Source organism: Arachis stenosperma, chromosome 1 (genome assembly GCF_014773155.1).
Source record: "Arachis stenosperma cultivar V10309 chromosome 1, arast.V10309.gnm1.PFL2, whole genome shotgun sequence".
In the NCBI taxonomy this organism is placed as follows: domain Eukaryota; kingdom Viridiplantae; phylum Streptophyta; class Magnoliopsida; order Fabales; family Fabaceae; genus Arachis; species Arachis stenosperma.
In genome coordinates this window covers 46370187-46442275 of record NC_080377.1, presented here as the reverse complement: position 1 = coordinate 46442275, position 72089 = coordinate 46370187, and the positions used below count along the sequence as shown (strand labels likewise).

The 72089-nt window shown below is 37.9% G+C and overlaps 3 protein-coding genes and 1 non-coding gene across 4 annotated transcripts; 1 reads left to right on the top strand and 3 right to left on the bottom strand.

Moving 5' to 3' along the window:
- Positions 1-4236: 4236 nt before the first annotated feature.
- LOC130973327 (uncharacterized) lies at positions 4237-7715 on the bottom strand. Its single transcript, XM_057897809.1, has 2 exons — positions 7115-7715; positions 4237-6466 (listed from the first exon to the last, which is right to left on the bottom strand). The coding sequence occupies exons 1-2, from the start codon at positions 7422-7424 to the stop codon at positions 4491-4493; spliced, it is 2286 nt and encodes a 761-aa protein (XP_057753792.1). The 5' UTR covers positions 7425-7715; the 3' UTR covers positions 4237-4490.
- Positions 7716-21878: 14163 nt separating this feature from the next.
- LOC130979272 (uncharacterized) lies at positions 21879-23279 on the bottom strand. The gene has a single exon (XM_057902680.1). It carries the CDS (start codon positions 23277-23279, stop codon positions 21879-21881), a length of 1401 nt encoding a protein of 466 aa, XP_057758663.1.
- Positions 23280-50679: 27400 nt separating this feature from the next.
- Positions 50680-50787, bottom strand: LOC130948002 (small nucleolar RNA R71). Its single transcript, XR_009072898.1, has one exon. It is a non-coding gene; the product is annotated as a small nucleolar RNA R71 (small nucleolar RNA).
- Positions 50788-58078: 7291 nt separating this feature from the next.
- LOC130979264 (protein FAR1-RELATED SEQUENCE 11-like) lies at positions 58079-58732 on the top strand. Its single transcript, XM_057902671.1, has one exon. The coding sequence runs from the start codon at positions 58079-58081 to the stop codon at positions 58730-58732; it is 654 nt and encodes a 217-aa protein (XP_057758654.1).
- The last annotated feature ends 13357 nt before the right edge of the window (positions 58733-72089 follow it).

Here is a 72089-nt window from a genome sequence, read left to right as displayed (position 1 = left end):
ATAATCATAAGAACAATCACCCATCATTCAACCGAATTTCGTGTATCACTTTATTTTTCACATCAGTATGAGTTTCTAAACCTCCTAGGTTGAGGGGAGGAGCCCTGTTGAGTCCAATGAATTAATAAAAGTATTACTGTTTCTTCCTCGATCTGTGTTTGATTTATTTCTAAGATGTATATCTGATCTTCATTGTGGTGAATAGGATGATTTGACAAATTAGCTCTGTTCATCACATTAAGATGAACGCGCCTGACAAACACCTGCGTCTACTTGGGTTCGTGTGAATACTTGGCTGGAAAGCACGGACCAACAACTATGTTTATACATCTCTCAGACGGACCAACAAGTCTACTTCTATGCTTGAAGTATGTCAAATAGGCTTGATCAATATCAACCCATAAGTCCCAACCTAGCTACTAATTAACTTAGTAGTGAGTTAATGTTAATGGGTATCAAATTGACCATCAAAGATTCCCAAATCACCAATTCAATTAGACCCAATGACTCAAGTTCACTCAATTTCCTTAGCCTAGGCCAAGAGTATAGAAAATTACTCCATAACTAGTGAAAATATTTTATCAAACACCTAGAGTGTAATAAAAGTAAATATCACAAATTGCAAGAATTAATGAAAACCATAACTAACACAAACAAGAAATCAACAATAGCAACTAAGATAAACTTAAAAAGACATGAAAACATAAAATTGCATTAAAAGAGAATTGAAATTGATAAGAGAGTTCATAAACTAAATTTGCAAAATAAAGGAATTAACAAAAAAAAACTAAGAGGATTAAGATAATAGAACAAGGGAATGTAAAGGGAATTGAGCTAAAACAAGAATTAAAACTTGGATCTAAGAAAATTTGACATAAACTACCCTAAATTCTAGAGAGAAGAGAGAACTTCTCTCTCTAGAATTCTAACCTAAAATATGGTGAAAACTAAACTATGACTCCTACGTTCATTCTCCTTCAATCCTTGGGTTCAATAGCATCATAATGGAGTTGGATTTGGGCCTCCATTAGCTCAGAAGTCGCCCTATCGTATTGCCTTTAATGAGGTCACGTGACCAGTGTCACGCGTATGCGTGTGTGACGCGTGCGCGTCGCTTGGCAAAATTCCTTCTCACGCGTACGCGTGGATGACACGTGTGCGTGGCCTTGAATCCACCGAATCCTCATTTCTTCATGAATTCTCCACTTTGCATGATTTTTCTTCACTTCTTCTATCAATCCTTGCCTTATGACCCTAAAATCACTCAACAAACATATCAAGGCATCGAATACAATTAAAGTGAATTAAAATTAACAATTTAAAGGCCTAAAAAGCATGTTGTTAACATTTAAGCACAAATTAAGGAGAATTACAAAACCATGCTATTTCATTGAATAAATATGATATAAGTTGATAAATCCCATAAATTCAACACAAAATAAATTGTAAAATTGGGGTTTATCAGTGTATTTTATTATTTTGGGAGTGAAAATGGATTTTCAAAAGGTTAAAAAATTATATTAGCTAATTTTAAATTACTAAATAAATTATTATGTTTTGAGTTTTATCGAGAAAAGTATTATGTTTGAATTTGATTTATCAAGAAAAAGAGTTTAATGAAAGAGAAATGGATTTGAATTGTTTTTAAAGAGAGATTTTGATAATTAGAAAATACCTGGACAGTACGCAAGGATTGTGGCTTAGTCCCACTTGCTCCAGGTATGAGATACGGAAGAAGAATTATAAATACCGAGTTTAATTATGGAGTTTTGAATGAATATGAAAGAAATGAAATGATAACGAAAGTAACAATGGATTTTGAATGTGATACCTGGGTAGTAGCAAGGATTGTGGTTCGTCCAGCTTACTCCAAGTTAGTGATTGTGACGCTTGGGTAGTAGCAGCAGTAGTGGATTATTCCACTTGCTCCAAGTTGAGCTTTTAAACACCTGCCTGAGTAGTAGCGGTAGTAGTAGTTCTTTCACTTGCTCTGCGTTAAGCGGGTAGTAGTAATGGGTTGTAGCTCCTACCTACTTGCTCCGCGATGGGTGTTTTCGTCCAAGGTTAGCTACAAGGACATGTTTGGTTGGCTATATAACTGGCAGATGATATCATCAGCCATAGGATCAACATACATCATACTTGTTTGCGCATATTTGGTTGTGATTGTGTTTTTATTATTGTGTGTGCTTGTGATTGGATTTTATATTCTGTAATTGTTGAGTTTGATTGTACTTTGTTGACTGTTGTTATTGACTGAGAACTTAATGATACGAACTTAACTTCTAACCCCAACCCTACTAAGAACTCTCCAGTTCTTATCCCCTATTTCCACCCCTTTCAGCTACAAGTGCGAATGTTTAGTGCGGAGTTACAGGAGTATAGAATATTGAGTTTACGAGTTAAGTTCTTAGATTTTATTTTTTTTCCTTCGTCGTTTACTGTTTTGTTTTCTAGAGGGGAAGGACGTGCGTTTGAGGATCTTTGAATAAGTCTATGTATATATTGCTATGTGAATATATATATATATATATATTTTTGTGATTAGGTGGTTTAAAATAAAGAATATTTGTTTTCTTAATTAAAGTTTTGTTTCATATTTGCAAAGATTCAATATTAAATAAAGATAGTATAAAATAACAAGGTTTAGACGTAAGTAACGCCTGAACTTTTAATACGATTATAAGGTGCTAAAAGTTAGGGTGTTACATTGTACATTGTCAATATTTAAGATTATAACATAGATCATGCTTTTATTACTTCACTTGTTGAGAGATGGAGACCCGAATGTCGCACATTCTATTTTTTTTTTTTTTTATAGATAATGCATTGTGACATAATTGTACTTTGATAATTGTAGAGTTGAAGTCGAGGATTCGAATTTTTTTGTTCACAAAATAAAATTCACATCCCTCTGGTATATTTATGAGTAGTGTGTTACCGCAAAACAAAAAGCCCGAGTTTATATACTACTGATATTGGGTGTTCGTTTATTATCAGATAAGTTAAAAAATTTAGTCCATCGAAAATATCTTCCACTGGTAATAGATTTGGACCACTGTGGAAATTTAAGTTGAGGGTCTGTATACCTTGCCAGTTTATACTAGGGATTATGTCGAGCTTTTTGCGACAGGATAGATTAAATTAGTGGTTGCACTATTTTGTTACAATTGTGGGCATGACTTAGGCTTCCATGACTATGTCTAGTGCCTCACTTGCCTTTTTCATTTTTATTAGCACGAAGATTTATATCATAGTAATATTATTTATGTTTTAAATTGTATTCTATTTTGAAATACTAAGTTTACATAGTTTACACAGTTAGGAGGGATGTGAGCACCTTCGACACTGAGAATTCCATCACATACTTGCAATTTGGACTTGCATAGACCACATATCCATGAATGAGGTAAGATTAAAAATAAATTTACTTTATTATATGTTGTGGGTTATATGGTATTATGTAATCCTGTGTTACTTTAATATGACAATTTAAATGGCAATCTTACCAAGATAAACATGTGGCGATGCAAATTTCGTCAGATATTATGCATGACATTGAGCGGGTTGTGCTTATTGTTGCCCAATAATTTGCTTTAAAATTGTTGAGTGGCATCTGGCTGACTGGGTGATGCATCAATTTGGTTGCAACGTCACCTTGAAGACCTTGTGGATCTCAAAGCTAGCCACAATAGAGACTTAAGAGGTCGTAACTACAAGAATTGGAGTGACATTCAATTTGTTTGCATTACGACTTGAGACGTGAGCATCGATGGTTAGAGATCTTACTTCTGACATATGGATTGGTATCATCTCCACGAGCCACATGGATTTTTGGCCACACAGGTTCGCTTTCACAATCCAAGACTTGATCAACTTCTCGAGCTGTGGCAACGTTTAATGTTGTTCCACCCAATCAATTGATATGGGAGTTTATGCCATCTGACTACCATCACCATCAGCATGGGGCTCAATATTATCCTCAACTGCAAGTTTCAAGAGATTCTGTAGATAGTGGCCAACTTCAAAGAAAGGTTGTGAATGATTGGTCAGATGCCACACCTGATGTTTCACTGCAATCTGTTGACATAAGCACATCATTTTCGAGTCGCTCTAACTTTCATTTTCACTTTGGAGGAGGATTTTCTAGCGTGAACAAATGCAAAGAATGCAACTGAGGTTTCGAGAGTCATGTCAGATAGTGCACCCCACGTCACACAACTGGAAACATACATATAACATGATGAAATAAGTTTTTCAATTGAATTTTGAGAGGATCTACTCCCATTCTTTTCATACATTTAATTTTTTTCAAAGATTGTTTTACATGGTATCAGTGCACAAATCGGAAGCAAAAGTGTTTAGTCATTAACCTATTTCTCAAGTCACTGATAAACAAGACTGGACTCTATTTTTGTTTTTCTATCTTCTTCCTCCTTTTTCTCACACTATTACATACCAAATTGCAAAATCATCAGTTCCTCTAGTTTTCAATCAATATTTAGGCGACAGTCACTTGATTTTTCAGGAGCTTTTAGAGTATCATTCTCCAGTGAACATGGATCAAAAGGCAAGAACTTGTTCTGCTTATGCATCAAACGCCAGTCTTCAATATTAGTCCCTTTGGCAAAATCCAAGACAGGAAATGCTCTTTTTTCTAGCATTTCTATAATCTTCTTGGTCTTACCAAGCACGTGAACCGAATATCTGACACTATCCTCTCTCTCTTCAATGGCGCTATTCAAGCACTTTGTGGATATAACATGAGGCAAGTTAGTGAGACATGCACCCAATATATCACAGATCATTCCTTTCAGTGCTTCAAACAACCTCTCTGAACTATGGTCTTTCATGCATTCATGATTCAATAGAGTGGCTTGGCTTATTCTGTACATGGAATTAGATGACAATATCTTGATGGGCCATGATGAAGGTGATACCCTAATGCATATATGGTTATATTTGGCTTTAAACTTGTGATACCGGATTTTCGCAGCTTCACTGAGTTTCTCTAATGTCTCTTTGGGGCTCTCACTTTGAAGGGAAAGCTTATAAAGATCCACATCATGCCACTTCTGATATAGATCAACTCCAAGCCATATGATTTCTGCAGCTGTCCTCACTTTAATTAATTTTCCTTCTTTGTCCAAGTTGTTTTCTATGAACTTCACATAGGGAAGCCCTTCATTTAGAGCATCTATCAAATTTCTCACCTTACACCTATCAATGTTTGGAATTGCAACTATTATGCTTGCTAGTGTTACCAAAGGAAGTGACCAACTATTTGGAGGTTCTGCACAGTGTAAATGAGGAACTTGGTCACTGTCAAACGCTACCACTCCCTTAAACCCTTCCAAGATTGAACACTTTTCTATTAGCTCAATGACATGTTTTGGTTCCTTCTTTTCCCCAGCTTGAAACCAATGATTAGTGGCGTCACGATTGTCTTTCATCATCACCCCAACTAGCTCTTCCTCGCCTTCAAGATGAAGAACAAAACGCCTCAGATCGAACTTCGCATTCGTCCTTGACTCTGTCCCGCTGCTAATGCTTGAGACACTGTGACTAAACTTGGACTTTAACTTCCTGAAAAAGTTACAACCTGCCAACACAAAGCACATGAGGGACACGGAAACACACTGTGTTGCTTTGCACGTCAGAACAATCCCTATCTGCAGTTTAATCAAGAACTTGAACAGGATCACTTTTGCATCATGGGCTAACTTTCTGTACTGCCTATTCCGAATTCGAAAACCAAGAGGCCTTTCTTTCATTAGAATTAGCCTAGCAGTCCAATATCCTTCCACTTGTAATTTCTTCTTAGTACTTCTATGTCTCAAGATTGGGCATCTATAACTTATGGCAGTGAACCATCTAAAAGCAGGGGAAATAGTACCAATTGCCACTGCAGCAACCTGAACTATGAGAATCATTGTGGTGGACCATTTGTAATCACTGTGGCCAGTGCAGAATCTAAAGGACCATGGCATTAAATAAGACCTAAGCATAGCCTCTGCTAACGCCAATGTACTTAGAAGACAGAAAGCGCCTGATGCAGTGCACGTCACTGACCTTCCAACAACAAATTGGGGGCTGCTAGTGTGTGCCATCATCCAAAACCTCATTAGTTCTTCTCTAAGACTGTTGATGACTTGATTATTGGCTTCGGCTTCGGCTTCTTCTACTTGGTTCGCGCTTTCTTTTAGCGCCTCCTCATTCATCTCATACTTCAGCTCCAAGTAATGCTTCATCTTCGGGATAGCCACTGCGGAGGAGAACATTGTCATCAAGAGAATGAGCATTAGAAGCATGATGATAGCATGTTCTACCCAGAATACATAGATAACCCCGGTAACAAATTGGATGCAGATATTCACAATCATGGTGATCACAAGTATTCCCATGGCCACAACATTCATCATGGTCTCTTTGTTGTCCGTGACACCAAGAGAAGGCATGGAGTTACCTATCAAAAGTGAATAAAGTTATAAGTTGTATTAATCTTAATCAACCAGCCATAACAGAATTTGCAATTGCTATAACTAACCATAACAAAATTTGTAACTGCAAGTCTGCAAGCAAAGCACAGTAGCTGCAATCCATAAGTATAACAGATTTTGTAACTAAAAGTCGGCCAGAAAAGTAGAGTAGCTGCTATCCATAACTAACTATAACAGAATTTGTAACTAATATAACCTGTGATTGTGCATACAAAAGAGCTCACGGCACAATCACAATGATGAAGCCCAGCAGGACAAATAACTTCTTTTCGTCCCTTTCTCCTTTCTACATTTTATGCACCTTTATTCTTTTCTATTCTAGAATTAGTATGTTATGATGAATCACTACACACTCTCTTTCTTTTTCTGGCCAAAGGAATCATTTTGTGGATTTGAGATCTTGCGTATATTTTACGAGTTGTACAGAGGAGAACATGTTCCTAATCATTCAAATAATATACACAATAGATTCATACATATCATTTTTCAGTCTTTTATTCCTTTCACTCAGTCTTATTACATACAAATCTAAAAGCAAGTGCAACAGAGGCTCTTCGTAACTAACTAACCATAACAGAATTTCTAACTAATTCAACTAACTTCCCTGGACTCACCAATGATTGTGCAGATCAAGGCGCTGCTGCTGAGTTTAGCGAGCTGGTCATGGCGCTGAGGCACCGGAGTGTTGAGATCAACGGAAAGCTTAAGCGCAACGCCGATTATGGTCAAGGAAGTAGCGTTGAGGCAGAAGTATCTGCAAGGGAACCAGAATTTGCGGCCTCGAATTCCATGTATGAGATCTACAGTTACTGCTATGAGACAAGCAAGGGAAGCTGCTGCTATGTATATCCCAATCCATGGCATAGGTTTGTTGAACTTTGTGTCGTCCATGTACCCACCAACACTGCACCCTGTTATCCCCATCTTCTTCTTAGAATTGAAAACCTTTTCTGCCTTTCGGGGTTGAGCTTCTTAATTGCTTCTGCTAATCAATTAGAGCAGTGAATGTTAATTATTTATGGCTGAAAAAGTATTAGTATTTCTAACCACATTTTTGTTCCACGGGTTGTCAATTAGGAATCCCTCCTCCTTAAAATTGGACTTTAGTAGAATAAGATATGACAATTCTACAAGGAAATTATTGAGGGCTTAATTGATTAATTTGTGTTGGTAAAATATTCATTAATATTAATACGTATGTGGGTAAATGGGGTTGAGGGGAGTCAAAAATGTTTGTTTGTTTGTCTGGTATGGAGCTTGACTACTGAATAAATTGACATGAATGTTTCTTAGTCTTTGGCGGACACGCGGAGCTGTTGGTTGATGAGGTGGGAGGCGGTTCACCGCCAAATAAAATGGAATTATTTATGTGCCAATTCTATAGTATTTATGAATTGTTGTCTAAATTTTATCTAATTTATTTTTTTAATAAATTTTGATTTTTTTAATTATTTATTTTTTTATTTTTTAATTAAATATTAATTTTTAATCTTTTATAATAGGTAGGCATTATCTTTTAGCTACGATAATATTCACCTGATATATGTTAGACTTTGTAGAGGTACTTTTGTTTGTTTTTTCTCATCTTTCCGAATCCTCTTGCTTTTGGCGGAAAGTTAATGCAGAAAAAAACGGCACCTACGTGCACAGTGATGTCATATCAAAAGATCCATGGTCAACGCATAAATGATGAGAATTACAGGTATCACTTTTCAGTATTTTTTTTGGGGGGCAAATTCTTTGGTGTGGAATTGGTCGAATTTATTTTTTATGATAAATTTTAATTATTTAAAAATTATTTATTTTTATATTTTTTAACTTAAATATTAATTTTTATTTTATTTTAATAAATTAGATAATTATATATAAGTATCATAATAAATATTATTTTTCTCTTGGTGTATTTTTAATGTTATTATTTGTAGAAGTTTATAATTTTTTATTTTAATTAATATATACTAAATATGTTAAAATTTTAAATTTTATTAATTTTTTATAAAAATTTCTTAATTTAAAATATTAAAACACATCTTAACTGAATTCAATATATACTTTAAATATTAGCATATGTACTTGTGCATGATAATGAAAAGCTAGTTAAAAAATCATTAATTTATATTTCATATATATTTATTTTCCTTAGTTTCGTCTCCTTTTTTCTTTCTTCTCCTTCTAAGTCTAGATAACTTTGAATTTAGTTGTTCCTAAAATATTTTTGTTAAGAGATACGCTTGATATAAGAATTCAGATTTTTTAATTATTTTATAACTGATTTAATCATGAAAAACTAAAAAGTTAAAAGATGGATAGTGTTGCATTTATTCTGAAGTTGTTATAAAGATAATTTTGACATACGCTATCAATCTTATGTATGCATCTTTTAGACGCGATTTAAAATAATCGAAGAATATTATACTACTAATTATGTAGTATCAACTTTGTATGATCTCTTCTCTTTGACTCTTTGTTAGTACTATGAGTTTTTTTTTGTTTTAAAAAAATAATTTTTTTCCATAAATAAATAAGATTTTTGAAGAAAAAAAAATTTATAAACTCGCTTTTTATTTAACAAAAGATTATTATTTAGCCCACACTGAATTTGCTCGAGTTAATAGAAAGGTTAGGACTTTTGAAGATGACTTATCCAATGATATCTTCTGATTTATCCCTTTATAAAAGCTCATCAATTTAGATAGTTTGGTCAACAAGGAGGGAAGATTCGTTTGTGGGGATATCCTAGAAGACCATAATAGAAGATTTATTGTAAGACAATAATAGAAGATTTATTGCGTGTTTTAGCGCTAACCTAAGATATTCCTCTGTGACTTTTTGTGTTACTCTGGAGTGTTCTTCTCAACTTGGATCTTGATTCGTCCGAGTATTGAAATGGTCGAGTTTTAGCACTTCTGAGCAAGTTGTCAGCAGAGAGGAAGAACTATACGTCGGCCAAGACCAAACACCGCGGCGGAAATACCTGCAAAAGATACTCCGACACTCGAGTCAATAATAATCTCTAATGAGTGTATTAAGTAAAATACAAAGACTGAGAATAGAACATGCCCTATAGCCGAGGATATTAGTTCGGCTTTATAGATGTTGTTTTATCCGTTTGTTGTGGATAAGTCTGAGTCTGTAGGTCGGTTATCGTATTCTGTTTCGGTGATCATATTTGCCGAACATGTTTCTTATTTTCAAATAAGTGGGCCCGATCTTATCTGTTAACGTTCCGAGGTTTTTTGGTGGCCGAGGTATGTGGTGACGTATCATAGCCCCCAAGCTTGCCTTGGTTTGGACAGAACGAAGGCGAGCTTTTTTCTCAGTAATGTTGTATACCTCGGCCAAGGATTCGTTTTTGTTCTGTGTCCTTCAGTCCCCAAGCTTGGCTTAGTTCTATTGGTAAATTTGAAATGTTTTGCAGCATTTAATGCTTGCTTTGTTCTTCGCAATTTAATGAGTGACTGATTTGATTTATGTTGCAAATTTAGAGGTGCCCCTGACCGTGTGATTGGTGGAGTTTTGATCGTGGGTGTGTTGATGGCTTGGATTGGAAGATAACGCCTCATATGTAACTGCTTCTTTTTATGTGTAATAAACGTGTTTCTCCCTTTGATTTTTTCTTGGTATTTTGGGAATTCTGCATTTTGGAGAAAATGAGCAAAAAAGGTGAGTGCTGATTCGTGTTCCTGCTCCTTCTTTCTTTCTCATTTTAGTTTTCTTTACTTTGTTGCATGGAAGAGGAAAAGGCTGGTGTTGGTGAGGGTGACCTCTATGGCTAGGTCGATGCTAGGGTTAGGGGTTATGTTTCTCAGTTTAGTGATAGGGAGTCGGTTGATGTGCTAGGTTCTAACATATGGGTTAGGAGTGGTAGTGGTATTAAGATAATGATACTTCCTTGTGATGCTGGTGACCGTGTCTTCCATTGTCGTGATGACTGGGCTTTCTTCTATATGTACAGCTGCTTGTTTACTGAGCTAGCAGTTAAGCTTCCTTTCACTGATTTTGAATGTGGTGTTCTTTACTGGTTGAATTGTGCTCCGAGTCAGCTTCATCCTAATTCATGGGGGTTTGTAAGGGCGTTCGAGGTTTTGATGGAGTTCCTTAATCGTCCTCCGTCTCTTAGGCTCTTTTTTTCGTTGTTCCAAGCTAAGGGGGTTGGTCGTGGGCTATGGGTTAATCTGAGTAGTTATCCTCGTCGTGCTATCTTCGGTCTTTATAAGTCCTCTTTTAAAGATTTTAAGACCATGTTCGTTAAGGTTAGGAGCGTGCCTGAGCAGTTTTCCTTTTACCTAAACGAGTACCTTGTTGAGAAATTTTCTTTGTCATGGTATCCTAAGCCGATGCAAGTTCTGGATATGGATGATAGGTTGGTTGACGACCAGATTTTAATGGAGTTTTTGTTTGAGATGTTGGGCCCGAAAGGTCTGTTGTCCGTATTTGAGTTGTTGAAATGGGATTCTGATAGGCAAGTTGTTCTGGATTACCTAGGTAATTTAGTTTTTGGTGTTTTGTTATTGTGTTGCGTGATGATTAGATTTTTGACGATTTAGAATTTCACTAATGAAATCTCGTTGTAAAGTATAGTTTCTAAACCAACAATAACCCTTTCATACAAAAAGTTGTTTGTCACAAGTACAAACCCCTAAATTTATAAACCGAAGTATTGGACCTCGGGTCGTTCTCCCTAGGAACTACAATAAAGTGTCTTGTTATTGGTTATGAGTTATTTTGGGGTTTTGATAAGAGGCATGAAAGATAAATGGCAAGAAAAATAAACTAACAACTAACAAAGCTCTTGGCAAGATATGAGAACTAGAAATCCTATCCTAGTTACCTTTCTCAATTGTGATGAGAATTGTTCATTGCTCCCACTTAGTTAACCTCTAATCATGGAGGGAAGTCAAGTGGATGAATCAATTTGATTCCTCAAATCCTAATCAACTCCTAAAGGAATGACTAGCTTTAGAGACATTCAAATCAATTAGCAACTTCTAATTGTCAATCAACAAAGGAATTAGATAACTCAAGAGTCACTAATTACTCTACCTAGGCCAAGAGGAACAAAACCTACACTAGAACTCAACCAAGCATTTCATCAAACACTTGGAAGGCACAAAAGGAAAGCATAGTAAATCAACAACAAGAATGGAATCTAACAACAATTATTACAAAGAATTAACAACAACCATCAAGGAAACCACAATTATCATGAATTACCTCAAATTGCATTATTGAAAGAAAACAAAGGAACAACAATCTATCCAAAATAAAATGAAGAATTACAATCATTAAAGTACATAAATAGAAAGAGGAAGAGGAGAAGATTAAAACTTGATGAGGAAAAAAGTGAATTGAAGCATGAATTAAACCTAGATCTAAGAGGAGAGATTAACCTAATCCTAATCCTAGAGAGAAGTGAGAGCTTCTCTCTCTAAACTACTCTAAACTAAAACTATGACTAATGGTAACTCACTTCTAATTTAATCATTGATCCTTTTATTCCTTTCTATCAGTAATTGGCGCCAAAATGGGTTCAGAAACCCTCTCAAATCGCCAGGCACGTGTTGCTTTAATGAAGTCATGTGCGATCATCGACGCGTGCGCGCACGGTACGCGTGCGCGTCCCTGGCCGATTCTGCAATGTGCGCGCGAGCGCCTTGTGCGCGTGCGCATGCTTGGTCAAGATCAATTCTTTGGTTTTTGTGCTTCTCTCCACTTGCATTCTTTCTTCCTTGCTCCCTTGATCCATGTCTAGCCTGTTTCAACCTGAGATTACTAGCAAACACATCAAGGCATCTTATGGAATCAAAGAGGAATTAAAATTATCAAATTAAAGGCTTAAAAAGCATGTTTTTACACTTAAGCACAATTACGGGAGAGATAACAAAACCATGCCAATTCATAGGCTAAATGCGAGAAAAGGTCATCAAAATACTCTAAATTCAATACAAGATAAACCCTAAAAATGGGGTTTATCAACCTCCCCACACTTAAACCTTAGCATGTCCTCATGCTAAAATAAGAAGGAACTAAGGGGTATGACATTTATTGAATGCAACTAAACTATATGAGTCCTATCTAATTGCAACTACCTAAAGTGAATGCAAATGCTTAGTTCAAATAAATCAATTCCCAAGAGACATGCATAAGTACAATAGTTAGGGCAATAGGAGTTAAGTCCCAACCACAATTGTATTGAATTATCAAAAGAAATTCAAGTTTGCAAGAATATAGATAATATAGGTGAACACATGTGATTGAACTTTTGAACCCTCACCGGATGTGTATCCACTCTATTCACTCAAGTGTTTTAAGGGTTAATTCACTCAATTCTCCTCTAATCATGCTTTCCAAAGTTTGATCTTCTTCTAACAATCAACATTTATTCAATGCATGCATACATTCATCATGAGGTCTTTCCTTAGGTTTTAATGGGGCTAGGGTCAAGGTAGGATGCATATATGGTTAAGTGAGCTTGAAATTTGGATCTTTGATAAGCTTAAACTTCCCACCTAACCTATGACATTCTTATACAATTTCAAAGCTAACCTAACTACCCATTTCTCACTTTTTCACATACTCATGCATTTTCTTTTTCATTTCACAACACTTATGCATTGATCTTATTGAGCTTCACTTTGGGCAATTTGTCCCCTTTTTATTATTTTTCTTCTTTTTTCTTTCTTTTTCTATTTTTTTCTTTTCCATATTATTTTTCTTTTTCTTTTTCTTTTTCTCTTTCTCATTTTCCCTTTTTTTTATATACAAGAATCTCAATGCATAAGGTTTACATTCGATCAGTATATGAGTGTGTACTCAATTTCCAATATTTTTTAATAACACTACAAAACTACCCCTTTTATTTATCCAATGTCCCAAGATTCCCACACTTGAATGATACTCACACATGCTAGCCTAAGCTAATCAAAGATCCAAATAAGGACAATTATTGTTTTTCGCTTTAAGGCTTGTAATGTGCTAAATTAAGAACAAAGTGGGTTAAGCGTAGGCTCAAAGTTGGCTAACAATGGAGGATAAAAGGTAAGGCTATTTGGGTAAGTGAGCTAATGAAATGATGGCCTCAATCATATAAATGCATAAATACAAGGAATAAATGGACATATAGAATCAAGCAAATCAAGGATCACAATCATAGAAAGAGAACAATTTCACACAAGAATGGAAAATAAGCGGTTCTAAAATGTAACCACATCAATAGGCTCAAGTCTCACAAGCTTGTGTTCTTAATTCAATACATGCTTCACAAAGTATGAATTCAAGCAAGTTTCACAAAAAGTTTTCTTCAATCAATTGGGTTAGTGCCCTATAATTAAATTTCTTGAAAAATCTCAATATTTGACTAAGCATTATTGTGATTGAAAAATTCAAAAATTTCCTTAGTTTCCCTTTCCTTTTCTGCTTAAAACCAATTTCTTATGCAAAAGGGTGACTAAGTTTTTGCAATTCAAAGTATGTTTTCTAATCACAACCACAAACTAAAAAGAAAGATATGCAAAAATGTATAAAGAAAAGTCCAACTAAAAGTATGAAATCTATCATCCAAAACATCTAAAGATATCCAAAAGCATCAAAATATCTAAAATCCAAAATAAGCAGTAAAAGTATCCATAGCGAACCAAAATAGCAAGAGTATCCAAAATAAACTCAAAATGCATCAAATATATACAAAAGATATGCAAAGCAAGGTAACTAAGAGAGTGGCCAAAATATTCACCGGTCTTCTAATGATGCTACCGGTGACCTCCCCACACTTAAGACCAAGCATCGTCCTCGATGCTAAACGTAAGGATCAGTGGAAGGTACAATGGTAGGCTCTGGCTGTGGTCGTGGGACCGGCTCCTCATGGGTCTGTGGTGTCTCTGTAGTGTCAGGAGCAGCTGGAGGTGCATCCTGCTGAGTCGGCGCCTCCACATCCTCCTCCTGATGATCCTGCTCATCAGAGGCTAGAGAGTCGGTAAGCGGAGGTAACTCAGCGCCGAAGGAGATGAGTGCCTGATCTATCCGGTCCAGTCGGCATCTGACATGGAGCCTCTCGCGCTCCAAAAACCGAAACAGGCGCTAGACCAGTAGGTTAGTGGGCTCAGGTGCTGAAGGAGGAGCTGTCGAAGAAGATGGAGCTGTGGCTGTAGAAGAGGATGGGGCTGCTGTAGAGGCTGAAGGTCCAACTGCCCCCACTACTGCCCTAGCCCTGGAATGACGTCTAGCTGGTGGCTTCTCGTGTACCCAACCACCCCAAGGAATAGTAACCTCCTTGTCATCGTCATTTGGGGGTGGTGGTATCACATCATCATCCAACCACGGGACCTCAGCTAGGGCGGCCATACTAGTGACCAAAGTAGGGAATGGAAGTAGGCCACGAATATGCGCTCGCCATATACACTGCCGGATAAGTCGAGGAAAATAAACATCCTTCCCCTCCATAACACACCCAATCAGCAGTAGCATCTCCATAGGGATCTCAGAGAAGTGAGTGGTGGGTAAGACATAGTGGGCAAATATCATCTGCCAAGTCTTGGCCTCTCTAGTCAGCTGAGCAAAGAGCATCCCCTTAGGCTTAGTGTTGTTCGCATCCATGACCCATGTAGCATCTGGTAAACCAATCACGCGCCTAAGCGCCTCATAGTCAAAGGTCATGCTGTGAATAGCCAACTCAGCCTGCTGATGGGCGCAGGTGCCATCAGGAAGATGTCGGCACTGCAATGCCTCCTCTATAGCAGTCTCAGTAATCATGATCTCTCTACCCCTCAACTGAACTGAATCCAATGTGGGACGGAAGAAGTTGCAATAAAATTCCTTCACCCAAGAAATATTGATATCCCCCAAATCTCTGTCAACAAAATCCATACCCAACTCTAGGATCCGACTAGTAATGGAGCGTCGTACATCATTGGGAAGGACAAGCTTCTTCTCGGTATTCAGTTTTGTCGTCCGATACTTGGAAAGGCGAAGCTCACAGTAAAGATTGGAGAATTTAGTTGGATCAGTAGAAGGTAGCAGCTGATTTTCCTTTTCCTCGTCATTCAAAGGATTCTTAGCATAATTCTTGTAAATGGAGGGAATAGATGGTGTAGAATGTTTCCTTTTCTTGGAGGAAGTGGCTATAGCCTTTCCTTTATCCGACATCCTGAAAAAGACAAGTATGATAGCAATTAAACATGTAGCATATAGCAATTAAAAGCAACTCCAAGATGTAAGATGAAGTATTGAAAACTTGGTGTGCAAATAAGCATAGGCGGAAACATAAACCAAGAAATCAACACATCCAACAAAGTACACAATTTTTAAAGAATAGGCATGTTCATCATCATAACTCAAAGGAATGGATAATGAATCGAGTAAAGAGAAATGAAGTGAGTAGGTTAAACAAGTTAGTGAGTAAGAGGTGAGAGTGATAGTTAGTGTTATGATGAAAGAAAACTTGCCAACAAAAGGATTCACAAAATGCATACAATGTGATGGTTACTAAAGTCAACAACTCTTATTCATTAAGCAATGAAATCATCGTACCTTTGAAAGAATGGTTAAAGAGGGTTAAATGTGAGTAGAAGTTAAATGGCTAACGAAATTAGTGAGTTAAAAAAAATGTGGATTAGTGGCATGATGACATTTAGGCTCAAAGAGAATAGGAGTCGTGGCTCATATTCACAATGTTCAAGGCCAGTCCAGGAGGTCAAAAGTAACGAGAATTAGTCCAAAATTATAATAAAGGCCAAAATAAAATTGAAGTTCTTGAAAATTGGGCAGCATCTCGGCTTAAAATTGGACGTTCCCGGATGGCAACATAGCACAACTAGCATGATTACAATATCAACTAATCACAGCAGCAATAAGAAAGTATCCAGGCAACACAGATTGCATACAGAGCAATTCAAAATTGGCACTTATCAGACAAGTGATCAAACAGAATATAAGCACAAACGGAGCACTTATCAGGCCTAGAATCCTCTATCCAGTCCTAGCTACCTAACCGCAATTATTTCTAACGAATCCTAACATGCAACATTTCAAACTCTAACTAACTATCATTAAGCAGTAGCTAACAGTAATGAAAATTAATGAACACAGAGTTGAAGTATGGAACCTGGGGCAGAGTGAAATAAATGGAAATGGAACTGGGAAGAAGTGGTGGCAGAGAAATGAGCTGGGCACAGAACGCCGCCGCGGAGGGTGGCGGTTACGGTGGCGGAGCAGTGGTGGTGCTTGGTGCGAGAGAGCAGAGGGCAGAGTGAGTGGATGAGAGAGAGAAAAGACGGGTAGGAGTTGGTTGGTGGAGAGAGAGAAAGAGGCTGGCCGTGCGGTGGTGGCGACGGCGGTGGAGGTTGATGGTGAGAAGAAGAAGAAGATGAGGGAGAAGAGAGAGTGCGCGACTGCGCAATGCCCTTCGCGTATTAGGGTTATCCTATTTTTGAATTTTGATGATTAGATTTTTGACGGTTTAGAATTTCACTAATGAAATCTCGTTGTAAAGTATAGTTTCTAAACCAACAATAACCCTTTCATACAAAAAGTTGTTTGTCACAAGTACAAACCCCTAAATTTATAAACCGAAGTATTGGACCTCGGGTCGTTCTCCCTAGGAATTACAATAAAGTGTCTTGTTATTGGTTATGAGTTATTTTGGGGTTTTGATAAGAGGCATGAAAGATAAATGGCAAGAAAAATAAACTAACAACTAACAAAGCTCTTGGCAAGATATGAGAACTAGAAATCCTATCCTAGTTACCTTTCTCAATTGTGATGAGAATTGTTCATTGCTCCCACTTAGTTAACCTCTAATCATGGAGGGAAGTCAAGTGGATGAATCAATTTGATTCCTCAAATCCTAATCAACTCATAAAGGAATGACTAGCTTTAGAGACATTCAAATCAATTAGCAACTTCTACTTGTCAATCAACAAAGGAATTAGATAACTCAAGAGTCACTAATTACTCTACCTAGGCCAAGAGGAACAAAACCTACACTAGAACTCAACCAAGCATTTCATCAAACACTTGGAAGGCACAAAAGGAAAGCATAGTAAATCAACAACAAAAATGGAATCTAACAACAATTATTACAAAGAATTAACAACAACCATCAAGGAAACCACAATTATCATGAATTACCTCAAATTGCATTATTGAAAGAAATCAAAGGAACAACAATCTATCCAAAACAAAATGAAGAATTACAATCATTAAAGTACATAACTAGAAAGAGGAAGAGGAGAAGATTAAAACTTGATGAGGGAAAAAGTGAATTGAAGCATGAATTAAACCTAGATCTAAGAGGAGAGATTAACCTAATCCTAATCCTAGAGAGAAGTGAGAGCTTCTCTCTCTAAACTACTCTAAACTAAAACTATGACTAATGGTAACTCACTTCTAATTTAATCCTTGATCCTTTTATTCCTTTCTATCAGTAATTGGCGCCAAAATGGGTTCAGAAACCCTCTCAAATCGCCAGGCACGTGTTGCTTTAATGAAGTCATGTGCCATCATCGACGCGTGCGCGCACAGTACGCGTGCGCGTCCCTGGCCGATTCTGCAATGTGCGCGCGAGCGCCTTGTGCACGCGAGCGCCTTGTGCGCGTGCGCGTGCTTGGTCAAGATCAATTCTTTGGTTTTTGTGCTTCTCTCCACTTGCATGCTTTCTTCCTTGCTCCTTTGATCCATGTCTAGCCTATTTCAACCTGAGATTACTAGCAAACACATCAAGGCATCTTATGGAATCAAAGAGGAATTAAAATTATCAAATTAAAGGCTTAAAAAGCATGTTTTTACACTTAAGCACAATTACGGGAGAGATAACAAAACCATGCCAATTCATAGGCTAAATGCGAGAAAAGGTCATCAAAATACTCTAAATTCAATACAAGATAAACCCTAAAAATGGGGTTTATCATTGCGCTTGGTTTGTTTTTATGTTGCCGGTTTTTGTGCAGGTGACAAGGCTCTTACTATCACTACTGCCGGACTGAAGTCCTTCTTCAATCAACGAAAGAAAAGGAAGAAAGAAGGTTCGACTAAAAATGTCGAGAAGGGTCCTATATTTTAGCATGATCCGACCCATAAGCCAAAGCGTAAGAGGGATAATGTGAAAGAGAAGATTGCTGAGACTTTTCTGGAGAAAGGAGTGTCGTCTATGGAGCTTCAGAGAGTGGAATCGGCTTATGAGTCTCAGAAAAAACTGCACGGTTATTTGGAGGACGTGCATACTCTATCTCTGTGGAGTAAACTATATCCTTTTTCTGTTATGGCTGATGAGCTTTGCTGTTTTCTTGATGATATGAAGATGATTGATGGCGTTGGACATGTTGGAATAAGCCGTTTCCTGCAGGTGAGGAATTAAATTTGCTTTGTTTGTTTCCACTTTGTGCCGTTATGACTCTTCCGTCTTTGTGGTAGGTGATTGGTGTGCGAATCGTGGCTGTTGGGCTTGCTCAAGAGCTCGCTCTTGAAAGGAAAAATAAAGCTGCTCTGGATTTTGCCGAGTTGTCCTCGGCTGTGGAAAAGAATGAGAAGACTATTGTCGAGCTGTCTTCTTCTCTAAGGTTTAGGGAGTCAGAGCTTGCTGAGGAAAGGCGTCTTCAACTTTCTTCTGCTGAAGAAGTGAAGACTACTGATGAGCGGATATTTTATACGCTTTTTGGGGGTAATTTCATGTAGATTTTAGTATGTTTTAATTAGTTTTTAGTAGAATATTATTAGTTTTTAGGCAAAAATCATATTTCTGGACTTTACTATGAGTTTGTGTGTTTTTCTGTGATTTCAGGTATTTTCTGGCTGAAATTGAGGGAGCTGAGCAAAAATCTGAGTTAGGCTGAAAAAGGACTACTGATGCTGTTGGATTCTGACCTCCCTGCACTCGAAATGGATTTTTTGGAGCTACAGGAGTCCAATTGGCGCGCTCTAAACAGCGTTGGAAAGTAGACATCCAGGGCTTTCCAGCAATATATAATAGTTTATACTTTGCGCGAAGATAGACGACGTAAACTGGCGTTCAACACCAGTATCATGCTGCTGTCTGGCGTCCAGCGCCAGAAACAGGTTACAAGCTGGAGTTCAACGCCAGAAACAGGTTACAACCTGGCGTTGAACGCCCAAAACAGTCCCAAGCACGTGAGAAGCTTAAGTCTCAGCCCCAGCACACACCAAGTGGGCCCCAGAAGTGGATTTCTGCACTATCTATCATAGTTTACTCATTTTCTGTAAACCTAGGTTACTAGTTTACTATTTAAACAACTTTTAGAGATTTACTTTGCACCTCATGACATTTTAGATCTGAAATTTGTACCTTTTGGCAGCATGAGTCTCTAAACTCCATTGTTGGGGGTGAGGAGCTCTGCAGCGTCTCGATGAATTAATACAATTACCTTTGTTTTCCATTTAAACACGCTTGTTCCTATCTAAGATGTTCATTCGTGCTTAAACGTGAAGAAGGTGATGATCCGTGACACTCATCACCTTCCTCAGATCCATGAACGTGTGCCTGACAACCACCTCCGTTCTAATCAGACTGAATGAGCTTCTCTTAGATTCCTTAATCAGAATCTTCGTGGTATAAGCTAGAATTGATGGCGGCCACTCTTGAGGATTCGGAAGGTCTAAACCTTGTCTGTGGTATTCCGAGTAGGATTCAAGGATTAAATGGCTGTGACGAGCTTCAAACTCGCGATTGCTGGGCGTGATGACAAACGCAAAAGGATCAATGGATCCTATTCCAACATGATCGAGAACCAACAGCTGATTAGCCGTGCTGTGACAGAGCATCTGGAACGTTTTCACTGAGAGGATGGGAGGTAGCCACTGACAATGGTGACACCCTACATACAGCTTGCCATGGAAGGAGCCTTGCGTGTGGAAAAGGATTTCAAGGAAGAGTTGAAGTTCAGAGGACAAAGCATCTCCAAAATCCCAACATATTCTTCATTAATAAAGTAACAATTACTTATTCCAAACACTTTTACTTCTTACAATTAAATCCAAATAACCTTATTGACATCCTGACTAAGATTAATAAAATAAACATAGATTGCTTCAAACCAATAATCTCCGTGGGATCGACCCTTACTCACGTAAGGTATTACTTGGACGACCCAGTGCACTTGCTGGTTAGTTGTACGGATTGCAAATTCGGGCACCAACTACTAAAGCTGAAAATGATCAATTGGGATCGAGAGTGAAAGAGTTGGAGACCAAGGTCTATGAGGCCTTTGCGCAAGGTTTTGAACATGCTGTGTCTCAGGTCAGGGTATTATTTCTTAAGTCTGATGTGACGAAGCTTGATGCAACCAAGATGGTTGTGAATGGCCAGCTCATGGAGGATGATGCTGCTGTTGGAGATGATAGTGAGGAGTCCAGTATTGGTGACAAGGCAGATTAGGCCTTTTGTTATCTATGTTTTATTTTGTTAAGCTTATGTATGGCTCTTTGGCCTTGGACATGTATTTATCTTGTTTGTTTCGCTTTTTGGATATTTTCGAGTATTATTCTCGACTTATGTTTTATTGGTTTCCGAGTATGAAGCTCGGTTTTTGTTTTGACTCTTAATCTCTTTGATTATAAAATATGTTCAAGGTTATGATAACAATAAAATTTTGTTTTTCATTAGCGATTGCGTTTACACAATGACTTGGGGCATCCGGCCTCGTTAAAACCCTCTTCGAGTAAAACCCATGTGGAAAAAAATCTTCGAAGGGGAAAAAGAGTACCTTCATCTGGGTAATACAGTGTATAATCATGATTGGTATTTCCTTAGTGATATCACATTCCATGTTCCTAGGAGTTGTTCCCCCCTAAGGGTTTCTAGCTTGTAAGCCCCCTTGCCGAGGTTTCTGGCTACTCGGAGTGGTCCTTCCCAGTTTGCTGCTAATTTTTCGTGTGTTGGAGGATTCCGTGCTTCTTCTGTTCGCCTGAGTACAAGGTCTCCTTCTTGGAAAGACCTTGGTACTACCTTTTTGCTATGTCTTCTTTCGATAAAACTCTTCGTTGCTCGTTGCCTTATGGCTGAGATATCTCTTTCTTCCTCTATGAGGTCCAATTCGGTCGTTCTAGCTTGCGCATTACCTTGTGGATTGTATAGCTCAGATCTTAACGTCAGAATGCTGATCTCTATTGGGATTAGTGCGTCCGCTCCATATACCAGCTTGAAGGGAGTTTCTCCTGTGGCAGATTATACCGTAGTATTGTAACCCCACAAGATTTCTGGAATGAGATCGGCTCACTCTCTTTTTGCCTCGCCGAGCTTTTTCTTTAGTCTCTGCAAGATAATTCTGTTAGCCGACTCAACTTGTCTGTTGGTTTGTGGATGCTCAACCGAGCTGAAGTGATGTGTAATTTTGAAATTTGTTAGGAAAGAATCGAGTTGTGGTCTGTGAATTATCTCCCGTTATCCGAGATTATCTCTCTTGGGATGCCATACCTACATATGATATTTTTCCATAAGAAAGACCTCACCTTTTTTGCCATTATATGTGCTAGTGGTTGTGCTTCTATCCACTTAGAGAAGTAATCTATTGATACTAAGAGGAACTTTACCTGACCTGGCACTTTTGGAAAAGGTCCGAGGATGTCCAATCCCCACCTATCGAAAGGCCAGCTTAACTCTATGGTATGGAGCTTTTCTGTTGGGATCCATGAGACAGTGGCGTGCTTTTGACAGCTGTCACATGCCTTGACTTTGGAAATACAATCCCTTTTTATCGTTGGCCAGTAGTACCATGTTCGTAATATTTTGGCGGTCAGTGCTCGGCCGCCAATGTGGTTTTCACAAACCCCTTCGTGTGTTTCTGCCATAACCTCTTCGGCTTCGTCCTTGCTGATACATTTAAGGAGTGGTTGGGAATGTCCTCGTTTGTATAGTGTATTTCCTACTACTGTGTAGAAGCTTGCTTTTCTTCGGAAGAGATGCGGGTTTGGCTCCTTGTTTGGTACGACACCTATATTGATGTAGTCGATGAAAGGTGTTTTCCAGTCTTGTACCTGCATGATGCTTAAGATTGTGTCCTGCTCAAAGCTTGACTTATCGAGTGTTAGCTGAGACAGTGCCGGTGTGTTTTTCGTTTGCCTTGTTGTGGCTAATTTGGATAACACGTTGGCTCTGGTGTTTTGTTTTCGGTTTACATGGATAATATCGAATTTGCTGAATTTTGAGATGAGATCCTTTGTTATGAGCCAATATTTCTCTAACAAAGGATCTTTTACCTGGTATTCGCCCTTGATTTGATGTACTACTTGTGAAAAGACACAGTAAACTATTATCCGAGGTATCCTTAGTTGTTGGACGAGTTTTAGTCCTGCTAGTAGAGCCTCATATTCTGCCTGGTTGTTACTTGCGTTGAAGCAGAACTGTAGTGATTGCTCGGCTATCACTTTCTCTCCTTCCTTTAGTAGTATTCCTGCTCCGCTGCCCTCTCTGTTTGATGCCCCATCAACATGTATAATCCAGTTGGCCTCTGTATGTTGTGTTTCATTAGTCATTTTTGATACGAAGTCGGCAAGTATTTGTGCTTTTAGAGTTTTTCTTGATTCGTATTGAATATCGAACTCGGAGAGTTCAATGGACCATTTTATTAATTGTCCAGCAAGCTCGGGTCTGGTTAATATCTGCCTCAGGGGTTGGTCTATTGGCACTATTATTGTGTGACTCTGAAAGTAGTGTCGTAATCTCCTTGCTTGTTTTTTCTCTTCTCCGAGGTTTCTTTTCTTTTGTGCCACTGGTTGGACTGTTTTGTCAATTGCTAATTTGTGGCTGATAACTTCTAGACATATTCTAGGCATGTCGTCTGATGTCCATGTGAATCAATCGGCATTCTGGCGCAATATGTTTATACGTTTTGCTCGTTCTTCCCCCTCTAGTGCTTCTCCGATGTGCGTATACTGTTATTCATCCGCTGTTAATGTCACTTGGTGGAGGTTGTCCATTGGTTGGGGTCTCTCGCCGAGGTCTTCTCTCGAATCAAGATCAGCTAACGTTAGGGTCTCAACAGAATTGTGTATTGCTTGGACTTGTGGCCGAGCTGTCTGTTTCGTCAGGGTTTGCTTTAGGCTGGCATTGTAGCACTGCTGAGCTTCTTAGTGATCGGCATATACTGTTGCTATTCTGTTTTCCTGTACTGGAAACTTAACACACAGGTGTAACGTGGATACTACCACCTTGAATATATTCAAAGCGGGTATTCCTATGATAATATTGTAAGGGCTATAACAGTCTACTATTAACTATTGGATATCAATGGATTTTGACATAGGGATCTCTCCCATCATCGTCTTTAGCCATATGTGTCCCATGATGGGGACTCTTTCTCCGGAGAACCCACTTAGCTCTCTAGAGGCAAGATGTATTGCTTTTTCGGATAACTTCATCTTTTTAAAGGTAGAGTAAAATAAAACATCAGCGCTACTACCTGGGTCTAGTAGTGTTTTTATTACCAATAGCTCTCCAAGTTGGATGGAGATTACTACTGGGTCGTCGAGGTTAGGGCTTGTCGATTTGAAGTTCGATTGATTAAAGGATATCATGACGTCTGGGTCCTCCTTTTTCTTCGGCTGTAGTGTTCCCTCGATTGCCAGCAGTGCCCTATAGCTTCATTTTCTGGCCGATTTTGTATCACCTCTGCCTGCGTAGCCTCCTGATATATGGTTGATGATTCCTCTCGGCGGGTTAAGGGTTGTCTGTTCTTTTTTGTCCTTATCTGTCGCTGCTTGTTTGTGTTCATCTCTGTCCGAGTTGGCTCCTCTGGATTTCTGACCTTCGACATATTTATCCAAGAGTCCTTAGCGTGCCAGTCTTTTGCAACGATGCAGTTGTCCGTGGTGTGTCCGAACTTCTTGTGGAAGGCACAATGCTTGCTTCTGTCCACGAACCTTTGGTCTTGGTAGCTCCCCGCCTGAGCTAGTGACTTCATGATTTTGGCATTTAGAATCTCCTTGATGATATTCTCTCTTTTGTTGTTGAACCTGGTGTAGGTATTGAATTTTGGTGTGAACTTGAAGGGTTTCTTCGGCTCTTTATTGTCTGGCGATCTAAACATTTTGTCCTCGTCCCTTCTATGTGGTTGTTTGTCTGTTTTCTGGGCTTCACGAAGCTCTTCGATTTCCATCTGGCCTGTAGCCCTTACTCGAAATTCTTCCAGCATTTTTGGTTTTGTAATTGCAATTGTTTCTCGGAACTTGCCAGGTCTGAGGTCGGCCTTGAAGGCGTGCAGGTGGACCGTGGGATCTAAGTCTTGGATTTCCATGGTTGCTTTCACGAATCGAATCATGTAATCCTTCAGACTTTCATGCTGACCTTGCTTGATGGTGCCGAGATAATTCGATCCGTGTACATATATTCTTGACGTAGCAAAGTAATCGATGAATGACCTTGCTAGTCCTCAAAGGAAGAAATTGAACCTGTAGACAACTTAGAAAATCAGAGTAATGCAGCACCATCAAGATAAGTTGGAAATGCTCGGCAGAGCACGAGCTCATTATTAGCACTGTTAAAAAACATCATAGATTGAAACTTCTTGACGTGAGCTCAAGGATCACCGAACCCCTTGTATGGCTCAAGCACAAAAGGCAACACAGTTTTTTGGCATTTAGTATTTCATGATTTCCTCAGAAAAGGGATTGTCGAGGGTGAGCTTTTCCTTTGGCGGGGTGATATTCAGGGGATTAGTGTTGCCCTGATCCGAGCTTTTGGAGCTTTCGCCCTCATGCTTCCTGTTTTTCTACGTAGATAACTCAGCTATCCTCCGCACTTCTTCCTGAAGCTCAGTGATTTGGGCTAGGAGCTCAGCTTGTGTGGGTTGAGGGTTCTCCCTGTCAGCCATGTTCGAGGATCAGGAATCCTATAAAACAGAGTAAAAGAAAAAAAAAACTAAACAAAAGAGAATAGTGGGGTTAGATGTATTCAGACCCCACGGTGGGCGCCAAGTGATTTGTCCGAGTACTGAGATGGCCGAGTTTTAGCACTTTCGAGAAAGTTGTCAGCAGAGATGAAGAGCTATACATCGGCCAGGACCAAACACCATGGCGGGAATACCTGCAAAAGATACTCCGACGCTCAAGTCAATAATAATCTCTAATGAGTGTATTAAGTAAAATATGAAGACTGAGAATAGAACCTGCCCTTTAGCCGAGGATATTAGTTAGGCTTTATAGATGTTGTTTTACCCGTTTGTTGTGGATAAGTCTGAGTCTGTAGGTCAGTTATCGTATTCTGTTTTGGTGATCATATTTGCCGAGCATGTTTCGTATTTTCAAATAAGTGGGCCCGATCTTATCTGTTAACATTCCGAGGTTTTTGGATGGCCAAGGTATGTGGTGATGTATCAGATCTAATTTATAATCTTGACTTTGCAAATGTGGAGATTGAAATGGATTCAGAAGTGCCTATTTGACTATGCTAACAATACTTGAATGAACTCTACTCTACATAAATTATTAGTTTCTGCCATAAAAATGTTACAACAAATTGAACAACTAATCTCTTTATCATAAATTCAAAAAATTAATACATATGTAGATAAATCTCTTCAAATAACTCTTTAAAGTTGTGTGTAATTTTTCTTATTTTAAGTGTTAAGTCTCATCATTAAAAAAAAAATTGCATGATGGCCTTTAAATTTCGATATGTTATGTAGTCTAAAAGATACAATAAATATAAACACCCTTTACAATTTATATTGTTCATTGAGAAGATAGTTAATATTTCCCATTCTGATTAACATCGTTAATTAGCTTGGAAAAATGAAGTCCTATACAATGAAATACTTTTGTTGATATAATCTTGTAAGTTTTGACCATCTTCTAAGTTAACAATATTTAACAATATTGGGGGTGGAAAGAAAAGTAAAAAGCATAAATATACCTCCAACCCGACAAGCTAATGACTAATCTGTTGTAGTATTGAGCTCCATTTAAGAGTTTGTCGCTGGCCAATGGGTTGCTGTATGCACCAGGTGGGATTCGAATCCTCGACACTTGCTTAAAGCAGACTAGTGAGTTAACCATTAGACCAACCCAACTTGATTGTTGACCCTTTAAAAGTAATAACAGTTGATAATATTAGTGGAAGACAAGAACAGAGAATTGAAATTTGGATCTAAGAAAAAATTTATTGAGAAAAAGTAAGAGAAATTAGAAAGATACAATTAGGGCTCGAACAGAAGATTGTAGTGAGTCATATTGAGTAGTTGTTGAAGCCTCTTGATTTCACGTTGTTCCTGACTATCGTTGTTAGAGGTGAAACCGGAGACAAGTGTTGTCAGTCGTTGGCGGTGCACTAGCTAGGCGCGGATCGGAGGAGGTAGTGTGTGTGTATTTGACTACCAATGTGTCAGAAGCGGTTTTGAGGAAGGGGTATATCATCGGCGATGTTGACAAGTGCTACATTCACAAGTATGTTATCATGATTTCTCTCTTTGTCCCCACCGTTGTTATTGAGTTCTCTTTTTTTGTTATTAGTATCTTCGATAAATATGGTATATTCTCCCCCCAAAATCCTCACAATGATAGAAGTTGACGTTGGCTTTTCTTACCTTCGTTTGAATTTAAGTAGGGGTGGAAGTGGGTCAGACTACTCGACAGGGGCTCATGGCTCGGCTCATTTTAGGTTTGGCTCGACTCAGCTCGTTTTATTAAACAGGCTAGTCTTGGACTATTTATAAAATTCATTAGTTAAAAATACTAGGTCATATGCTTTAAAAAAGGCCTACGAAGCTCGTTGGGCTAGCTAGTTCAAAATATTTCTTTCGTAAAAATAAGTTATTCTTAGTATAGACTTTTAACTATTTACTTATATTAAACACAAAAAAAAAACTAACCAGAATCAATAGTCAATACTAGTTAAGATCGTAGTTTCTTGTTCAAAGAAAAAGTTTATGAATTGTAAGTATGGTTATGATATGTGACTAAGGATTGATATATAAATGAATTTTTTTTACAAATTATGAATTATAAATTTTAGAATCTATTTAATGTCAATTTAAATTTCTTATTATTTTTTAGTTCTAATTCACGAAATAGACTTTTTAAATAGGCTCGTGGGCTTGTTGCACTTTGAATAGGCCGATCTTGAGCTTAAAAAAAAGCCTATGAGAGGTAATAGGCCTAAGCTTAGGCCGTCTATTTAGAACATGGGTCAAGCTCATCAAAATCAAAGCTCGGCCATTTCCACCCCTAACTTTAGGTGAATGTATTTTAAACTGGAAAAAAGAAAATAGTGTAATTCAAATGGTATGCTAAGAATTAATTGCATTAAAGTGTAATGGTAACTGTATCAATTAGAAAGAATTTAGTTTGTGACTTATCGAATATGATTATAAATGTATAAGAGGTTCTTAGTTTCAAAAGTGATGGTAGGAGACATTTCAAGGAAGTTTGATGTGTTAGTAAAGATTTGTAAGGGTGCTTGGCATCAATATTGTGAACTAGATGTTCGAATTTTGTGTTATATTTGGTGTTGGTATTTTAGGTTTTAAATGGTCTATAATATAGGAACTTAAAAGCGCCTTGGAATGAATACTAGCATTAAAGGGAGCTCAAAATTTTTTGACTAATGGACTGATGAATGGAGTAGAGATTTCAATGAGGAAGAGATCTCTAAGGGGTTAGAGTCACAATCTGAAGTGGGCAAAGAGAGTGAGGCAACAAAGAGATTGAATGTATCTGGTGAAGGGGAGGAGGGTGGCACAATACATTTATCGGAGTTACCAGCTGGTTCAGACAATCCTACAAGTGATGATGTGGATGGTTCCATGCCGTCAACCGCGACTATGTTGGCTAAAGCTGAATTTGATGGGGTTGAAGAGGCTTATGCAAGATACGTAGAGTATGCAAAGGCCCCTAGTTTGGCTGTTCGAAAAGGAGATTCCATTAAAGATGATGAAGGCAATGTTTTGAGAAAATTTTCTACTGCAATCGATAGGGCTTGCAGGAGAAGAAGCATTATGAGAAGGCGAATATGAAGAGGGCGTATAAGGTAGAGACTAGGATCAACTGCAATGCAAAGTTTGTTGTGTTCTTTCGCAAACAAAGAGGTAAGTGGAGGATAAAGACATTTGTTTAAGATCACAATCATGATTTAGCTTTGCCTGCTTTCACTAATGTCATGCCAGCCCACTGCAATATCAATGAAGGTGACAAAGCCCACATTCATAGCAGGCACAAAGTAGGATTCCAAAAAAGTCAGATCATGGGGTTGTTTGCATCTTGTCCATTAGTTATCGAAACTTACACTTTATAAAGAAGGACCTTTAAAACTATATCGATGATGTATGTCGCTCTTGGATTATTGAGGGGGACGTGACAGCAGCAATAAGTTATCTAAAGAGAAAAATCGAGGTGGATCCGTTAGCTGTTATGCCATATACATATTGCCCCAAAAATCACCATGGCCACCTATTTTGGTTAGATGGGGTGATGCGGTATGACTATGAGTGCTTTGGTGATGTATTGGTATTAGATTTGACATATAGGAAGAATCTATACAATTGGCCTTTGGTAATATTTTTGGACAATAATCACCACCGACAAATAATAATTTTTAGTTTTAGGTTACTGGAGGACAAGAAAATTCCATCTTATAAGTGGTTGCTAGGCACTTTGCTTGAGGTAATGCATCAAAAACAGCCTAAAATTGTGGTTACAGATGGAGACGAGTCAATGAAAGAGTCTATTAGGGCAAAATTCTCTAACGCTACACATCGACTTTGCACCTGACACCTAGTGCAAAATGCTGTTTCGAACATCAAGAATACTGATTTTTGTGCAACATTCAAGACTGTTGTGTATGGTCATTTTAAGGTAGAAGAGTTTGATAACTATTGGGCAGACATGGTTGCTGCATTTAAGTTAAAAGAGAACAAATAGATTTGCAGAACATATGAGAAGAAGGAACAGTGGACGAATGCCTATTTGTGCAGGGTTGAGAATGACATCAAGATACGAGGGCATTAATGCAGCGCTTAAGAAATTTATCAGGTTTTCGAATTGCTTGCTGGAGCTAGTTCAGAATCTTGAACGTGTGGTTAAGGACTATAAGAACAATGAGTTTATTGCGGATTACAAATCTCTATATTTGGAACTGGTCATGACAACAGGATTGGAATCAATTGAAAGGATCGTGTCACAAATCTACACTAAGGATACATTCTTTGAGGTGAAGAAACAGATAGATGGTGTAGCTGTGTTGATAGTTCTTCATATTGAAAGATATGGTAGCTTGAAGAAGTTCATGCTTAGAAAGTTTTGTAAGCCCCATCGGGTTTACTTTGTATTCTATGAAAATAATTCTGAAAGGTACGAGTGTTCGTATAAACTCTAGAACAGCATAGAAATTCCATGCAGTCATATCATCTGTGTTTTGAATGAACTAGAGAATAATGCCTTGCAGATGTGGTTGGTGTCGAAGAGATGGTTCAAAGATGCAAAGTTTGGATCATTCCATGACTCTAACGGGGGTTTGGATCCTAATCGTGCATTCCAGGAAAGGTATGGTTTGTTGTAGACTGCTTGCCTTCCTATGTGGTTGTTAGCGACCCAATGGTCGGGTATGTATGAGTATGTGGCTAGCAGGATTGCGTAGCTATTAAAAGAGGTTGAAAGCAAAAGTCCCAAAGGGTAACAGTACAACTTTCATTCATGCTATTGTAGATGGCTGTGATATTTTGGATCTGAAGATAATCAAGTCGAAAGGTGCACCCCGGTCAAGAAGCAATAGCAAAATGGGTAGGTGGTGCAGGCACTACCATGGATTTAGACACGACCGACATAATTGCATAGCAAACGACGAAGATGGATATGATGGGGTTAGTGTTATATTTCGTTACTAAGAAAGTAATATAGGTTTTGTATCCCTTGTGTTCTACTTGTGGATTTACTATTTCATTTTTTAAGTGCATAGTAATGAAAAAACTTGGGTTATAACTTGTTGTATAGCCATCAGGGTCAGGTTTGAGACCAAGTCAGGGTGGCAGGAAAAGATCTTGCTATGCCAAAAATAATAGGGCCAGCCAGGACTTTTTTTCATGATGAAGGAAACAGAGTTTCAACGATGACAAACTCCAAAGGGAAATTGCTGGTCTCAAGTTTTCAACATGAGTATTCAAGTCCAAAAATAGGATGGTAATATCAGAAGTTGTAGATGCATTGTATTTCTATGGAATAAATTAAAACCTTGATGTATACAGTAATTTGACTTGCATTTTGTCCTTATCTTTTTATCGTACCATGGCATGTATATTTTGGTTCTTGAAAATGGTTTGGATAGAATGTCATAAATGCATGGATTTAGGGAGTAGTAGAATGTCCATGTTGTGATTGTTTAGTGATATGAGTTAACGTTAAAGATTGGTTGATTGTTGTAGTTATTTTATCACGTATTTTCGTCGAAATAGGCCCCAATTAAGGTTAATTTTATCCCTTTTACTGAGATGGGTTGTTGTTTCTAGATGATTTGCTAGTACGTGTTGAATAGGAGATGTCTTGGATGGTGAAACTATATAATTTTGCTTTATTATTTTAAAAATATTTAAATTAGGTCCATACAAATGACTTTATAAAAAAATTAGAAAAAGTTTGGGTATTTATAAGATACCAGGAAAAAAAGCATAATTTCACCCCCTCTTCATTAATGACGTGCACGGTTACCAAAGTAACCGTAGAAAATGAGTAAATGACGGCGAAAAGACGTGGCGCTTCAAGATTGTGAAAACATGTTGAGTACGCGACCTAACCCCTAGGAGGCGCGCCCAACGTGATGCACTAACACACAAGAGACAATTCTAAATTATAAATGCTCGAGTTCGACTTCAGTAAGCTCGGGCTTAAATATGGGCACTGTTCATACCCTGACCTAAAAATACATCTAGGTCCAAAATGAATGAGGCCTAATTAAGAGATCATATTCAGCCCATACCTACTTGACATAGCGATAAGAATCTAACTCTACTTATCCAAATAAGTAACTAACTCCTAAGATATCTCCTATTCTTCTAGAAGGAAGATCTCGACTACTTCCCTAACAAAAGGGAACGGTCATCCACCATCAAAGGTGGAACTACTCTAGAAAGGTAATTATCTATTCTACTATAAATATATTGTAACACTCTCAGGTATATTCAGGATCCAATCTATTAAAAACCTATCTAAAACCTATGCTAATTTAAGTATCGAAGTTCCTTGCAGGTACTACCCTCCACCTTCTCATAAAGAATTCTGACGACAACACCTTGACACCAGTCAAAATCGGACCTCATGTTCAGGCCCAAAACAATTCAATTTCAAGTAACCTCCAGAACAGGTTTAAATAATAATAATAATAATAATAATAATAATAATAATAATAATAATAATAATAATAATAATAATAATAAGAATAAACTTATTGGGAATAAGACACCATTCTCCCCTGAGAAAACACCTTTGACAGAGAAATAAAATAGACACAATCACAACACAAGAATTTAACGTGGAAACTCCAATTACCGGAGAAAAAACTACGGCCGTTGTCAAATGACAACCAGAGAATATCACTATGTGAAAATTGTTACAACAAATAGACTTCTTTCTCTCTAATACCGGCACCCCAGTACACCCACACTCTCTCAAAGCAAATATCTAACTACACCTCACAATACTCTCTAATCAAAGAGTACAGAGGAAAAGAAAAATCAGATACAAGCTTAAAGTGTTTCTGACTGGTGCAAAAACAAATGGATAACTTAGCCTCATATTTATAGCCTAGGCCACCCACTCCATTTGCTATCCTAAGCAATGTGGGACTAATTCAACCAAATCCTAACAATCTCCACCTTGATTGAAATAGTCACATATCTTCAGCTTCCATTGTCAACACCGACAATTCTTTGCTGCCATTGTCTATACCGACAATCATAGTTCAGAGAACTATCATACTCCACCATGAAAGTATACTCACTTGGAATTAGACCACTCCAAGCATTTCGCCTTGGTACAAATCGAAACCTTGCTAAAAATTCATGGTGCAACTTCCAAATTGGCTTTTCCTGGAAGTTCTTCAGCCATCGACCTAACTCCGCCACACACCTTGCATCTCAACGCCAACCAATGCCCGTGTGCAATTGTGGACCCGATTGCCACAACTTATCCTTATCCATGGCAGTGCGGTAATACCATGAGGATTCTTCTTGTCTTCTAGAGAACATCATCTTTCATACCAGAGATCTTCACCTTCAACGCCTTGTGCAAACCTGATTATATCAACACATCCTTGACTTGTATTTACCACAAGCCAAAATTGATTCTTCCATCAAATTTCTCTATTTCAAGCTTCACAACACTTGAATATCCTGACATTGTTGCAACCGTATAATAAAATAGTATAACTCAACTGTAGACCGTGCACTAGGAAGGGTCCCCAGGAAAGAGAGGTGGGTCACAATGGACACACTTAAATACCAGGTCTTTCCTTAGCCAGAACCTTTCCAAACTGCACTCTCACAGTGTCACACTGCCTTCCAGCAACAACAACAGCAACCAAAGATCAACCTCAAGCCACAGGACAAAATTTTTTTCTGATGTGGAAGGTCAGACTAGGCTGCAACCACAGAGCATACTAAGAATAAATCCCACCGAACCGAAGCTCTGATACCACTTATTGGGAATAAGACACCATTCCCCCTTGAGAAAACACCTTTGACAGAGAAATAAAATAGACACAATCACAACACAAGAATTTAACGTGGAAACTCCAATTACCGGAGAAAAAACCACGGCCGTTGTCAAATGACAACCAGAGAATATCACTATGTGAAAATTGTTACAACACATAGACTTCTTTCTCTCTAACACCGGCACCCCAATACACCCACACTCTCTCAAAGCAAATATCTAACTACACCTCACAACACTCTCTAATCAAAGAGTACAGAGGAAAAGAAAAATCAGATACAAGCTTAAAGTGTTTCTGACTGGTGCAAAAACAAATGGAGAACTTAGCCTCATATTTATAGCCTAGGCCACCCACTCCATTTGCTATCCTAAGCAATGTGCGACTAATTCAACCAAATCCTAACATAATTGTATACCAAAATTTCAACGGATTGGTTAACTGAATTTAGCATCCGTGCCAACGTCACATTGTGGAGTGGCCCCAACCTTCTAAAAGTTTGCTGCTAATCTTAAGGTATGACCTTTGATAGTTGAGTCTGTGTTTTTTTCTTGTGTTTCTTTTTTCTTTTCATTATCTTTTTTTTCTTTAGTCTTTTGTGAGAGTAAAAGCAAAAAGTAAAGATGAAAAAAAATGGTTGTATCAAATATAAAATTATCTTAAATTAGAGATTTGAAAAAAAATAAAAATATTTTTGTCTATTTATAAACATTATATGGTCTTTTTTTTAAATATAATATTTATTCAGTTTTTTTAATAATTTTAATATAATTAATTTTTTATTAATTAAGATGCTAGCACTATTTTTTTATTTTATCAAGAATAAAGTAATAAATAAACTCATAAAATTTATACTTTATATAAATTAGTCTATAAAAAAGAAAATATCAATTAAGTCCTGCGTAATAATAGATGTGGATATATTATTTTTAAATTAATTCTTATAATTAGAGTAAGAGAAATTTTTTGTGGTTAGTTATTTTTAGTATAATTGGCTATCATTTGATCAATACAAAACTAAATTATCTTTAAGAAAAAAATTTTATTAATTTATGTGTATAAATTCTGAAAAATATCAGTATAAATTGTATTGATTTATATGTATAAAACTCTAATAAATATAGATATAAAGTGTACAAAACTTCTCTAAATATGAGTATAAATTATTATTGACTCTGATTAAAAATAATATTTGCTAATCATATAATATTACTCTTTGAGTAAAATATCTTAATTTAATTATAATTTATCCATATTTATTATCTTAAAAAAACTTATTTAGCACTTTTTTTTTCTTCAAGTAGTAGTTCAAAATATAAATCTTAAAACTTATTTATCTCTTTACTCTTTTATCCTATTAAAAATATTGAGAACTTATTTAAAATATTAAGAATTAAAATTCTCTTAAAAATTGAACATTTTTAATTTTAAAATAATTAAAAATAAATAGTTTAAATTTTTTGAGAATTTTAATTTTAATTTTTTTATTTATAAATCAGACAAAAAAATTAATTTTCAAATCAATTTCCACATTTTTTAATTTAAATTTTATTTTATTAATATTAATATATTATAATCATTCCAAATTAATGAATAAAATTTCAAATGGAAATGTCTTAGTGCGTATTTGGGTGCCATTATCTTGATAAAAAATATCTTTTTTCAATGAAAAAAGATCTTTTTTTTTATTTTTTAGTGTGTTTGGCAAATTTCTAGTAGTAAAAGTAAAAGCACTAGAAAAATTAAAAAATATCTTTTTTTAGAAGCTGTAATTTACATCTTTTTTTAAAAAATCTTTTTTCCTTAAAAAAAAGATGTTTTTTTATATAATAAATAAATAAAAAATACTTTTATATTGTTATACCCAAACATTATTGATAGATAAAAAGATCTTTTTACATGAGATACCCAAATATAAAATTACTTTTACTTTTTCATAAGATCTTTAAAAAAAAGGCCATGGATTCCTTACTCCTACCTTTTTGTAGGTGTATCATTAACCATCATCAAAATAATTACAAAATATACCCCATTTTTTTGAAAAAAATTACTAATTAGATTTTGATCCCTCAAAGTTTTGGTTTTTTAATTTTTTCCCTTTTCCTTTCATTTTCAGATTAGAAGCATTCAGAGAAGAGAAGGTCTGCTAGGTTTTCATCCAATTTTAATTCCTGCCTTTCTCTCTTCCTCTTCCTCAGTTGCAAATCTAATTTGCACATCATTGCCACCGCAACACGCCGCAAGAGGCTGCCGCAATTTGTGGTTATTTTGCAACCCTTTTCCACATCTCTTATTGGTGCACGAAATTGTGATCATCAATGGCGCCATCAACATGGTACGCTCATTGCAATCTCAACTCTTTATCACAACTCCGCACAACTAACCAGCAAGTGCACTGGGTCGTCCAAGTAATAAACCTTACGCGAGTAAGGGTCGATCCCACGGAGATTGTTGGTATGAAGCAAGCTATGGTCACCTTGTAAATCTTAGTCAAGCAGACTCAGATGGTTATAGATGAAATATGAATAAAAGATAAAGATAGAGATACTTATGCAATTCATTGGTAAGAACTTCAGATAAGCGAATGGAGATGCTTTGTCCCTTCCGTCTCTCTGCTTTCCTACTGTCTTCATCCAATCCTTCTTACTCCTTTCCATGGCAAGCTTATGCAAGGGTTTCACCGTTGTCAGTGGCTACCTCCCATCCTCTCAGTGGAAATGTTCAACGCACCCTGTCACGGCACGGCTATCCAGCTGTCGGTTCTCGATCATGTCGGAATAGAATCCAGTGATTCTTTTGCGTCTGTCACTAACGCCTCACAATCGCGAGTTTGAAGCACGTCACAGTCATTCAATCATTGAATCCTACTCAGAATACCACAGACAAGGTTAGACCTTCCAGATTCTCTTGAATGCCGCCATCAATTCTAGCTTATACCACGAAGATTCCGGTTAAAGAACCCAAGAGATAAACATTAGAGCCTTGTTTGCTTGTAGAACAGAAGTGGTTGTCAGTCACTTGTTCATAAGTGAGAATGATGATGAGCGTCACATAATCATCACATTCATCAAGTTCTTGAGAGCGAATGAATATCTTGGAATAAGAACAAGCTGAATTGAATAGAAGAACAATAGTAATTGCATTAATACTCGAGGTACAGCAGAGCTCCACACCTTAATCTATGGTGTGTAGAAACTCCACCGTTGAAAATACATAAGAACAAAAGTGATCATTGGTTTCGGCCCCAGAGAGGGAACCAGAAGAACCAAGATGAAAATACAATAGTAAAAGGTCCTACTTATAGGGAACTAGTAGCTTAAAAATTACAAAGATGAGTAAATGACATAAAAATCCACTTCCGGGCCAACTTGGTGTGTGCTTGGGCTGAGCATTGAAGCATTTTCGTGTAGAGACTCTTCTTGGAGTTAGACGCCAGCTTTTGTGCCAGTTTGGGCGTTTAACTCCCACTTTGGTGCCAGTTCCGGCGTTTAACGCTGGGAATTCTGAAGGTGACTTTGAACGCCGGTTTGGGCCATCAAATCTTGGGCAAAGTATGGACTATCATATATTGCTAGAAAGCCCAGGATGTCTACTTTCCAACGCCGTTGAGAGCGCGCCAATTGGGCTTCTGTAGCTCCAAAAAATCCACTTCGAGTGCAGGGAGGTCAGAATCCAACAGCATCTGCAGTCCTTTTCAGTCTCTGAATCAGATTTTTGCTCAGGTCCCTCAATTTTAGCCAGAAAATACCTGAAATCACAGAAAAACACACAAACTCATAGTAAAGTCCAGAAAAGTGAATTTTAACTAAAAACTAATAAAAATATACTAAAAACTAACTAAATCCTACTAGAAACATACTAAAAACAATGCCAAAAAGCGTACAAATTATCCGCTCATCACAACACCAAACTTAAATTGTTACTTGTCCCCAAGCAACTGAAAATCAAATAAGATAAAAAGAAGAGAATATGCAATGAATTCCAAAAACATCTATGAAGATCAGTATTAATTAGATGAGCGGGGCTTTTAGCTTTTTGCCTCTGAACAGTTTTGGCATCTCACTCTATCCTTTGAAATTCAGAATGATTGGCTTTTTTAGGAACTCAGAATCCAGATAGTGTTATTGATTCTCCTAGTTTAAGTATGATGATTCTTGAACACAGCTACTTTATGAGTCTTGGCCGTGACCTAAAGCACTCTGTCTTCCAGTATTACCACCGGATACATACATGCCACAGACACATAATTGGGTGAACCTTTTTAGATTGTGACTCAGCTTTGCTAGAGTCCCCAATTAGAGGTGTCCAGGGTTCTTAAGCACACTCTTTTTGCCTTGGATCACAACTTTATTTCTTTTTTTTTTTTGAATTCACTGCTTTTTCTTGCTTCAAGAATCATTTTTATGATTTTTCAGATCCTCAGTAACATGTCTCCTTTTTCATCATTCTTTCAAGAGCCAACATTCATGAACCACAAATTCAAAAGACATATGCACTGTTCAAGCATACATTCAGAAAATAAAAGTGTTGCCACCACATCAAAATAATTAATCTGTTATAAAATTCAAAATTCATGCAATTCTTCTCTTTTTCAATTAAGAACATTGTTTATTTAAGAAAGGTGATGGATTCATAGGACATTCATAACTTTAAGGCATAGACACTAAGACACTAATGATCATAAGACACAAACATGGATAAACATAAGCATGAAAATTCGAAAAAACAAGAAAATAAAGAACAAGGAGATTAAAGAACGGATCCACCTCAGTGATGGCGGCTTGTTCTTCCTCTTGAAGATCTTATGGAGTGCTTGAGCTCCTCAATGTCTCTTCCTTGCCTTTGTTGCTCCTCTCTCATGATTCTTTGATCTTCTCTAATTTCATGGAGGAGGATGGAATGTTCTTGGTGCTCCACTCTTAGTTGTCCCATGTTGGAACTCAGTTCTCCCAAGGAGGTGTTTAGTTGCTCCCAATAGTTTTGTGGAGGAAAGTGCATCCCTTGAGGTATCTCAGGGATTTCATGATGAGAGGGGTCTCTTGTTTGCTCCATCCTTTTCTTAGTGATGGGCTTGTCCTCATCAATGAGGATGTCTCCTTCTATGCCAACTCCTACTGAATAACAGAGGTGACAAATGAGATGAGGAAAGGCTAACCTTGCCAAGGTAGAGGACTTGTCCGCCACCTTATAGAGTTCTTGGGCTATAACCTCATGAACTTCCACTTCCTCTCCAATCATGATGCTATGAATCATGATGGCCCGGTCTAGAGTAACTTCCGACCGGTTGCTAGTGGGGATGATTGAGCGTTGGATAAACTCCAACCATCCTCTAGCCACGGGCTTGAGGTCATGCCTTCTTAATTGAACCGACTTCCCTCTTGAATCTCTCTTCCATTGGGTGCCCTCTTCACAAATGTCAGTGAGGACTTGGTCCAACCTTTGATCAAAGTTGACCCTTCTTGTGTAAGGATGTTCATCTCCTTGCATCATGGGCAAGTTGAATGCCAACCTCACATTTTCTGGACTAAAATCTAAGTATTTCCCCCGAACCATTGTAAGCCAATTCTTTGGATCCGGGTTCACACTTTGATCATGGTTCTTGGTGATCCATGCATTGGCATAGAACTCTTGAACCATTAAGATTCCGACTTGTTGAATGGGGTTGGTAAGAACTTCCCAACCTCTTCTTCGAATCTCATGTCGGATCTTCGGATATTCACTCTTTTTGAGTTTGAAAGGGACCTCGGGGATCACCTTCTTCAAGGCCACAACTTCATAGAAGTGGTCTTGATGCACCCTTGAGATGAATCTCTCCATCTCCCATGACTCGGAGGTGGAAGCTTTTGCCTTCCCTTTCCTCTTTCTAGAGGTTTCTCCGGCCTTGGATGCCATAAATGGTTATGGAAAAACAAAAAGCAACGCTTTTACCACACCAAACTTAAAAGGTTTGCTCGTCCTCGAGCAAAAGAAGAAAGAATAGAGTAGAAGAAGAAGAAAATGGAGGAGATGGATGAGGCTATATGGTTCGGCCAAAGGGGGAAGAAGTAGTGTTTAGGGTGTGTGAAAATGAAGGAGTGAAGATGGGTTTATATAGGGGTGAGGGGAGGGGTAGGGTTCGGCCATTATGGGTGGGTTTGGGAGGGAAAGTGGTTTGAATTTTGAATGGTGAGGTAGGTGGGGTTTTATGAAGGATGGATGTGAGTAGTGAAGAGAAAGATGGGATTTGATAGGTGAACGGTTTTTAGGGAAGAGGTATTGAGGTGATTGGTGAATGGGTGAAGAAGAAAAGAGGGTGGTGGGGTTGGTGGGGATCCTGTGGGGTCCACAGATCCTGAGGTGTCAAGGAAAAGTCATCCCTGCCCCAAATGGCATGCAAAAATGCGTTTTGAGCCAATTCTGGCGTTAAACGCCGGGCTGGTGCCCATTTCTGGCGTTTAACGCCAAGTGCTTGCCCATATCTGGCGTTTAACGCCAGTCTGGTGCCCCTTTCTGGCGTTAAACGCCCAGAATGGTGCCAGACTGGGCGTTAAACGCCCATCTGCTAGCCTTACTGGCGTTTAAACGCCAGTAGGTTCTTCCTCCAGGGTGTGCTATTTTTCTTCCTGTTTTTCATTCTGTTTTTGCTTTTTCAATTGATTTTGTGACTTCTCATGATCATCAACCTACAGAAAACATAAAATAACAAAGAAAAATAGGTAAAATATAACATTGGGTTGCCTCCCAACAAGCGCTTCTTTAATGTCAGTAGCTTGACATAGGGCTCTCATGGAGCCTCACAGATACTCAGAGTAATGTTGGAACCTCCCAACACCAAACTTAGAGTTTGAATGTGGGGGTTCAACACCAAACTTAGAGTTTGGTTGTGGCCTCCCAACACCAAAATTAGAGTTTAACTGTGGGGGCTCTGTTTGACTCTGCTTTGAGAGAAGCTCTTCATGCTTCCTCTCCATGGTGACAGAGGGATATCCTTGAGCCTTAAACACAAAGGATCCTTCATTCACTTGAATGATCAATTCTCCTCTGTCAACATCAATCACAGCCTTTGCTGTGGCTAGGAAGGGTCTGCCAAGGATGATGGATTCATCCATGCACTTCCCAGTCTCTAGGACTATGAAATCAGCAGGGATGTAATGGTCTTCAATCTTTACCAAAACATCCTCTACAAGTCCATAAGCTTGTTTTCTTGAATTGTCTGCCATCTCTAGTGAGATTCTTGCAGCTTGTACCTCAAAGATCCCTAGCTTCTCCATTATAGAGAGAGGCATGAGGTTTACACTTGACCCTAGGTCACACAGAGCCTTCTTGAAGGTCATGGTGCCTATGGTGCAAGGTATTGAAAACTTCCCAGGATCTTGTCTCTTTTGAGGTAATTTCTGCCTAGACAAGTCATCCAGTTCTTTGGTGAGCAAAGGGGGTTCATCCTCCCAAGTCTCATTACCAAACAACTTGTCATTTAGCTTCATGATTGCTCCAAGGTATTTAGCCACTTGCTCTTCAGTGACATACTCATCCTCTTTAGAGGAAGAATACTCATCAGAGCTCATGAATGGCAGAAGTAAGTCCAGTGGAATCTCTATGGTCTCATTTTGAGCCTCAGATTCCCATGGTTCCTCATTAGGGAACTCATTAGAGGTCAGTGCACGCCCATTGAGGTCTTCCTCAGTGGCGTTCACTGCCTCTCCTTCCTCTCCAAATTCGGCCATGTTGATGGCCTTGCACTCTCCTTTTGGATTTTCTTCTGTATTGCTTGGAAGAATACTAGGAGGGAGTTCAGTAACTTTCTTGCTCAGCTTTCCCACTTGTGCCTCCAAGTTCCTAATGGAGGACCTTGTTTCAGTCATGAAACTTTGAGTGGTTTTGATTAGATCAGAGACCATGGTTGCTAAGTCAGAGTGGTTCTGCTCAGAATTCTCTGTCTGTTGCTGAGAAGATGATGGAAAAGGCTTGCTATTGCTAAACCTGTTTCTTCCACCATTGTTGTTGAAACCTTGTTGAGGTCTCTGTTGATCCTTCCATGAGAGATTTGGATGATTTCTCTATGAAGAATTATAGGTGTTTCCATAGGATTCTCCCATGTAATTCACCTCTTCCATTGAAGGGTTCTCAGGATCATAAGCTTCTTCTTCAGATGAAGCATCCTTAGTACTGCCAGGAGCATTTTGCATTCCAGACAGACTTTGAGGAATCAAATTGACTTGCTGAGTCAATATCTTGTTCTGAGCTAATATGGCATTCAGAGTATCAATCTCAAGAACTCCTTTCTTCTGATTTGTCCCATTGTTTACAGGATTCCTTTCAGAAGTGTACATGAATTGGTTATTTGCAACCATTTTAATTAGCTCTTGAGCTTCTGCAGGCGTCTTCTTCAAATGAAGAGATCCTCCAGCAGAGCTATCCAAAGACATCTTGGATAGTTCAGAGAGACCATCATAGAAAATACCTATGATGCTCCATTCAGAAAGCATATCAGAAGGACACTTTCTGATCAATTGTTTGTATCTTTCCCAAGCTTCATAGAGGGATTCTCCTTCCTTTTATCTGAAGGTTTGGACTTCCACTCTAAGCTTACTCAATTTTTGAGGTGGAAAGAACTTTGCCAAGAAGGCATTGACTAGCTTTTCCCAAGAGTTCAGGCTTTCTTTAGGTTGTGAGTCCAACCATGTCCTAGCTCTGTCTCTTACAGCAAAAGGGAATTGCATTAGTCTGTAGACCTCAGGGTCAACCCCATTAGTCTTGACAGTGTCACAGATTTGCAAGAATTCAGCTAAGAACTGATGAGGATCTTCCAATGGAAGTCCATGAAACTTGCAATTCTATTGCATTAGAGAAACTAATTGAGACTTAATCTCAAAGTTGTTTGTTCCAATGGCAGGGATAGAGATGCTTCTCCCATAGAAGTCGGGAGTAGGTGCAGTAAAGTCACCCAGCACCTTCCTTGCATTGTTGGCATTGTTGTTGTTTTCGGCTGCCATGGTTTCTTCTTCTTTGAAGATTTCTGTTAGGTCCTCTACAGAGAGTTGTGCCTTGGCTTCTCTTAGCTTTCGCTTCAAGGTCCTTTCAGGTTCAGGGTCAGCCTCAACAAGAATGCTTTTGTCTTTGCTCCTGCTCATATGAAAGAGAAGAGAACAAGAAAATGTGGAATCCTCTATGTCATAGTATAGAGATTCCTTGAGGTGTCAGAGGAACAAAAAAAAATAGAAGAAAGAGGTAGAAGAATTCGAACTTAGTGAGATAGAGTTCGAATTGTGCATTGAGGAGGAGTGATACTCCATAAATAGAAGGATGTGAGAAGAGGGGAAGAGATTTTTCGAAAATTAATTAAAAAGATTTTAAAAATATTTTGAAAAAGATTTTGAAGAAGATATGATTGAAAACTTTTTTTTGAAAAAGATGTGATTTAAAAGTTATGGTTTTAAAAAGATGTGATTGAGAAGATATGATTTGAAAAATAATTTAAAAAGATTTGATTTAAAAAATTAATGACTTGCCTAACAAGAAAAGATATGATTCAAACATTAAACCTCTCTTAGCAGAAAAGGCAACATACTTAAAATGTTCAATCAAATCATTAATTGTTAGCAAGTATCTTTGAAAAAGGAAAGAAATTGATTTTGAAAAAGATTTGATTGAAAAGATATGATTTGAAAAAGATTTGATTTTGAAAAACTTTGAAAACTTGAAAAAATTTGCATTAAAAACAGAATCTTCCCTCTTGTGCCATCCTGGCGTTAAACGTCCAGAATGGTGCACATTCTGGCGTTTAACGCCCAATGCACTACCTTTTTGGGCGTTAAACGCCCAACCAGGCACCCTGGCTGGCGTTTAAACGCCAGTCTGTCCTTCTTCACTGGGCGTTTTGAACGCCCAGCTTTTTCTGTGCAATTCCTCTACTGCATGTTCTGAATCTTCAGTTCCCTGTACTATTGACTTGAAAATAGAACCAAGATCAAATAAAAAATGCATACAAGACACCAAACTTAAAATGAGACACTAGACTGAACAAGAAACATAAAATATTTTTGGTTTTTATGATTTTGTAATTTTTTTGGTTTTTTTTCGAAAATTAAGTGAAAAAGAAAATAAAGGTATCAAAATTCTTAATGAGAATTCCAGGAATCATGCAATGTAAGTCTAAAGCTTCAGTCTAAAGGAATTAGACATGGATAGCCAAGCTTCAGCAGTACATTGTATTCAAGAGCTAAATTGATGAGAATCAATCAGCTTTGGTGATGATAAGAACATCACCTTGAAACACTAGAATTCATTCTTAAGAACTCTGAAAAATACCTAATCTAAGCAACAAGATGAACCGTCAGTTGTCCATACTCGAAACAATCCCCGGCAACGGCGCCAAAAACTTGGTGCACGAAATTGTGATCATCAATGGTGCCATCAACATGGCACGCTCATTGCAATCTCAACTCTTTATCACAACTCCACACAACTAACCAGCAAGTGCACTGGGTCGTCCAAGTAATAAACCTTACGCGAGTAAGGGTCGATCCCACGGAGATTGTTGGTATGAAGCAAGCTATGGTCACCTTGTAAATCTTAGTCAGGCAGACTCAGATGGTTATAGATGAAATATGAATAAAAGATAAAGATAGAGATACTTATGCAATTCATTGGTAAGAACTTCAGATAAGCGAATGAAGATGCTTTGTCCCTTCCGTCTCTCTGCTTTCCTACTGTCTTCATCCAATCCTTCTTACTCCTTTCCATGGCAAGCTTATGCAAGGGTTTCACCGTTGTCAGTGGCTACCTCCCATCCTCTCAGTAGAAATGTTCAACGCACCCTGTCACGGCACGGCTATCCAGCTGTCGGTTCTCGATCATGTTGGAATAGAATCCAGTGATTCTTTTGCGTCTGTCACTAACGCCCCACAATCGCGAGTTTGAAGCACGTCACAGTCATTCAACAATTGAATCCTACTCAGAATACCACAGACAAGGTTAGACCTTCCGGATTCTCTTGAATGCCGCCATCAATTCTAGCTTATACCACGAAGATTCCGGTTAAAGAACCCAAGAGATAAACATTAGAGCCTTGTTTGCTTGTAGAACAGAAGTGGTTGTCAGTCACTTGTTCATAAGTGAGAATGATGATGAGCGTCACATAATCATCACATTCATCAAGTTCTTGAGAGCAAATGAATATCTTGGAATAAGAACAAGCTGAATTGAATAGAAGAACAATAGTAATTGCATTAATACTCGAGGTACAGCAGAGCTCCACACCTTAATCTATGGTGTGTAGAAACTCCACCGTTGAAAATACATAAGAACAAAAGTGATCATTGGTTTCGGCCCCAGAGAGGGAACCAGAAGAACCAAGATGAAAATACAATAGTAAAAGGTCCTACTTATAGGGAACTAGTAGCTTAAAAATTACAAAGATGAGTAAATGACATAAAAATCCACTTCCGGGCCAACTTGGTGTGTGCTTGGGCTGAGCATTGAAGCATTTTCGTGTAGAGACTCTTCTTGGAGTTAGACGCCAGCTTTTGTGCCAGTTTGGGCGTTTAACTCCCACTTTGGTGCCAGTTCCGGCGTTTAACGCTGGGAATTCTGAAGGTGACTTTGAACGCCGGTTTGGGCCATCAAATCTTGGGCAAAGTATGGACTATTATATATTGCTGGAAAGCCCAGGATGTCTACTTTCCAACGCCGTTGAGAGCGCGCCAATTGGGCTTCTGTAGCTCCAAAAAATCCACTTCGAGTGCAGGGAGGTCAGAATCCAACAGCATCTGCAGTCCTTTTCAGTCTCTGAATCAGATTTTTGCTCAGGTCCCTCAATTTTAGCCAGAAAATACCTGAAATCACAGAAAAACACACAAACTCATAGTAAAGTCCAGAAAAGTGAATTTTAACTAAAAACTAATAAAAATATACTAAAAACTAACTAAATCCTACTAGAAACATACTAAAAACAATGCCAAAAAGCGTACAAATTATCCGCTCATCACTTATCGATTTGTGGTTTTATCGGAGTTTATTGTTCTCCGAGATCGGATTCCGCTTTGCTTATGTAGTTCCAAATCGCATGCACTTATTTGCAGGTTGAACCCTCTCCTTTCAATTTTAGGGATTATAATGTATCATCTTTTCTGATTCTACTTTGTTGATTGTTAGTTTCTTGCTCTCTTTTATTTGAGAGAACAAAATTGCTGTTACTCCTGTGCTTGTTCATAGGATTTGCTTCCATGACCTTCACTTTTAGCTCTAGGTTTTCGTATCCGTGAATTTAGTTATATTTGAACATACTGTCATCTAGACCAGATTATTGTATGGATTCTGGGTATCAATCAATCATTTGGCTAATGCAACTTTGATCTTGTTGATTTTAGGGTAAGAAATATGTGGGATTGGGTTTTTGACTTTTAGGTACTATTATATGTTTAAACCATTTCAGATATGCAAAGGCTTGCTTGTGAAAAGGTGTGGAAATGTCATCCACTTATTCAATAATAAAGAGAAGTGATATCTTGTATGGCAAATTGTGATTGAAACAATGTAATGTCTATTAGGTGAATTAGGTTTGAAATCATATTGCATTTTAGCTATCTCATAAAAAAATATGGCCTTTGTTTTCTTCGTTATGTCATTAATTTACATAGCTACTGCTGTTGCTGTTTTTGTTGTTTTAATATTGCATTGGACTTACCTGATGTTGATCTTAAATCACTAGATTTTCTTTTTCTGTGCTTATGTAGCAGGCACTGTGATAGAATAAAACCAAACTTTTGAATACCAGTGTGGTTGGTTTACACCTTCATGTTATCTATGACAGCTTTATTAGAAATTAAAATTGGCTTTGATTTAGTATTTTCTTCTGATTTAATATCCATATAGCATTATGGTAATGAGATTTCTTGCTCCCGCCCTTTTTGTAGGTGTATCATTAACCATCATCAAAATAATTACAAATATACCCTTTTTTTGAAAAAAATTACTAATTGGATTTTGATCCCTCAAATTTTTAGTTTTTTAACTTTTTTCCTTTTCCTTTCATTTTCATATTAGAAACATTCAGAGAAGAGAATGTCTACTAGGTTTTTCATCCAATTTCAATTCCTGCCTTTCTCTCTTCCTCTTCCTCGCAATAAGTCTTATATGATTTGGGTTTAATTAATTAAGAACTTGATGTATCAATTAACATAGTTGTAGTATATCGTTCCCGTTCTTGATTAGGTTTCTGCTGCTTTGCCTCTTCTATTCGTGCTCTTTATTGCTTATTTCTTCCTAGTAATTTCATGGAAGTTCTATTTCGGTTCATTCCTTGTGATGTGCTGTTATCATTTCTTGTTAGTATATTGATCATTCAGATAGCATATGAGAATATAATAGCTTTTGGAGATAATTTATAAGGGTTCTAATCTTTTAAGTATTAAATAGGTGTTTTACTCTGACTTAATTATGCCATGGATTTAATCTATTTGTGAATGACAAAATTCTATTCACAGGAAATTTTTGAAAAGCTCATGAGCAATGCTGTTGATGCCTAGGAATTGCACGTAAAAGGAGCTGTGTATGTAGCAATATTTGAAGTGCTTTTATGATTTTAGTATCTAGTTTATAATTGAAATTTGGTGTTTAAGTGTTGTTTTGTATATATCAATTGCACCTTTATGACTCTGTTAAAACTTATATCAATTGCTGCTCTAAAAGGAAATTAAGACTGTTGAAATTAAAGCTTTATCAAATTGAATTTAAGATTTCTGTTGTGATTGAATTTGTTTGTTTTCCATGCACAGGGGTGACCACACAGTAAAGATATTTGATTGTTGATGAGCGGATAATTTATACGCTTTTTGGCATTGTTTTCACATAGTTTTTAGTATGATTTAGTTAGTTTTTAGTATATTTTTATTTGTTTTTAAGCAAAATTCACATTTCTAGACTTTACTATGAGTTTGTGTGTTTTTCTGGGATTTCAGATATTTTTTGGCTGAAATTGAGGGACCTGAGCAAAAATCTGATTCAGAGGCTGATAAAGAACTACAGATGTTGTTGGATTCTGACCTCCTTGCACTCAAAATGGAATTTTTGGAGCTACAAAGATCCAAATGGTGCGCTCTCAACTGCGTTGGAAAGTAGACATCCAGAGCCTTTTAGCAAGATATAATAGTTCATACTTTGCCCAAGTTTAGATGACGCAAACTGGCTTTTAACGCCAGCTTTCTGCCCTATTCTGGCGTTAAACGCCAGAAACAAGTTGCAAAGCAGAGTTAAACTCCAGAAACAAGTTACAAACCGGAGTTTAACTCCAAGGAAGACCTCTACACGTGAAAGCTTCAATGCTCAGCCAAAGCACACACCAAGTGGGCCCGAAAGTGGATTTCTGCATCATTTACTTATTTTTGTAACCCTAGTAACTAGTCTGATATAAATAGAACCTTTTACTATTGTATTAGACATCTTTGGACGACCTTTTGGAATATCTTTAATCATTGTTAGTCCTTAGACATTAGGGGCTGGCCTCACAGCTGTGCCTACCTTATTTTCACTTATGTATTTTCAATGGTGGAGTTTCTACACACCATAGATTAAGGTGTGGAGCTCTGCTGTTCCTTGAGTATTAATGCAAAGTACTACTATTCTCTATTCAATTCATGCTTATTCTTATTCTAAGATATTCATTCGCACACAAGAACATGACGAATGTGATGATTATGTGACACTCATCACCATTCTCACTCATGAACGCGTGATTGACAACCACTTCCGTTCTACATGAAAACAAGCTTGAATGTGTATCTCTTGGATTCCTGGTCCATGCATTTGATTGCCTCTCTTGACAACAGAGCCTTCAATTCCTTGCGTTCAGAGTCTTCGTGGTATAAGCTAGAATCAATTGGCAGCATTCTTGAGATCCGAAAAGTCTAAACTTTGTCTGTGGTATTCCGAGTAGGATCTGGGATTGGATGACTGTGACGAGCTTCAAACTCACAACTGTAGGGCGTGGTGACAAACGCAAAAGGATAGTAAATCCTATTCCTACATGATCGAGAACCGACAGATGATTAGTCCTACGTAACCCGTAGCTGGACCATTTTCACTAAGAGGATGGACGGTGGCCATTGACAATGGTGATCCCCCTACATACAGTTGCCATGGAAAGGAGTTTGAAGGATTGGATAAAGGCAGTAGGAAAGCAGAAATTCAGAAGGAACAACGCATCTCCATACACTTATCTGAAATTCTCACTAATGATTTACATAAGTATCTCTATCTTTATTTTATGTTTTATTTATATTTTAATTATCAAAACTCCATAACCATTTTAATCTGCCTGACTGAGATTTACAAGGTGACCATAGCTTGCTTCAAGCCGACAATCTCCGTGGGATCTACCCTTACTCACGTAAGGTTTATTACTTGGACGACCCAGTGCACTTGCTGGTTAGTTGTGCGAAGTTGTGAAAAAGAGTTGAGATTACAATTGTGCGTACCAAGTTGTTGGCGCCATTGAGATCACAATTTCGTGCACCAAGTTTTTGGCGCCGTTGCCGGGGATTGTTCGAGTTTGGACAACTGACGGTTCATCGTGTTGCTTAAATTAGATAATTTTCTTTTTGTTTCAACCTTTATTTTATTCTCAAAAAGTTTTTAAAAATCTTTCAAAAATTTTTCTTCTTTTTCGTTTTTCCAAAATTATATTCAAAAAATCCAAAAAATTAATAAAATAAAAAAATCAAAAATATTTTATGTTTCTTGTTTGAGTCTTGAATCAAATTTTAAGTTTGGTGTCAATAGCATATTTTTTATTTTCTAAAAAAATTTTCGAAAAAAAAATTCATGCATTGTATTCTTCATGATCTTCAAGTTGTTCTTGACAAGTCTTCTTGTTTGATCTTCATATTTCCTTGTTTTGTGTCTTTTGTTGTTTTTCATATGCATTTTTAGTTTGTTAGTGTCTAAGCATTAAAAATTTCTAAGTTTGGTGTCTTGCATGTGTTTCTTTTCGTGAAAATTTTTCAAAAATAAGTCTTGATGTTCATCTTAATCTTCAAAGTGTTCTTGGTGTTCATCTTGACATTCATAGTGTTCTTGCATGCATTAGTTGTTTTGATTCATGATTTTTAAGTTTTGCTTCAAATTGGTGTTTTTCTCTCTCCTCTTTAAAAATTCAAAAATAAAAAATATTTTTTCCTTATTTTACTCATAATTTTCGAAATCTTTGGGTTGACTTAGTCAAAAAATTTTAAAATAAGTTGTTTCTTGTTAGTCAAGTCAAGATTTTATTTTTAAAAATCTTATCTTTTCAAATCTTTTTCAAAAATCAAATCTTTTTCATTTTTTCTTAATATTTTTGAAATTTTTTTAAAATTGTTTTTCAAAATCTTTTTCTTAATTTTATTTCATAATTTTCAAAAACTTTACTAACAATTAATGTGATTGATTCAAAAATTTGAAGTTTGTTACTTTCTTGTTAAGAAAGGTTCAATCTTTAAATTCTAGAATCATATCTTTTAGTTTCTTGTTAGTCAAGTAATCAATTTTAATTTTAAAAATCTTTTCTAACTTCCTATCTTTTCAAAATTGAATTTTAAATCTTTTTCAACTAACTAATTGACTTTTTATTTATTTCACTATTTCTTATCTTTTTCAAAACCACCTAACTACTTTTCTCTCTCTAATTTTCGAAAATTCCTCACCCTTTTTCAAAATTCTTTTTAATTAAATAATTGTTTCAAATTTTAATTTTAATTTTATATCTTCTCTTAATTTTCAAATTCTAACTAAATTTTAAAATAAAAACAAAAATATTTTCCCTTTTCCTTTTGGTTAATATTCGAATTCCCTCTCTCTCTCTCGCTCATCTTTTGCTATTTATTTATTCATTTACTAACACTTCTCTTCATCTCAAAATTTGAACCCTCTCTTTTCCTCTGTGTTTGAATTTTCTCCTTCTTCTATTCTTTTCTTCTTCTACTCACATAAAGGAATCTCTATACTGTGACATAGAGGATTTCTCTTCTTTTCTGTTCTCTTCTTTTTCACATGAGCAGGAGCAAGGATAAGAACATTCTTGTTGAAGCTGATCCGGAACCTGAAAGGACTCTGAAGAGGAAGCTAAGAGAAGCTAAAACACAACACTTTGAAGATGACTTTACTGAAATTTTCGAAAAAGAAGTAGAGATGGCCGAAACCAATAACAATGGTGGAGGTGCAAGGAAGATGCTTGGTGACTTTACTACACAAAATTCCAACTTCTATGGAAGAAACATCTCAATCCCTGCCATTGGAGCAATCAATTTTGAGCTAAAGCCTCAATTAGTTTCTCTGATGCAACAGAATTGCAAGTTTTATGGACTTCTATCAGAAGATCCTTTTCAGTTCTTAACTGAATTCTTGCAGATCCGTGATACTGTTAAGACCAATGGAGTTGATCCCGAGGTCTATAAGTTTATGCTTTTCTCTTTTGTTGTACGAGACAGAGCTAGAATATGGTTGGACTCTCAACCTAAAGATATCCTAAACTCTTGGGATAAGCTGGTCATGGCTTTCTTAGCCAAGTTCTTTCCTTCTTAAAAGCTGAACAAGCTTAGAGTGGATGTTCAAATCTTCAGGCAGAAAGAAGGTGAATCCCTCTATGAAGCTTGGGAGAGATACAAGCAACTGACCAAAAAGTGTCCTTCTGACATGCTTTCAGAATGGACCATCCTGGATATATTCTATGATGGTCTGTCTGAATTGTCTAAGATGTCATTAGACCATTCTACAGGTGGATCTATTCACCTAAAGAAAATGCCTGCAGAAGCTCAGGAACTCATTGACATGGTTATAAATAACCAGTTTATGTACAGTTCTGAAAGGAATCATGTGAGTAATGGGACACCTCAGAGGAAGAAAGTTCTTGAAATTGATGCTTTGAATGCCATATTGGCTCAGAACAAAATATTGACTCAACAAGTCAATTTAATTTCTCAGAGTCTGAATGGATTGCAAAATACATCTAACAGTACTAAAGAAGCATCTTCTGAAGAAGAAGCTTATGATCCTGAAAACCTGCAATGGCAGAGGTGAATTACATGGGTGAAGCCTATGGAAACACCTATAATCTCTCATGGAGAAATCATCCAAATTTCTCATCGAAGGATCAACAAAAGCCCCAACAAGGCTTTAATAATGGTGGAAGAAACAGGTTTAGCAATAGCAAGTCTTTTCCATCATCCTCTCAGCAACAGACAGAGAATTCTGAGCAGAGCCCCTCTAGCTTAGCAAACATAGTCTCTGATCTATCTAATACCACTATAAGTTTCATGAATGAAATGAGGTCCTCCATTATAAATTTGGAGGCACAAGTGGGCTAGCTGAGTAAAAGAGTCACTGAAACTCCTCCTAGTACTCTCCCAAGCAATACAGAAGAGAACCCCAAAAGAGAGTACAAGGCCATAACTGTGAGTAACATGGCCAAACCTGAAGAGAGTGGAAAGGCAGTGATCCCTAGTGAGGAAGACCTCCTGGGACGTTCACTGACTAATAAGGAGTTCCCCTTTGAGGAACCTAAGGAATCTGAGGCTCACCTAGAGACCATAGAGATTTCATTGAACTTTCTTTTACCATTCATGAGCTCTGATGACTATTCATCTTCTGAAGAAGATGAAGACATTGTTGAAGGGCAAGTTGCCCAGTATTTAGGAGCAATCATGAAGCTGAATGCCAAGCTATTTGGTAATGAGACTTGGGAGGATGAGCCTCCATTGCTCATTAATGAACTAAATACCTGGGTTCAGCACACTTTACCTCAAAAGAAATAGGATCCTGGTAAATTCCTAATTCCATGTACCATAGGCACCATGACCTTTGAGAAGGCTCTGTGTGACCTGGGGTCAAGCATAAACTTAATGCCACTCTCTGTAATGGAAAAACTGGGAATCTTTGAGGTACAGGCTGCCAAATTTTCATTAGAGATGGCAGACAAATCTATGAAAAAGGCTTATGGACAGGTAGAGGACGTGCTAGTGAAGGTTGAAGGCCTTTACATCCCTGCTGATTTTATAATCCTAGACACTGGGAAAGATGAGGATGAATCCATCATCCTTGGTAGACCTTTCCTAACCACAGCAAAAGCTATGATTGATGTTGACAAAGGAGAGTTGATCCTTCAATTGAATGAGGACTACCTTGTATTTAGGACTCAAGGTTCTCTTTTTGTACACATGGAGAGGAAGCATGAAAAGCTTCTCTCAATACATAGTCAAACAGAACCCCCACAATCAAACTCTAAGTTTGGTGTTGGGAGGCCACAACCAAACTCTAAGTTTGGTGTTGAACCCCCACATTCAAACTCTAAGTTTGGTGTTGGGAGATCCCAACAATGCTCTGAACATCTGTGATGCTCCATGAGAGCTCACTGTCAAGCTATTGACATTAAAGAAGCGCTTATTGGGAGGCAACCCAATTTTTATTTATCTATGTTATTTCATTTTTTAGGTTGATGATCATGTGGAGTCATAAAAACAACTGTAAAAATCAAAGAAAAAAAGCATTAAAAATAGCACACCCTGGAGGAGCAACTTACTGGCGTTTAAGGTAGCAGAATGGGCGTTTAACGCCTAATCTGGCACCATTCTGGGCGTTAAGCACCAGAAACAAGCACCAGACTGGCGTTAAATGCCAGAAACAGGTTACAATCTGGCGTTAAACACCAGAAACAGGTTGCAGCCTGGCGTTTAACGCCAGGAAAGGAATAAAAGCTGGCGTTTAACGCCAGAAACAAGTAGCAATCTGGCGTTAAATGCTAGGATTACACAGTAAAGGCGTTTTGCACGCCTAATAAGGGCAGGGATGATAAATCCTTGACCCCTCAGGATCTGTAGACCCCACAGGATCCCCACCTATCCCACCTCTCTCTCTCTCTCCCCCCTCACACATCTCTGTAACACTCCACCCAAAACACCACTCACCAATCAAATCATATCCTCTTCCCTATATTCTCTTCACCAATCACCTCCATACCTCTTCCCCAAAAACCCCACCTACCTCACTTTAAAATTTTAAACACTTTTCCCTCCCAAACCCAATCCTAATGACCGAAACCCAACCTTCCTCTCACCCCCTATATAAACCCCTCACTACTCCTTCTTATTCACACAACACAAACACCTTTTCCCCCTCTTGGCCGAACCACCTATTTTTATTTTTCCATAACCATTTATGGAACCTAAGGCCGGAGAAACCTCTAGAAAGAGGAAAGGGAAGGCAAAAGCTTCCACCTCTGAGTCATGGGAGATAGAAAGATTCATCTCAAAAGTTCATCAAGACCTCTTCTAGGAAGTTGTGGCCAAGAAAAAGGTTATCCCTATGCAATTCAGCTGGAATTGTCATAGAGGAAGACATCCTCATTGAAGAGGTCAAGCCCATCACTAAGAAAAGGATGGAGCAAACAAGAGAGCCCACTCATGGACCTCAACAAGTCAAGAAATCCCTGAGATGCCTCAAGGGATATATTTTTCTCCACACAACTATTGGGAGCAACTAAGGATAAGATCACTCTATCATTCTCCATGAGATTAGAGAAGATCAAAGAGCTATGAGGGAGGAGCAACAAAGGCAAGGAAGAGACATAGAGGAGCTCAAGAGCACCATTGGTTCTTCAAGAGGAATATGCCACCCTCACTAAGGTGGACTCATTCCTTAATCTCCTTGTCTATTTATTTTTTTGTTTTCAGTTTTGAGCTTTATATTTGGCTATATTTTGTGTCTTTATTACATGATCATTAGTGTCAAGTGTCTATGTCTTAAAGCTATGAATAATTCTATGAATCCTTCACCTCTCTTAAATGAAAAATGTGCTTAATTACAAAAGAACAAGAAGTACTTGGATTTTAAATTTTATCTTGAAATTAGTTTAATTATTTTGATGTGGTGGCAATACTTTTTATTTTCTGAATGAATGCTTGAGCAGTACATATTTTTAATAGTGAAGTTTATGAATGTTAAAATTATTGGCTCTTGAAAGAATGATGAACAAAAAAAAATGTTATTGATAATCTGAAAAATCATGAAATTGATTCTTGAAACAAGAAAAAGCAGTGAATAAGAAAGCTTGCGGAAAAAAAAAGTGGCGAAAATTAAAAGAAAAAGAAAGAAAAAGAAAAAGCAAGCAGAAAAAGTCAATAGCCCTTAAAACCAAAAGGCAAATGTAAAAAGGATCTAAGGCTTTGAGCATTAATGGATAGGAGGGCCCAAGGAAATAAAATCCAGGCCTAAGCGGCTAAATCAAGCTGTCCCTAACCATGTGCTTGTGTCATGAAGGTCCAAGTGAAAAGCTTGAGACTGAGTGGTTAAAGTCGTGATCCAAAGCAAAAAGAGTGTGCTTAAGAACTCTGGATCCCTCTAACTGGGGACTTTAGCAAAGCTGAGTCACAATCTGAAAAGGTTCACCCAGTTATGTATCTGTGGCATTTATGTATCCAATGGTAATACTGGAAAACAAAGTGCTTAGGGCCACGGCCAAGACTCATAAAGTAGTTGTGTTCAAGAATCAACATACTAAACTAGGAGAATCAATAACACTATCTAAAATTCTAAGTTTCTATAGATGCCAATCATTCTGAATTTCAAAGGATAAAGTGAGATGCCAAAACTATTTAGAAGCAAAAAGCTACTAGCCCCGCTCATCTAATTGGGACTAAATTTCATTGATATTGTGAGATTCATTGTATATTCTCTTTTTTTATCCTATTTTGTTTTCAGTTGCTTAGGGACAAGCAACAATTTAAGTTTGATGTAATGATGAGCGGATAATTTATACGCTTTTTGGCATTGTTTTTACATAGTTTTTAGTATGATTTAGTTAGTTTTTAGTATATTTTTATTAGTTTTTAAGCAAAATTCACATTTCTGGACTTTACTATGAGTTTGTATATTTTTCTGTGATTTCAGGTATTTTCTGGCTGAAATTGAGGGACCTGAGCAAAAATCTGATTCAGAGGCTGACAAAAGACTGCTGATGTTGATGGATTCTGACCTCCTTGCACTCGAAATGAAATTTTTGGAGTTACAGAAGTTTAAATGGCGTGCTCTCAACTGTGTTGGAAAGTAGACATCCAGGGATTTCCATCAATATATAATTGTCCATACTTTGCCCGAGTTTAGACGATGCAAACTGGCGTTTAACGCCAGCTTTCTGCCCTATTCTGGCGTTAAACGCCAGAAACAAGTTGCAAAGCAGAGTTAAACGCCAGAAACAAGTTACAAACCGGCGTTTAACTCCAAAGAAGACCTCTACACGTGAAAGCTTCAATGCTCAGCCCAAGCACACACCAAGTGGGCCTGGAAGTGGATTTCTGCATCATTTACTTATTTTTGTAACCCTAGTAACTAGTCTGATATAAATAGAACCTTTTACTATTGTATTAGACATCTTTGGACGACCTTTTGGAATATCTTTGATCATTGTTAGTCCTTAGACATTGGTGGCTGGCCTCACGGCTATGCCTACTTTATTTTCACTTATGTATTTTCAACGGTGGAGTTTCTACACACCAGAGATTAAGGTGTGGAGCTCTGCTGTTCCTCGAGTATTAATGCAAAGTACTACTGTTCTCTATTCAATTCATGCTTATTCTTATTCTAAGATATTCATTCGCACACAAGAACATGACGAATGTGATGATTATGTGACACTCATTACCATTCTCACTCATGAACGCGTGATTGACAACCACTTCCATTCTACATGAAAACAAGCTTGAATGTGTATCTCTTGGATTCCTGGTCCATGCATTTGATTGCCTCTTCTGAGAACAGAGCCTTCAATTCCTTGCGATTAGAGTCTTCGTGGTATAAGCTAGAATCAATTGGCAGAATTCTTGAGATACGGAAAGTTTAAACCTTGTCTGTGGTATTTCGAGTAGGATCTGGGATGGGATGACTGTGACGAGCTTCAAACTCGCGACTGTAGGGCGTGGTGACAGATGCAAAAGGATAGTAAATCCTATTCCTACACGATCGAGAACCGACAGATGATTAGCCCTACGTAACCCGTAGCTGGATCATTTTCATTGAGAGGATGGACGATAGCCGTTGACAACGGTGATCCCCCTACATACAGCTTGCCATGGAAAGGAGTATGAAGGATTGGATAAAGGCAGTAGGAAAGCAGAGATTCAGAAGGAACAACGCATCTCCATACACTTATATGAAATTTCCACCAATGATTTACATAAGTATCTCTATCTTTATTTTACGTTTTATTTATATTTTAATTATCAAAACTCCATAACCATTTTAATCTGCCTGACTGAGATTTATAAGGTGACCATAGATTGCTTCAAGCCGACAATCTCCGTGGGATCGACCCTTACTCACGTAAGGTTTATTACTTGGACAACCTAGTGCACTTGCTGGTTAGTTGTGCGAAGTTGTGAAAAAGAGTTGATATTACAATTGTGCATACCAAGTTGTTGGCGCCATTGAGATCACAATTTCATGCACCAATTGTGAAATTGGAAGTTGCATAAAGGTGCTAGGCGGTCATATAAGGACGCCTTGGGTGGTAAGCTTGTAATCTGGCTTTCCATAGTAATTTATTGGATCTATGCCATTAATTTCTTTTGGTGCTTATTGTATAAAATCAATCCTCCAGCATGAATTTTGATAAGATATGCATTTAGGTAGTGACAATTCTATGGAATTCAGCACCAAGTTTTCATTATTATCCATCAAAACCATGGGCTGCTGTTCAAATTGTTTGATTTTTTAATGTTTTGTTATTTGCTTACTGAATATTGTATCATAAATTGGTATTTGAATATTTTGTTCAAGTGGTTAGTAGTTGAGTTCAAGTTGTTAGTAGCTGAATACTGCATTATAAAAGTGTGGGTTGAATGCCTCGGAAAATAGCTTTCCTTCAATGCAGTGTAGACATCTAAAATTAAATTGTATTCATTATAATTAAGAACTCAACTACTTTTCATAATATTTTCGATTTGCTTGATATATCTGATACATATCTTAACTAGAGATTCTTGATGTGCTTGTGCTAAACAAAAAGAGCATTCTTTTTATGATAATGCATGTGATTAGATTTTTATGCAACTTTATTAACATATCCCGTATGAAGCTAGCTTTCACCTTAACTTTGTGTGATTTTTATGTTTAATATTCTTTATCTTTGCTAATATATTTCCAGTTGAATTATTAACTGTTTTTAAATTTGTTGAACACTGCAAATTCCCGTATATGACTTTGTTACATTTGATTACTACCTACTTCCCATTCCTTTCCCCATTATATATTTTACTATGATGCTTACGCTAAGTTTTCATCTGTTATTTTTCACTTAGTGAAGGCTTTCCACTGGCAATAAATGCATAAAAGTCCAATATTAAAGGGTCCATACCAACCTCATAAAAGAATAGAAGTAAATATTCAATATACTATTTATATACATATAAGGATAAATGCCTAAAGACCAATAAGCGCGCGTAAGCAAACTTTGCGGGGTTCTCAAAGGGGAAACAATGTGTTCTTTGTTGGCCGCGAGCGGCGGGGAATTTGTGACATGGGATCAGAAATATAGATAGATTAATAGATAGAGGATATATACTCTTTATTATTTTTTTGTCCTTTGCACCCACTGCATGCATAGCCGGCATTGCCAATTGTTTTTGTGTTTCTGTTTTTACTCTTCTAGTTTTGCCATTATATTTTGGATTCATGCTTCTTCATTTTCCCCCTTAATACAATAAATAAACTCGTGTCCAATTCCATGATTCCTAAGATTGACACTATTGGATTGATTTTAATTTTAAAAGATTGTGATTTGTGATGGCTGGTACTCGGTGTGCGGATGATATCAAGTTCAACGGTTCTACTTCTACCGTTACTATTTAGTCTCTATTTTAAAATTATTTGTTCTTATCATGTTTGGCAATTTATATACAAACTTAAGTTTCATTTTGAATTGTGTATTGGTGTTTAGGAAGTTATGGGTCAGGAATTTTCTCATGAAGGGGTTAATAGCGAGCATACATCATATGATCAGTATGAGCAAGAGGAAGAAAAACATGAGGAAGTTGACGTGGATTATATGGATGAGGACGACACAAATGTGGAACCAATGTTCGATTATCACGGCTTCGATGAAGGGTATAACATTGACTCACTCGAAGACATTGTGATGATTGAATTTTGGAACATCAGGGACGAAGATGTATGTCATTTTCACTTTTCTGATGTCGACATTGCATTTGAGTTCTACAATAGATATGTAAGGACAAGAGGCTTTAGTGCTCGGAAGAACAAAACTAGGAAGAGTCGTGCGGGCGTACTTAAGTTGAAGAATTTTGTATGTCATTCTGAAGGATTTATACCGCAAAATAATTATGGCATTGGAAAATTTAAGAGAAAACCTACTCCCGAGACAAGGTGTGGCTGCAGTGCAATGATGGAGATTCGTCTAGATGCACCTAGTGGTCGTTGGTTTATTTCTTATTTTTCTGATGAACACAATCATCCGCTTTTGGATCCTCGGTTGACTGGATTGCTTCGTAGGCATAGATTCATGTCCGAGGTTGATATTGGCCACATGGTTAACATGAAAAAGGGTGGGATTAGTGTTGGTAGATATACCGGGCATTAGCAAATCAGGCAGGTGGCTACGAGTATCTCTCTTTCACGCAAAGGGACATGTACAATAAAATAGCAAAGCAGAGGCGCTAATTACCCGATGATGCATATGCATCTTTGAAGTATCTAGAAGATCAAGCAACAAATGACCCTTCTCTCTATTTTAATCATCACATGGATGCTGATGGGCAATTTGTTATGGTGCGATGGTCTCAGTAGGGCAGATTACTCATTATTTGGTGATGTGCTAGCTCTTGATGCTACCTATAAGAGGAATAAATATGTGTCCATTGGTGGTATTTTTTGGTGTCAATCATCACAATCAAACAATTATCTTTGCTGCTGCTTTAATTTGCGATGAGGAAAAAGACACATATATATATGGTTGCTACAGCAACTGAAGGTGGCAATGAATGGGAAAGCACCTGTTTCGATTATCACAGATGGTGATCTATCAATGAAGTTTGCCATTAAGAAAGATTTTCCTAATTCACATCATAGATTATGTGCATGGCATCTGATTCGCAATGCAACAAGTAACATTGGCAAGCCCCAGTTTACCTCCATGTTTATAAAGTGAATGCTAGGTGACTATGAAATTGATGTATTTCATCAGAAGTGGTTTGAAATGGTTGAGGGATTTGGTGTTGAAAACAATAATTGGGTCCTAGATATGTATAAAAAGAGACATTCATGGGCAACTGCACATATAAGAGGGAAGTTTTTTGCTGGTTTTCGGACTACTTCTCGGTGCGAGGGATTAAACTTAATCATTGCAAAGTATGTCAATTCAAGATACAATCTGGTTGAGTTCATTCAACACTTTAATCGATGTGTCAACCATACAAGGTGGAAAAAGGTCTAGGATGACCTTGCATCTGTGAATGGGAGACTGGTGCACGAAATTGTGATTCACACTTTTCACAACTCTGATACAACTAACCAGCAAGTGCACTGGGTCGTCCAAGTAATAAAACCTTACGTGAGTAAGGGTCGATCCCACAGAGATTGCCGGCTTGAAGCAAGCTATAGTCATCCTGTAAATCTTAGTCAGGATGATTCAATTGGTTATGAGTTTTAATAATTGAAAGATAAATAAAACACAAATTAAAATAAAGATACTTATGTAATTCATTGGTGGGAATTTTAGATAAGTGTTTGGAGATGCTTTGTTGCTTCTGAACCTCTGCTTTCCTATTATCTTCATCCAATCATGCGTGCTCCATTCTATAGCAAGCTGTATGATCCTCTCAGTGAAAATAGTCCAAGTACAATTTCTGCACGGTTAATCAACTGTCGGATTTCTCGTCTCGGATGAAAAATACCAGGCACAGCTACCGCACGGCTAATCATCTGTTGGTTCTCACTTATTTCGGAATAGGATCTCTCTATCCTTTTGCACACTGTCACTATGCCCAACATTCGTGAGTTTGAAGCTCGTCACAGTCATCCCATCCTAGATCCTACTCGGAATACCACAAACAAGGTTTAGACTTTCCAGATCTCAGAAATGCTGCCAATTTGTTCTAGCCTATACCATGAAGGTTCTAACCTCACGGACTCGGTCCATGGATCAGAGACCCAAGAGACTATACTTCGGCTGTCGTCCAATGACTACGTTGAACATCATGTAGACCGCTTGTGGTTGTCAGGCACGCGGATCTTGGCTAAGCGAGTAACGGAGATAGTGAGTGATTGTCACGGGTCACCCCCTTCATTCTTACTTAACTGAATTAAGTACAAGAGTATATCTTGGAGAAGAAGTAAGCGTGAATTGAAAGAGAAACAATAGTACTTGCATTAATTCATGAAGAACAGCAGAGCTCCGCACCTTAATCTATGAGGTGTAGAAACTCCACCGTTGGAAAATACATAAGAGAAAATAGCCTAGGCATGGCCGTAAGGCCAGCCAAGCATAAAGTTTGAAAAAGGGGTCCAAAGATGAAATACAATAGTAAAAAGTGCTATTTATACTAAACTAGTTACTAGGATTTACAGAAAATAAGTAACTAAGTGCAGATAGTGCAGAAACCCACTTCCAGGGCCCACTTGGTGTGTGTTTAGGCTGAGCTTTGAAGCTTTCACGTGCATAGGCCATTCTTGGAGTTAAACGCCAGTGGTGCACGAAATTGTGATCATCAATGGCACCATAAACATGGTACGCTCAATTGCAATCTCAACTCTTTATCACAACTTCACACAACTAACCAGCAAGTGCACTGGGTCGTCCAAGTAATAAACCTTACGCGAGTAAGGGTCGATCCCACGGAGATTGTTGGTATGAAGCAAGCTATGGTCACCTTGTAAATCTTAGTCAGGCAGATTCAAATGGTTATGGATGATATATGAATAAAATACAAAACAAGGATAGAGATACTTATGTAATTCATTGGTGATTTCAGATAAGCGCATGGAGATGCCGTCTCTCTGCTTTCCTACTGTCTTCATCCAATCCTTCTTACTCCTTTCCATGGCAAGCTGTATGTTGGGCATCACCGTTGTCAGTGGCTACAGTCCCGTCCTCTCAGTGAAAATGTTCAACGCACCCTGTCACGGCACGGCTAATCATCTGTCGGTTCTCAATCAGGTTGGAATAGAATCCATTGATTCTTTTGCGTCTGTCACTAACGCCCAGCCTTCAGGAGTTTGAAGCTCGTCACAGTCATTCAATCATTGAATCCTACTCAGAATACCACAGACAAGGTTTAGACCTTCCGGATTCTCTTGAATGCCGCCATCAATTCTAGCTTATACCACGAAGATTCTGGTTAAGGAATCCAAGAGATAAACATTCAAGCCTTGTTTGCTTGTAGAACGGGAGTGGTTGTCAGGCACGCGTTCATAAGTGAGAATGATGATGAGCGTCACATAATCATCACATTCATTATGTTCTTGGGTACGAATGAATATCTTAGAATAAGAACAAGCTGAATTGAATAGAAGAACAATAGTAATTGCATTAATACTCGAGGTACAGCAGAGCTCCACACCTTAATCTATGGTGTATAGAAACTCCACCGTTGAAAATACATAAGTGATAGTAGTGATCATTGGCTTCGGCCCCAAAGAGGGAACCAGAAGAACCAAGATCTGATCTAAGAACTAGATGTCCAAAGATGAAAATACAATAGCAAAAGGTCCTATTTGTAGAGAACTAGTAGCCTAGGGTTTACAAAAATGAGTAAATGATATAAAAATCCACTTCCGGGCCCACTTGGTGTGTGCTTGGGCTGAGCATTGAAGCTTTCATGTGTAGAGACTTTTCTTGGAGTTAAACGCCAGCTTTTGTGCCAGTTTGGGCGTTTAACTCCCATTCTTGTGCCAGTTCCGGCGTTTAACGCCGGGCAGTTTTGAGCTGATTTGGAACGCCAGTTTGGGCCATCAAATCTCGGGCAAAGTATGGACTATTATACATTGCTGGAAAGCCCAGGATGTCTACTTTTCAACGCCATTAAGAGCGCGCCAATTAGGCTTCTGTAGCTCCAGAAAATCCACTTCGAGTGCAAGGAGGTCAGAATCCAACAGCATCTGCAGTCCTTTTCAGCCTCTGAATAAGATTTTTTCTCAGGTCCCTCAATTTCAGCCAGAAAATACCTGAAATCACAGAAAAACACACAAACTCATAGTAAAGTCCAGAAAAGTGAATTTTAACTAAAAACTAATAAAAATATACTAAAAACTAACTAAACATACTAAAAACATACTAAAAATAATGCCAAAAAGCGTATAAATTATTCGCTCATCAGCCAGCTTGGATGCCAGTTTGGGCGTTTAACTCCAGTTCTGGTGCCAATTCCAGCATTTTACGCCAGAAAAGGGTCTCTGGTGGGTATTTTAACGCCAGTTTGGGCCATCAAATCTCGAGCAAAGTATGGACTATTATACATTTTTAGAAAGTCAAAGATGTCTACTTTCCAACGCAATTGAGAACGCGCCAATTGGACTTCTGTAGCTCCAAAAGATCCACTTCGAGTGTAGGAGGGTCAGAATCCAACAGCATCTGCAGTCCTTTCTCAGCCTCTGAATCAGACTTTTGCTCAGGTCCCTCAATTTCATCCAGAAAATACCTGAAATTACAGAATAATACACAAACTCATAGTAAAGTCCAGAAATGTGAATTTTTCATAAGAACTAATAAAAATATACTAAAAAGTCACTACAATATGCTAAAAACTACCCAAAAATAATGCCAAAAAGCGTATAAATTATCCGCTCATTACAACACCAAAGTTAAATTTTTGCTTGTCCCCAAGCAACCAAAAACAAAATAGGATAAAAAGAAGAGAATATGCAATAAATTTCAAAATATCAATGAAGCTTCGTTCTAATTAGATGAGCGGGACTAGTAGCTTTTTGCTTCTGAATAGTTTTGGCATCTCACTTTATCCTTTGAAGTTCAAAATGATTATTGGCATCCATAGGAACTCAGAATTCAGATAGTGTTATTGACTCTCCTATTTTAGTTTGTTGATTCTTGAACACAGCTACTTATGAGTCTTGGCCGTGACCCTAAGCATCTTGTTTTCCAGTATTACCACCGGATACATAAATGCCACAGACGCATAACTGGGTGAACCTTTTCAGATTGTGACTCAGCTTTGCTAGAGTCCCCAGTTAGAGGTACCCAGAGTTCTTAAGCACACTCTTTTTGCTTTGGATCACGACTTTAACCACTCAGTCTCAAGCTTTTCACTTGGACCTTCATGACATAAGCACATGGTTAGGGACAGCTTGAATTAGCTGCTTAGGCCAGGATTTTATTCCTTTGGGCCCTCCTATCCATTAATGCTCAAAGCCTTGGATCCTTTTTACCCTTGCCTTTTAGTTTAAAGGGTTATTGGCTTTTTGCTCTTGCCTTTTGGTTTAAAGAGCTATTGGCTTTTTCTGCTTGCTTTTTCTTTTTCTTTCTTTTTCTTTATTTTTTCGCCATTTTTTTCGCAAGCTTTATGTTTTTCATTGCTTTTTCTTGCTTCAAGAATCAATTTTATGATTTTTTCAGATTATCAATAATATTTCTCTTTTTTCATTATTCTTTCAAGAGCCAACAATTTTAACATTCATAAACTTCACTATCAAAAATATGCACTGTTCAAGCATTCATTCAAAAAAACAAAAAGCATTGCCACCACATCAAAATAATTAAACAAATTTCAAGATAAATTTCGAAATTCATGTACTTCTTTTTCTTTTTCAGAAAACATTTTTCATTTAAGAAAGGTGAAAGATTCATGGAACATTCAAAGCTTTAAGACATAGACACTAAATACTAATGATCATGTAATAAAGACATAAAGATAGTCAAAACATAAAGCATAAAACCGAAAATAGAAAAATAAGAACAAGGAAATTAAAGAACGAGTCCACCTTAGTGATGGCGGCTAGTTCTTCCTCTTGAAGAACCAATGGAGTTCTTGAACTCCTCTATGTCTCTTCCTTGCCTTTGTTGCTCCTCTCTCATGGCCTTTTGGTCCTCTCTGATTTCATAGAGGATGATGGAGTGCTCTTAGTGCTCCACTCTTAGTTGCTCCATGTTGGAACTCAATTCTCCTAAAGAGGTGTTGAGTTACTCCCAATAATTGTGTGGAGAAAAATACATCCCTTGAGGTATTCAGAAATTTCTTGATGAGGGACTTCCTCATGCTCTTGTTGAGGTCCATGAGTGGGCTCTCTTGTTTGCTCCATCCTATTTTTAGTTATGGGCTTGTCTACTTCAATGGATGTCTTCCTTTATGCCAATTCCAACTGAATTGCATAGGTGATAGATGAGATGAAGGAAGGCTAACCTTGCTAAATTGGAGGGCTTGTCAGCCACCTTGTATAGTTCTAGAGATATAATCTCATGAACTTTCATTTCCTCTCCAATCATGATACTATGGATCATGATAGCCCGATCTACAGTTACTTTGGACCAGTTACTAGTAGGAATAATAGAGCGTTGGATGAACTCCAACCATCCTCTAGCCACGGGTTTGAGGTCAGGACTTCTTAGTTGAACCGACTTACCTTTGGAGTCTCTCTTCCATTAGGCTCCTTCCACACAGATGTCCATCAGGACTTGGTCTAACCTCTGATCAAAGTTGACTCTTCTAGTGAAAGGATGAGAATCTCCTCTCATTATTGGCAAGTTGAATGTCAACCTCACAGTTTTTGGACTGAAATCCAAGTATTTTCCCTGAACCATTGTGAGCCATATCTTTGGGTTCAAGTTCATACTTTGATCATGGTTCTTAGTGATTTATGCATTAGCATAGAACTCTTGAACCATTAAGATTCTGACTTGTTAGATAGGATTGGTGAGAGCTTTCCAATCTCTTCTCTGAATCTCACGTCGGATCTCCGGATATTTGCTCTTTTTGAGCATGAAGGGGACTTCGGGGATCACCTTTTTCTTAGCCACAACTTCATAGAAGTGGTCTTGATGGACCTTTGAGAAGAATTTTTCCATTTCCCATGACTCAGAAGTGGAAGCAACTGCCTTCTCTTTCCTCTTTCTAGAGGTTTCTCCGGCCTTCGGTGTCATTAATGGTTATGGAAAAATAAAAAGCAGAGCTTTTTTCCACACCAAACTTAAAAGGTTTGCTCGTCCTTGAGCAAAAGAAGAAAGAAAGGAGGAGAAGAAGAAGAAATGGAAGAGATAGAGGGGGTAAGTGGTTCGGCCAAGGGGGTTTAAGTTGGTTATGATGTGTGAAAATAAAGGAGTGAGGAGGGGTATTTATAGGGTAAGAGAGAGAGGGGATCCGTGTGAGAATGGGTGGGTTTGGGAGGGAAGTATTTTGAATTTGAATGGTGAGGTAAGTGGGGTTTTATGATGGGTTTTCGGGAAATAGTGCATGGATGTGAGTGATGGAGAGATTATAGGAAAGAGGGTAGGATGTGATAGGTGAATGGTGTTTGGGGAAGAATGTTATAGAAAGGTGTGAAGGGGAGAGAGTGAGTTGGGGTAGGTGGGGATCCTGTGGGGTCTACAGATCCTGAGGTGTCAAGGATTACTCATTCCTGCATCTTTCTGGTGTTTAAGCGCCCTCTGTGTGCCATTTCTGGCGTTAAACGCCAAGCTAACGCCCGTTTCTGATGTTAAACGCCCATTCTACTACCCTTATTGGCGTTTAACGCCAGCCAGACACCAGACACCCTTTTCTGGCATTAAACGCTAGTCTGTCTGCCAATTCTGGCATTTAACGCCTAAAATGCTGCCAGACTGGGCGTTAAATGCCCATTCTGCTATCCTTACTGGCGTTTAAATGCCAGTAAGCCTGTCCTCCAGGGTGTGCTATTTTCGATGCCGTTTCTGATTCTGCTTTAATTCTGTAGCTATTTTTGTGACTCCGCATGATCATCATCCTAAAGAAAACATAAACTAACAATGGAAAATAAAATGAAAAAGTAGTTAACATAGATAAATAAGATTGGGTTGCCTCCCAATAAGCACTTAATTAATGTCAATAGCTTGACAGGAAGCTCTTACAGAGCTTCACAAATGCTCAGAACATGATTGTGACATCCCGACACCAAACTTAGAGTTTGAGTGTGGGGTTTCTGCTTGACTCTGTATTGAGAGAAGCTTTTCATGCTTCCTCTCCATGGTTACAGAGGAAGATCCTTGAGCCTCAAACACAAGGTAGTCCTCATTCAGTTGCAGGACTAACTCTCCTCTTTCCACATCAATCACAGCTCTTGCTGTGGCTAAGAAGGGTCTTCCAAGGATGATGGATTCATCCTCATCCTTCCCAGTGTCTAGAATTATGAAGTCATCAGGGATGTAAAGGTCTTTACTTTCACTAAGACATCCTCTACAAGTTCATAAGCCTGTTTCATTGATTTGTCTGCCATCTCTAGTGAGGTGCTTGCAGCTTGTACCTCAAAGATCCCTAGTTTCTCTATTACAGAGAGTGGCATGAGGTTTATACCTGACCCCAGGTCACACAGAGCCTTCTCAAAGGTCATGGTGCCTAGGGTACAAGGTATTAAGAACCTTCCGGGATCCAGTTTCTTCTGAGGTAATGTCTGCTGAACCCAGGCATTCAGTTCACTGATGATCAATGAAGATTCATCCTCCCAAGTCTCATTACCAAATAACTTGGCATTCAGCTTCATGATTGCTCCTAAGTATTGAGCAACTTGCTCTTCAACAATATCTTCATCTTATTCAGAGGAAGAATACTCATCAGAGCTCATGAATGGTAATAGGAAGTTCAGTGGAATCTCTATGGTCTCTATATGAGCCTCGTATTCCTTTGGTTCCTCATTAGGGACTTTCTTATTGGCTAGTGGGTGTCCATTGAGGTCTTTCTCACTGGAAATCACTGCCTCTTCCTCCTCTATAGGTTCGGCCATTTTGGTTATATTGATGGCCTTGCACTCTCTCTTTGGATTCTCTTCTGTATTGCTTGGGAAAGTACTGTGGGGGGTTTCAGTAACTCTTTTACTCAGCTGACCTGCTTGTGCCTCCAAATTTCTGATGGAGGACCTTGTTTCAGTCATAAAACTAAGAGTGGCCTTAGATAGTGATGCGGTGTTTTACAACCCACATACTAACCGGCAAGTGCACCAGGTCGTACCAAGTAATACCTTATGTGAGTAAGGCTCGATCCTATGAGGATTGATGGACTAAGCAACAATGGTTAAGTGATTGGCTTAGTTAGACAAAAAGAAAAGAGTGTTTTGGTATTCAAAAAGCATTAAACAGTAAATTAAGAATTTCAGAAAGCAAGCAACAATGAGTTGGGAATAAAATATGGAGAAAATAGTTAAGGTTTCAGAGTTATCTATTTTTCTGGATTAACTTTTCTTACTAACTAATTTAATTATGTAGGATTTAATTTATGGCAAACTGTATATGACTAGACCCTAATTTCTTAGACCTTCCTAGTCTCCTCTAAAATTCATTAACTGCCAATTCCTTGGTCAATTAATTCCAATTAGAGGGTGATAATCAATTTCTAGTTTATATGCCACAAAAACTCTAATTACCCAAGAAATAAAAGGATTATATGTCACGTATCCTGTTAAATTTAGATCATTAAAATTTAGGAGAATTTGTTTTCAAGCTGTTGTTCAAGTATATAGCTTTTCCAAGTTATACAAGAACTCAAATAGAAAGAGGGTCATACTTCCGTTCCACCCAAATTCATAAGATAAAGAGCGAAAACAATTCTTAAATTATAAATCCATACATGAATAAAATTAGAAAGAGCAAATGAATCAATCCATATAATAGACAGAGCTCCTAACCTTAACAATGGAGGATTAGTTGCTCATGGTTCAAAGTCAAAAACTAGGATTGTAAATTAGAATGGAATAATGTTGTCTTGGAATCACCCTGTTGGCATTCCTTTTATAATTAATCCTAATTAATTTAAATCTATCTAAAACTAAAATAATATCTTTTCCTAAAAATAAGATTTGAATTTAAATTCGAATTAATTAATAAGTCTTCAGCTGATGGTTGGGGACCACTTGTTTTGTCCATTCAGCAGCTTGTAATCTGTGTTTTTTGAGCTGGAAACTGGGTCAAAACAGCCCAGAAATTGCCCCCACATTTTCTGTGTTTTTCTGCACGTGGCGCATTTCACGTGTACGCATCAGTCACGCGTACGCGTCGATGATCTTTTCTGCGAGTCACGCGGACGCGTCGGTCACGCACACGCGTTACTGGTCTTTTTCACAAGTCAGCGGACGTGTCGACCACGCGCACGCGTCGCTGAGCAAATCTTCAAATCACGCGTACACGTCAGTCACGCGCAGGCGTCGCCATGGAAAGCTCCAAATCACGCGTACGAGTCGCTTCTTGCTGCCATCTCCTTTGATTCTTGTGCTGTAAAAACTCAATCAAATCCAGCTGAATGCTACCTAAAATAAACAAAATTGCAAAAGACTCAAAGTAGCATCCATATTGGCTAAAATATAATTAATTCTTTATTAAACTCAACAAATTAGATGCAAATTCACTAGAAAAAGATAGGAAAGATGCTCACGCATCAGATAGATCAGAGACTATGTTTGTTAAGTCAAAGGGACTCTGCTCAAAATTCTTTGTTTGTTGCTGAGACAATGATGGAAAAGGCTTGCTATTGCCAAACCTATTTCTCCCACCATTATTATTATTGAAGCCTTGTTTAGGCTTCTATTGATCCTTCCATGAGAATTTGGATGATTTCTCCATGAAGGATTATAGGTGTTTCCATAGGATTCTCCCATGTAATTCACCTCTTCCATTGCAGGGTTCTCAGGATCATAAGCTTTTCCTTCAAAGGAGGCTTCTTTAGTACTACCAGATGCAGCTTGCAATCCAGTCATATTCTGAGAAATCATATTGACTTGCTGAGTCATTATTTTGTTTTGAGCTAATATGGCATTCAGAGTATCAATCTCAAGAACTCCTTTCTTCTGAGTCATCCCATTATTCACAAGATTTCTTTCAGAAGTGTACATGAACTGGTAATTTGCAACCATCTCAATGAGTTCCTGGGCTTCCACAGGTGTTTTCAGATGAAGAGATCCACCAGCAGAATGGTTCAATGACATCTTGGACAATTCAGATAGACCATTATAGAATACACATATGATGCTCAATTCTGGAAGCATGTCAGAAGGATACCTTTTGGTTAATTGCTTGTATCTTTCCTAAGCTTCATAGAGATATTCACCTTTCCTTCTGTTTGAAGGTTTGGACTTTCACTCTAAGCTTGCTCATCTTTTGAGGTGGAAAGAATTTGGTCAAGAAAGTACTGATCAACTTGTCCTAAGAGTTCAGGCTTTCTCTAGGTTGTGAGTCCAACCATATCCTAGCTCTGTCTCTTATAGCAAAGGGGAAAGGCATAAGTCTGTAGACCTCGGGATCAACCCCATTGGTCTTAACAGTATCACAGATCTACAAGAATTCAGCTAAGAACTGATGAGGATCTTCCGGTGGAAGTCCATGAAACTTGTAATTCTTCTGCATTAGAGAAACTAATTGAGGCTTAAGCTCAAAGTTGTTTGCTCCAATGGTATGAATTGATATGCTTCTTCCATAGAAGTTGGAAGTTGATGCAGTATAGTTGGTGGACGAAATTGTGATTCATACTCTTTGTACTTGTATGAAATTTAATTCGAGATAATAGCTCTTTACTATGTGTGGACACAACTCCGTTCAACTAACCAGCAAGTGTACTGGGTCGTCCAAGTAATAAACCTTACGTGAGTAAGGGTCGATCCCACAGAGATTGTTGGTATGAAACAAGCTATGGTCATCTTGTAAATCTCAGTCAGACGGATAGTAATTGATTATGGATTTTCGAAAATTTATAATAAATAATAAACATAAAATAAAGATAAAGTTACTCATGTATTTCCATGGTGGGAATTTCAGATAGGTGTATGGAGATGCTGTTCTCCTCCTGAATCTCTGCTTTCCTACTGCTTCATCCAATCCTTCTCACTCCTTTCCATGGCAAGCTGTATGTAGGGCATCACTTTTGTCAATGGCTACATCCCATCCTCTCAGTGAAAAAGGTCCAAATGCTCTGTCACAGCACGGCTAATCATCTGTCGATTCTCAATCAGGTTGGAATAGAATCCCTTGATTCTTTTGCGTCTGTCACTAACGCCCAGCCTTCAGGAGTTTGAAGCTCGTCACAGTCATTCAATCCCAGAATCCTACTCGGAATACCACAGACAAGGTTAGACTTTTCGGATTTCCATGAATGCCGCCATCAATTCTAGCTTATACCACGAAGATTTTGATTAAGGAATCCAAGAGATATGCGCCCGGCCTAAGGTAGAACGGAAGTGGTTGTCAGTCACGAGCGTTCATAGGTGAGAATGATGATGAGTGTCACGGATCATCACATTCATCAAGTTGAAGTGCAACGAATATCTTAGAATAGGAATAAAGAGAATTGAATAGAAAATAATAGTAATTGCATTAAAACTTGAGGTACAGCAGAGCTCCACACCCTTAATCTATGGTGTGTAGAAACTCCACCGTTGAAAATACATAAGTGAAAGGTTCAGGCATGGCCGAATGGCCAGCCCCCATGAAGGTCTAAGGACTAGGCGTCCAGAGATGTCTAATACACTAGTAAAAAGTTCTATTTATAATAAACTAGCAACTAGGGTTTACAAGAGTAAGTAATTGATGCATAAATCCACTTCCGGGGCCCACTTAGTGTATGTTTGGGATGAGCTTGATCTATCCACGAGCTGAGGCTTTTATTGGAGTTGAACACCAAGTTGTAACGTGTTTTGGGCGTTCAACTCCGGGTTGTGACGTGTTTCTGGCGTTTTACTCCAGACAGCAGCATGGAACTGGCGTTGAGCGCCAGTTTACGTCGTCAATTCCCGAATAAAGTATATACTATTATATATTGCTGGAAAGCTCTGAATATCTACTTTCCAACGCCGTTGAGAGCGCACCATTTGGAGTTCTGTAGCTCCAGAAAATCTATTTCGAGTGCAGGGAGGTCAGATTCCAACAACATCAGCAGTCCTTTGTCAGCCTCCTATCAGAGTTTTGCTCAAGTCCCTCAATTTCAGCCAGAAATTACCTGAAATCACAGAAAAATACACAAACTCATAGTGAAGTTCAGAAATGTGAATTTAACATAAAAACTAATGAAAACATCCCTAAAAGTAGCTTGAACTTATTAAAAACTACCTAAAAAATTGCCAAAAAGCGTATAAATTATCCGCTCATCAATAGTCACCAAGCATCTTCCTTGCATCTCTGGCATTGTTGTTGGATTCGACTGTCATGTTTGCTTCTTTTTCGAAATTTTCTGTAAGGTCCTCTCCGGAGTGTTGTGCTTTAACTTCTCTTAGCTTCCTCTTCAGAGTCCTTTCAGGTTCAGGGTTAGCTTCAACAAGAATGTTTTTATCCCTGTTTCTGCTCATATGAAAAAGAAGAGAACAAAGGGAGTAGTGGAATCCTCTATGTCACAGTATAGAGATTCCTTGAGGTGTCAGAGGAAAAGAAGAATAGAAGAATGAGGTAGAGAGAGAATAAGAAAAATTCGAACACACAGAGAGAGAGAGGGTTCGAATTATTAGATGAGTAGAAGAGAAGTGTTAGCAAATAAATAGAAAGAGATGAGAGAGAGAGTATTCAAATTTTAAAAGAAGGAAAAGAAAAATATTTTTTTATTTAATTAATTAAGTTAGTTTCAAAAATATTATAAAAGAAATAAAATAAAATTAGAATTTAAAACAATTAGTTAATTAAAAAGAATTTTGAAAAAGTGGTTAGTGATTTTCGAAAATTAGAAGTGAAAAAGTAGTTAGGTGGTTTTGAAAAAGATAAGAAATAGTAACCTTTTTTAAATTAAAACAAACAAATCAAGTAGTTAGTTGAAAAAGATTTGAAAATAAATTTTGAAAAGATAAGAAGTTAG

Coding starts and splice junctions, on each gene's coding strand:
- LOC130973327 (XM_057897809.1), bottom strand. CDS start 7,424: ATGGGGATAACAGGGTGCAGTGTTGGTGGGTACATGGACGACACAAAG. Junction 6,467..7,114: donor CTTGATCTGCACAATCATTG/GTGAGTCCAGGG, acceptor CACTTTTGATAG/GTAACTCCATGCCTTCTCTT.
- LOC130979272 (XM_057902680.1), bottom strand. CDS start 23,279: ATGCCTAGAATATGTCTAGAAGTTATCAGCCACAAATTAGCAATTGAC.
- LOC130979264 (XM_057902671.1), top strand. CDS start 58,079: ATGGGTCAGGAATTTTCTCATGAAGGGGTTAATAGCGAGCATACATCA.